This window comes from Scleropages formosus, chromosome 5 (assembly GCF_900964775.1).
Source record: "Scleropages formosus chromosome 5, fSclFor1.1, whole genome shotgun sequence".
Lineage (NCBI taxonomy): Eukaryota > Metazoa > Chordata > Actinopteri > Osteoglossiformes > Osteoglossidae > Scleropages > Scleropages formosus.
Window position 1 is genome coordinate 1,063,753 of NC_041810.1, and position 66,995 is coordinate 1,130,747.

Below are 66,995 nucleotides of genomic sequence, written 5' to 3' on the forward strand. Positions count from 1 at the left end.
GTGCAACGGGAGCTCAGAAACCACACGAGGGGCCCACAGCTGCAGCGCTGCAAAGGCGTCAGGATGAGGACAGATAAACACGCTAATGTGACACGGAGCAAGAGGATGTTCATGATAAGGTGCCACACAAAAGGCTGAACAGAGCTCCGTCACAGAGCTCACCTGTGCTGTAATCCGTAGGAACGGCTGATACTGTAGTGGTGAAAGCTACTGCCTTTGGATCCAGAGGCCATAGGTTTGATCCCCTCCTCTGGCTGTTGTACCCTTAAGCAAGGTACTTCCCCTAAATTGCTCCAGTAAAATTACCCAGCTGCATAAATGGGCAAATTATTATAACCTTAACATGGTAAGTCACTTTAGACAAAAACATCATGTAGATGTGTGCTGAGTTCTTCACTGATTTGCAGCTCTTCTGGAATCCCATCAAAGGACATTAAGCAGCAGCAGGCAGTGCACTGTTACCTGATCAACATGGCTCTGTGCACATTATATGAAGCATAATGGATTCCTGCTGGTGGGAGGAACACACCATTTGTCCCCTCTCGCATGAAAACCCTCAAATACCACAAGTTTCTGCAACTTTTTACTTCCATATTAGAGTGGAACAGTATGTAATGTTTAGGCAGAAAGTATTATATATTGCAGGGGGACACTGTGGCGCAGTGGGTTGGACTGGGTCCTGCTCTCGGGTGGGTCTGGGGTTCAAGTCCTGCTTGGGGTGCCTTGCGATGGACTGGCGTCGTGTCCTGGGTGTGTCCCCTCCCCCTCCGGCCTTACGCCCTGAGTTGCCGGGTAGGCTCTGGTTCCCCGCGACCCCTTATGGGACAAGTGGTTCAGACAATGTGTGTGTGTGTGTGTGTGTGTGTGTGTGTGTGTGTGTGTGTGTGTGTGTGTATATTATTTATTGCAATGGTTCCATATGTACTGTAAATGAAGCTTTAGACACATTAAATATACAGGAAGTAACATCTAGAATCAGTTTCACAATTTATTTTGATTTGATTTATTGTGATTTTAATTTGTCATTTAGCCTACAGGATGATTGAAGTACTCAAAGATGCAGCTACAGCCCTCTAATCTCCTCTGTTACTGTTATTACTGGTTCTATTAAGAAACAGCTTTCTCTTGAGTCTTTTCCTCCTTGTTTGCAGGTGTGACCATCATGAAGAACTCTACTGTGGTCTAGACACTGTTGTTAAAATACACTTTCCCAGCTGAGCTCATTGTAGTTACAGTAAATCTCATTGTTCAGAATCCTATTTAATTTGCTACTTGGCATTTCTTACAGCTCAGTGTCCTCAAACATGAACTTAACTTGGTTCTGGTGGTGAACTGGGCCTCTCAAGTAGCTACTTTGTTCTTCAGAGATTCACACTCCATGGTATTACTTAATAAATAAGAATAAACTTGTATTTTTCATGTGAAAGAAAAATATATTTCCTTTTCTCATTCTGTCTGTGCTGTGGAAGTTTCTGTCACCGAGACAAATTCCTTGTATGTGTGAACATACTTGGCAATAAAGCTTGTTCTGATTCTGATTCTGATTCTGATTAGAGTTGGGGTGGCAACAGACTGAGCAGGGACGACAATACTTCACTCTACTGCTATTTCACCTGAGTAAGTAAAATATCATTTATAGTCAGCAGCATGGATGAACATTAATCAGCTGAAGCAGAAATTAGTTGTAGACAAGTTTATGCTATTTGTTCAGTCCGATCAGCGTCTCCTTTCTGTATGTTTTAAAAGGGACTTGGGACACAGCTCAGTGCTGCCACCTACTGTAGGTTAAAGGTCAACATCAGGAGCACATGGAAACAGGGCTGATAAAAGAAGTATCAATACAGCTGTGGTTCTGACTGCTCTCTGTATTGGTTCCTGGCACATGGGAGGATGACCACACCGCCCAGTTCCTTAACTGTCAGCTCTGAGTGCAAGGTGCGAGTATTATACTGCCCCAGTGTACAAAGGACATCTGTGGGAGAAAGACGATGAACTGGACTTTCGGACCAAGTGGGGTTGTCGGACTTGGTTTATGGCTTATCATTTGTGTCGGAGACTTTTTTATACATTTGTTGGTATGTTTTTGTTTCTGTCAGTAGCAGTTTTGCTTTTAATTTTAAAAAAATCTCCATAAATTCTCCTGTTGCTGTGTCAAACCTGGTCACTCCTCAGGTCGGAGACACATCAGTTTGTCAACGTGTTCATTTTGACAGTGCAGTATTTTTCCACCACTGTAGTTCTTCTTCATTTAATGTCCCTTACTGAAGAGCTCACACTGTAACTATGTGAGACTGTAGGTCTTTCTCAGTGGTTTACAGTGGTTTACAGTGTAAGGTGGAGTCAAGACAGACTTCGGCGCTACAGTATCTGTATATATGGAGGAAACACACAGAGATTCCTCTGATTGGTGTTTCCACACTTTTCATGTGTTCCTGTACTCCTCTGATAAGGCAATGCTGAGTGTGATTGGTGGCTGGGGGCGTGTTCTCCGTGGGGGTCCAGGATGGTACAAAGGCACTCGCTCGCCCTGAGAGCTCACAGCTCAAGGTTGGGTTCTGAACTTTGCTCTGAGGACAGTTGGTTTGTGCTCATGGAGATGGAGAGCTGTCTGTTCATCCTCATGTTCTCATCCCTGCTCCTGTCCACCACAGCCGGTAAGTACCGTGTTTTACTTCTGCTCCAGGGCTCCTCTCATAGGTCAGAGCTCAGTGGGTCAGGGGATGACATTCTGAAAAGTCAGCAGATTGTGGAGACTGTTTAAACAGTTAACATGAAATACAACTTTCAGCAACACTGATGACAAGTGATTGTGTGAATTTTACATGTGTGTTTATGTTACTGTCTGGGAGTAAAACACTGGTAAGAAGTAATTGAGTGACACTGCAAAGTTGTAACTGTAACACCTGCAGGATACAGTGCAGTTCAGTTTTTATCTCATTTTAAAGTTTGATACTCTTCAGCACAGTGGTGTAACAAGTAGTACTGCTACCTCGCAACACCTGTGTTTTTCTGGGTGGAGGTTCAAATCCAGCTAAGTGTTTGTGGTTATTCTGCGATGGACTGGTGTCCCATGCAGGGTGTTCTCCTGCCCCATCCTTATACGCAGTGATTCCGGAAAGGTTCTGGTGTTCTGTGACCCTCACCAGGACAAGTAGTTAACGATTATTGATGGTTCAGAGTTGATACTATGGTTCTGCTGTTTATTTCTGTTTTTATTTATCTACATTTTGATGTATGTGTTTGTTTTTACATCATTGGTTACATCTAGTTACTTCTTGTAATTGGGGAAAAATGTGTTAGATGTGTTCATTCTGAGAATGTTTCTCTCTCTTGATAAACCCTATTTATATTTAATGAACAAACTCTTTATGTGTGCAATAGTGTGACAATTAAGGACATGAACTTGTTACTTGGAAGGTTGCTGGTTCAACCCTCACATTCCCCTGCTGCTGTAGAACTAATTCAACAAAATACTGTAGTTCATATGTACATAGGTCAAATATTATCTGCTTTAGATAAAAGCTAAGCAATGAAGTAACAAATTATTTTCAAATCACACATATTATCTTTAGTTTATTCATCATCATCATTATTATTATTATTATTATTATTATTATTATTATTATTATTATTACCTGCTTGTTCAGGTCAGGTCTGCAGTAGTCTAGAGCCAAAAACAGACGCATAACATGTAGACAGCATGTTAGTTTCCCGCAGGGCATGTAATGGAAATAAATTAATTGTTGTCATTCATTATTACCATAGTATGATTTCCATGAAATTGTGCAATATAAAATCACAAATCAGAGAAAATAATTTAAAAATATGAATCATGTAATGCAGATCAATATACAGAAAGAATAAGATAGAGAATTTCTGAAATTTAAAGTTTCGATGAACGCCAAAAATGTTGACTTCATGTCTTTATTCATTTCGCTGACACTTTTCTACAAAGCAGCTTCCAGTGTTAAGGTACTTGCTATTACTTTCAAATTCATACAGATGAGTAATTTTACTGGTGTAATTTAGGGTAAATATGTTGCTCAAGGGGACTATAGTTGGAGGAGGGAATCAGACCTGCAACTTTTGGATCCAAAGGCAACCACTACGCTGCCAGTTGTTCTTCTAGTTTGGTAGCAATAACAAAATTATAGCATTTAATTATTGTCAATAAATGCTTTAAAGATTGAAACATGGGAAGAATAATAAATCTGACAAGCCGTTTTCATTGACTTTTCAGTATTCACAAAATTATTGCGCAAAGTTACATCTGTCTATGTGTTTTCACAGCATTTGAATGATCTATTTATACTGACAAAGACTAAATTTTTAAAAAATTAAATACAAAATTGAACTTGTAGAACACATGTATCATTTAGTCCTATTTTGTGTTTGCCATGTACCAGTATCATCTATTAGTTCTAAACAATGTGAAAATCTTTAGGCTCAGTTAAAAGAAAATTATTTTCTGGCTTCTTCAATAAATATGTACTTCATATAATAATATGTAATAAGTCTATGTATATATAGTATATTAATATGTATTGCATACAATATTTTTCATCTTAATCAGGGTTATTGTTACTGATTTTTTTGACGATTGATTTGTAAATGAAAGTGGCATATTTTGTTTTCAAGTTCTCATTTTCATATTTACATTGAAATTCATTCACTGAATTAAAAAAAGTATTACATATATATTTAAATGTGTACATCACAGGGGTGTGGTGGCGCAGTGGGTTGAACCACAGTCCTGCTCTCCGGTGGGTCTGGGGTTCGAGTCCCGCTTGGGGTGCCTTGTGACGGACTGGCGTCCCGTCCTGGGTGTGTCCCCCTCCAGCCTTACGCCCTGTGTTGCCGGGTAGGCTCTGGTTCCCCGTGACCCTGTATGGGAGAAGTGGTTCAGAAAATGTGTGTGTGTGTGTGTGTGTGTGTGTGTGTGTGTGTGTGTGTGTGTGTGTACATCAGAATTTTATGTTTTCGGTTATAAAACTGTGACCTGCTGCACACTGGAATTTTCAGGTAAAACAAACAATGAGAAATGGCAGTAAAAGGCCAACAGGTATAAAAATGACACTGATCTCTCTTGTGTTTCTTTCACACGCTGTTACATCTGTTACATTTAACTGTGTGTTTCAAATCTGCTTGTATCGCTGATCAAATACACACACACACACACACACACACACACACACACACACACACACACACACACACACACACACACTTTCAAAACTGCTTGACCCAAGTGGGGTCACAGGGAACCGGAGCCTACCCGGCAACTCAGGGCGTAAGGCTGGAGAGGGAGGGGACACACCCAGGACGGGATGCCAGTCCATTGCAAGGCACCCCAAGCAGGACTTGAACCCCAGACCCACCAGAGAGCAGGACTGTGGTCCAACCCACTGCGCCACCACACCCCCCTCTGATCAAGTACAGCTTTTTGGAAACTTAGTTGAAGCTCGAGCTGAAACATGTAAAAGACTCCACTGGAGTGTTTCTGTGTCTCTTCTTCCAGACAGTGATGTGAGGCTGGTGAACGGAAACAGTCCTTGTGAGGGAAGAGTGGAGGTTTTTCATCAAGGACAGTGGGGAACTGTGTGTGATGATAACTGGGATATGAAGGATGCGGCAGTGGTGTGTAGACAGATGTTCTGTGGAGATGCTGTAGCAACACTGGGAAACGGTCGCTTTGGAGAAGGAGAAGGGCAGATCTGGAAGGATCTGGGATGTAGTGGGTCAGAATCTACACTGAAGGAGTGTGGACAACCAAGGGTTACTTCTGGCTGCAAACATTATGAAGACGCTGGAGTCATCTGCTCAGGTAGGAGACTTTTCCTCTGTCTTGTTGAAGTTTATTCTTGTTCCGTTCATTTCTCCTGTCCGTTCTAATTTGTTGTGATAATTAATCTATTTCATGAATTTCTGAATTCTCATGAGGACGATAAAGTTAGTTTTACATCAGTGACGAAGAGGATTTACAGTCAGTGTTTCTGTTCCATTGTAATTTGACAATTATAGTATAATTATATTACTTACTTGCCCCTTTTCTTTTCCACAGTTTTCTGCCAGTAAAACTGTCGGTGTGTAAATCATGTCTCTGCTTTGTGTTCTCAATAATTTATCGATTATTGGTCAATAACTCGCTCGCTAATTGTCGCTCCGTTGTTTCGATTTGTCGGCGTTTTCCTACAACTTAGTAGGTGTTCAAGTTAAATTAATTAATGTAATACTGTGTGTTATGTGTGTATCTTCTATGTCGATTTTGTGTTTCTGCTCAGTGTTGGGTGCAATGTTAGTTTCACCAGTTGTTCTGGCTATTTTCACTCTTTTCTCTTGAATAAATAAAATTGGACGAATTGTTACTGGGACGAGTTTAGCGGCCTCTCAAAGTGTACATGGATGGAACATATTAATTTTTAATATCAGCCCCAGCAGTGTTTGAATACAATGTGTGTGTGTTTGTTAGGTTCAAATGCAGGTTCCTCTACTGACTGAGCTCTTCATGTTCAGCTACTTGCTCAGTGTGATGAGAACAGGGATCTTTCAATGTCTCCACTTTTCTTTAACACACAGAAAGATTTGTGTTTCCCGTTAGATTCCAGTGTTTCCATACATTCATAACTGTCTCTTTATGTACAGGAAGGGATTCATGTTTGGAACAGAACCAGTGATGGTTTTGCTTTCCATAGATCTGCTGTTTTTCTTCTCAGGTTTAGCTGTACGCCTGGCAGGGGGACCTCATCCGTGTTCTGGGAGACTAGAATTCCATCATAAAGGCTCATGGTACACAGTGTGTGACCCCAACTTTGACCTCCAGGACGCAAAGGTTGTGTGTCGACAGCTGGGCTGTGGGACACCTGTACAGGTGCAGGGAGCAGCAGTTTTTGGTAAAGGGGACGACCGGGTGTGGAAGAACAAGGTTGAGTGCGGAGGTGATGAACATAATTTTGGTCAGTGTGTGAGATCATCCACAAAGGAGACAAAGTGCACTCATGACACTGACGTGGGACTGGAATGTTTTTGTAAGTGTCTTTTTCAAGTGTCTTTGAAGTGAAAGTGACAACTTCACATTTTTTTACTTCCCAGTATAAACAGTAAAAGGAGGTAATGGTGTAAGATTAAATAGAAAATGTTTCTGAATATTAACAGTTATTCTGAAATATGTATCTTCTAAGAGTAATCAGTAATATGATGTCCTGGAATATTTGTGTTACTTGTCAGCTTATATAAAGTGTGTTGTCTTTTGATATTTCTTGTATTTTAATTTTCTCTAATCCCACTGCACTTTATCCAGGGTACACAAACTCCAGCCTGGTGGACGGTCCAGACCGCTGCTCCGGCAGAGTGCAGTTACAATACCTCACTGAGTGGGGCACAGTGTGTGATGCATCCTGGGATCTGAGAGCAGCCAATGTCCTCTGTCAGCAGCTGGGCTGTGGGAGCGCTGTGGCAGTGCCAGGACAGGCCTGGTTTGGAAAGGGCAGCGGCCCTGTCTGGGCTGATGTGTTTGAGTGCCAGGGGAAGGAGACACACCTGTCCCAGTGTGCCGTTTCTTCATGGAACCGAGCTCCATGCTCTCATGAACATGATGCAGGAGTCATCTGTACCGGTGAGGAGTTCTGTGCTCATCACTGTACTATAGGAGAGGGGTCACAGTCACATGTCTGTATAGAAACAATCTTCTGTAGATCAGATCCGTTGACTGTAAAACTAATACGCTACACACAGAATGAACTGTTGGTGCTGTAAGACACCCTGTAAGAGGTTCTGATGTTTCTGCAGGATCAACTCTCTCCAGCCTCAATGGGACGGTCCGACTGTCTGGAGAGAGTGGCTGTGAGGGTCAGTTGGAGGTTCACTACCAGCACACGTGGAGCAGAGTTCTCCTGGACTCCTGGAGCATCAGGGAGGCTTCCGTGGTCTGCAGACAGCTGGGCTGTGGTTCTGCAGTGAGGATCTACAGCTCCTCCCTGTCTGGGACAGGGGACACTGATGTGTGTCTCACAGGGTATCAGTGCTCTGGGACTGAATCTCACCTGGTCAACTGCAGTGCTCCACAAACACTCAGCTGCACTTCCAGCCCACGCGTGTCCATAGAATGTTCCAGTGAGTACTAATCACTTATTATACAGTACATTCATAAATAATGTTGTTTGGATATGAATTGATTATACTGGATATTTTATGTTAATTCTGTTTTACAAAAACATGGAACCTCCTTCCCTGTGTACCTTCTCCCAGAACACAGGTCCCTGAGGCTGGTGGGTGATGAGGGTGGCTGTGCAGGGAGGCTGGAGGTGTTCCACCAGGGCTCCTGGGGGACAGTGTGTGATGACTCCTGGGACCTGAATGATGCTCAGGTGGTGTGCAGACAGCTCTACTGTGGGACGGCTCTCCGCTCCACCTCTTTTGGTCCAGGAACTGAATCCATCTGGCCGGGTGAAGTGCGCTGTGTTGGGAACGAGTCGTCCCTGTGGGACTGTCTGACTGTACAGCAGAGACAACATGACTGCGTTCACAAGGAGGATGTGGGAGTGGTTTGTTCAGGTTGGTACTTAGCTGTCTTCATGTTGCACTTTTAAATAAATTCAACTTTTTTGTAAAACGTTGCTCAAACCTTTGCTGGTCCTCTCGCAGCTGTTTTGCCTTTGAGAAAGGCCTTTATCTTAAACTTGAGTGTGAAGTGGTGGAATTGAATTGTCCCTATAAATCACTTTGACTAAAAGTGTCAGCTAAATGGGGGGGTGCGGTGGAGCAGTGGGTTGGACCACAGTCCTGCTTTCTGGTGGGTCTGGGGTTCGAGTCCAGCTTGGGGTGCCTTGCGATGGACTGGCGTCCCGTCCTGGGTGTGTCCCCTTCCCCCTCCGGCCTTACGCCCTGTGTTGCCGGGTAGGCTCCGGTTCCCTGCAACCCCGTATGGGACAAGCGGTTCTGAAAATGTGTGTGTGTGTGTGTGTGTGTGTCAGCTAAATGAATAATGAATACATGAGCCATCAATGTTATTCAGATTGCTTTGAACTGGGGTATTATAAGTAAAAAATAGAATATGGTTTTAATGGTTGTGCCATTTTTTGTACTGGACCACTTTTCATTCTCAAATCGATGACATATTTTGTGTACTTATTAATTTCAAGTGTTTGTCCACTTCCTTGCAGAGTACAAAGAGATGAGACTGGCTGAAGGCTGTTCTGGGCAGTTGGAGGTTTACTATAAAGGAACCTGGGGAAATGTGTGTTTCAATCAAATAGACACCTACACAACGAGTCTAATATGCCAACAACTCAACTGCGGAACGAGTGGAACTGTTTCTAATACACGATCTCGACTGAAAGGCGCTCCAAACTGGCTGGATAATTTCAAATGTCGCCCACATGACTCCACACTGTGGCAGTGTCCATCTGCTTACTGGGGGGAGAAGAAATGTGGCGAGGATGAAGTTGCCAGTATTACTTGTAAACGTATGAGTACAAAAATTATTAACATTGTAATATTTATTTATATACAAGGGGGCGCGGTGGTGCAGTGGGTTGGACTGCAGTCCTGCTGTCCGGTGGGTCTGGGGTTCAAGTCCCACTTGGGGTGCCTTGCGGCGGACTGGCGTCCCGTCCTGGGTGTGTCCCCTTCCCCCTCTGGCCTTACGCCCTGTGTTGCCGGGTAGGCTCCGGTTCCCCGTGACCCCGTAAGGGACAAGCGGTTCTGAAAATGTGTGTGTGTGTGTGTATTTATTTATATAACTGTTTTGTTAAAATTTTGTACGATAAAGGCCACATTAGTGTTAAAATCAGTTCTGTTTTTCTAAGATAAGATCACTTTAAAGGCCAAGGCTGTTTGCGCATATAAGGAAATTGAAATGATGTAAATTCGCTCAAGGAACAAACACACGTAAAAACAAAAGCAATAAAACAAGTAAAACAAAGTTTCACAGCCTGACTGCTGGACCAAGTGTCATATTAATTGACAAATTGAGGCATCTGTATCTGAAGATGTCTAGTTTTTATCATTACAGCAAACATCTGGTTATTAGTTCGTAATGTACGATGAGTTTTTTTTTGTTAAACCTGCTTTGTGTAGGAAAATAGCAGATGGTAGTTTAGTGGATACAGACATGGAAGGTTACAGTTTCAAGAGTCCCTCTTTATACCGGCTGTAGTATGTGTACGCTTAGAAAATACTTACCTCTCTGTGTGATTTTGTGAGTCTTTCAATCTAAATGAATTGTTCAATAGTTATCAAATGTCACACGTTTTTTATCAGAAGAAAATCTTTGGCAAACTGGATGTAGTTCTGGAATTAAATGGAAAATATTTTGGCTGCAGTATTTTCTAGGATCTGTAGAATCACTCACATAATGTGAACTACTTTTCTCCACATCCTCTCTCTCCAGAAGAAAATTTTGCTTTGAAGGGAACAGCAACTCAGTCGTCCCAGTTCGACTCTAATGGTGCTGCTGGCAAAGCTATTGATGGGAACAGAAATACAAAGTATGCAGAGCGGTCCTGCACTCACACTAAGCAGGATTCCAAACCGTGGTGGAGAGTGGACCTGCACAATGTGTACACAGTGACCTCAGTGACCATCACCAACAGAGGGGATTGTTGTCCTGAGAGTATCAATGGGGCAGAGATTCGTGTTGGAAACTCCCTGGATGACAATGGCAACCAGAACCCCTTGTATGTAGTGTTACCAATATTAACGGCCAATATTTAAAAACACGTGAACCATTAAATGTGTTTAACATATGTAGAATGTTAAACATCTTTCAAAATCCAAAATACTTGCAATATAATGGCTTGTTTATGTTGAATGTTATATTTCAGATGTGCTGTGATCACCTGGATCCCAGCAGGGAACTCCAGTTCTTTCCAGTGTAATGGGATGACGGGTCGCTATGTCAGCGTGGTCCTCCCAAGACCTGACTTCCTCACTCTGTGTGAAGTTCAAGTTTATGGATACACTAGTACTGGTTGGTATAAACTACAGAGTTGTTGTTTTCACATGGAAAAGGTTCTATCTATCTATCTATCTATCTATCTATCTATCTATCTATCTATCTATCTATCTATCTATCTATCTATCTAACATTTAATTTCTCCTGAATAATAACAGTATGTTCATAGCACTAAGGTTCAATAAGTCTGGCAGTCAAGTTTTATGTTCATATTTATGTTCTACCACAAAACTTTATCCAGTGTAGAATAGCCTGACCTGGTCATCCCACTGGGCAGGTGTGGAGTGATTTTTTTTTTTCCTTCATAATCTTAGTATAGACTAATTGGTCTAACTATCTATTGGACTTTGTCAAAGTCATAGGATTCACCAGTTGCTCTAAACTGGTCATGTATTCTGATGTACTATGTTCAGTTGAGACATTTTTTCATGTTGTGCTGCTGTATCTCAGCACAGAGAAGATGATCTATGATGTTCACTGAGCTCTTTTACCTTCGCATGTGTTCTCTACCTGATGCTCTGTGGTCAGTCAGTTTTTATTTACCTCCTTAGGCCAGTTGCCCCTGAGACTTCAGGGAGGCAACAGAACATGTTCAGGAAGGGTGGAGCTGTGGTATATGGGCTCCTGGGGGACCATCTGTGATGACTTGTGGGACATGAGTGACGCCGAGGTGGTCTGCAGACAGCTGGGCTGCGGGGCAGCACAGGAGGCTCATGGAAATGCTGCGTTTGGGCGAGGAAATGGCCCCATTTGGCTGAATGAGGTGAAGTGCAGGGGTGATGAACTCCACCTGTTGGACTGTCCTCACTCTCTTCAGGACCACACGACCTCCTGCTCTCATAAAGAGGATGCTGGTGTCACCTGTGAAGGTGAGATTTGCCTGTCAGCTTCACTACATTCAACAATATAGGGAGTTATTAACAGCAGAATAAATTAAAGAACAAATCTATAACAGAAGTATTAAATACAATGTGGTAAATTCTGACACTAATGAAATATTTGGTTGCTGTTGTGTCTGGGGCCTCTTGGTTTTATTCATAGTTCTTTATTTTGACTTGGAGGCTTTATTAGAGAGTACAGCTGTCATCTAGATCAGGGGTCCCCGACCCCCGGGCTGCGGACCCGTACCGGTTCGCGGCCTCATAGGGACCGGGCCGCACAGCAGGAGGTGAGCGGCGGGCGAGCGAGCGAAGCTTCATCTGTATTTACAGCCGCTCCCCATCGCACGCATTACTGCCTGAGATCCGCCTCCTGTCAGATCAGAGGTGGCATTAGATTCTCATAGGAGCGCGAATTCTACTGTGGACTGCGCGTACGAGGGGTCTAGGTTGCGCTCTCCTTATGAGAGTCTAATGCCGCCACTGATCTGAGGTGGAGCTGAGGGGGTGATGATGCTAGTGCTGGGGAGCGGCTGCAAATACAGATTAACATTGGCAGAGAGGTTTGACTGCAGAGAGACCATAATAAATCAATTGCTTGCAGACTCATATCAAAACCTGACCAGTGAGTGGCAAGTGACAATCAAGCTGCATCTGGTGGCAGGCTTTAAGTCAGAATCCGAGTCGTATAATTATTTCATTATATATTATAATGTAATAATAATAGTAATAAAGTGCACAATAAATGTAATGTGCTTGAATCATCCCGAAACCATCCCCCCGGTCCGTGGAAAAATTGTCTTCCATGAAACCGGTTCCTGGTGCCAAATAGGTTGGGACTGCCGATCTAGATTATTAATTAGAGATACAACTTAGACTGGTTTCATTAAAAACATAATGGGGAATTTCTCATTTCTCTCATGTGTCTAATGAATTTTTGCTTCTATTTTTCAGTCATACCTTCCGAACGCACAACTACAACAGGTAAAGTATGAATAGTGTTCATGCCTTGTGTTTGTATAATTGATTGAAGTAATAATAAAAATTGTTGTAAATCACATGTAAATAATGTTTTTTCAGCAATTCCACAAAGAACCACAACCACTGTAAAACCAGGTATTTTTCCTTCCTGTTTGTTTGTGTAGAGTGTAAAGTTAAATTACATGACTTCTGTTTCCTGCAACAGGAACTTGTTCAGTTCTCTGTGTGTTTGTCTTTCAGTTGGACCCAGTCCACCGTCCCCACTGTCCATCCCTGCTGTGGTCTTCCTGGTACTGGGAGCTCTTCTCTTCCTACTGCTAGTGCTGCTCGCTGGTCAGTTGTACCAGAACAGGGTGCTGAAGAGAGGTACAGAGGAACACCGCTGATCACATGACTTTTCACGCACAAGCAGCATGAATATGGAATATTTTAAATTATTAGGATCTTTTGATAAAATGTAATGACTAATACTGTTTCATATCACTATGTCTTTTTGTCTTTGCCCCACAGCCCTGTACCAGGGGGGTCTCACGCCTCTACATGAGGCCATCTACGAGGAGATAGAATACAACCTGACCAGGGGAGAGACATACAGAGGTCTCAGAAAGGGTGAGAAAAATCTGACTGTCCTTTTTATATTCGGAAATGAGGAAATAGAGATAGAAGGACAAACAGCTAGAAATATTATGTATCCTAAAGTAAATTATACAACTGGACCTCCTCGTCAGTGCCGAGGATGGGAGACAGGAGGTAGGGTTTGGAACCAAGTGCGGGTGCTTTTATTTCCGTGCCATAACACAGGAGCAAACAGAGACTGAGGTCGGGAACAGGCGAGTGTCTTCCAAGGGGCGAAGCAAAACTCCGTAAACGGGTGAACAAGCCAAGTTCAAAAAGCCAGGAGAATCAGGAACTATAAGCAGGGATTATGGTACTGGGAAACAGAACGCTGAATGCACAAGCCAAGTAGGTCGGCGTTGTAGATTCCGCACCCTTTGCCATGCTAATCGGCAACAGGTGCTGTCGCCGAGCTTGTGGGTGTGGGCGTGACACTCCTGAAGTCCACTGCCATCTTTGTAGTCTTTCCAATGTCGAGCTGCAGGTGGTTCGGTTTGCATCACTCAACAAAATCCTTCTCTAGGCCTCTGTACTCATCCTCCTACCCATCTCTGATACTCCCAACTATTGCTGTATCACCTGAGAACTTCCCTGTGTTTTACCTGAAGTCCAAGCTGTACAGGATGAACAGGGAGGCAACCAGAACTATCCCTTGAGTGGTCGGTGTGCTGCTCTCAGCCATGTCTGATACACAAGCTGCTGTGTAACTCTCAGCTAGTCCACAATCCAGGAGACAACGGATGTATCTACTTGCATTTACTAAAGATTCTCCCCCAACTGCCCAGTCTGAGTTGTTTTAAATTCACTGGAGAAGTCAAAAAATATTGTCATGATAGATAATTTACATGCTGCTGTATTATGTACATGATAATGTAAGTACTACACTATTTAAAGGTATATAGAGTACATAAACACTGTATACATGCTGTCAAGAAGGGATTAAACAGAAAAACTTAAATTCTGAATTATAAACCTGAATATCTGCAGGCAGCAACACTGTGAAAGCACACAGGATTATAGTCTCATATGTACAGTGTTCAAAATGTGAAACTTTGCTGAAAACCACAATTTTCCATCGGTTACTGCTGCATATTTCTAATCTCTGTGTATGAGATGATGCCACCTGCAGATAAAAATCAGTCTCGCAGGTATGAAACTTTCCTCTTGCTGGGCTTCCATCTGGAACCATGTGATCAGAGCTGAAAAACCACACGAGGACCTTGCAGCTGCAATGCTGTAAACCCTCCAGACGAGAGACAGCAGCCAATAGGGAGGAAGAGGATGTTGGTGATAAGAGTGTCAGTTAGCGTTCCTGGGTGTGGGCGTTAGCTGCTCGAACCTCACACATCCTGTCTTCTCTCAGTGTGTGAGGCATCAGCAGAGAGAACTTCATGTATCTTCTGTCTGAGGACAGGACTGAGTGTGTGTCTCCTTCACAGGAAGTGTCCTGTCTGAGGATGTGCCCTCTGGGTATGAAGACGTGGAGGACAGTGAGGGAGACCCCCTCTCAGGTAGGGGGCTTGTGGTCTGTGTACTGTCACTGAGTGTGTGTGTATGTGTGTGCGCTCTAATTAAACTGGGACTGTTGCTGATGCTCAAATGGGTACCATTTGACCATGACTGCTTTGTATATTTGTTGTGTTTTTGCTCCTTATTAATTTAGAATGTTTTCATCATAATAAAAAGACACATGCAATTTTTATTTTCTTATTACTCCTTACGTATATAAGAGTATGTATAGAAAAATGTGAATAAAGTCTGTGTATATCTTGAACATCTCTTCCTTGCAGGGAAAGATGAGAAGCCAGAGGACTATGACGATGCGTTTCCTGTAGAGAAGAGTGCAGGAGGTTTGTCAGGTAGGTTTGTGCTGGGAGCTTCACGTCATCCTAATATGTCAATTCATCGGTATCAGTGAAAGGTGTCCAATAATCCAATAGAGTACGTTCTGTGAACCATAGCAGGCAGTAGAGTGAGAGGAAATGACACTTTAGAAGTGCTTTTAGACACAAGTGGTTCTTCTCTGTTACAGAGAAGCTGTCTACAGAAGACACACCAGAGGACTATGATGATGTTACCATGGGACAGAATCCAGGTAGTTTGTCAAACAAATGAATGTGTTCATTGTGTTGGGAGGGAAATTTGAAATATAAAAACTGAATATGTATTGATCCTTTGGGTCTTTAACTGAGTGTGTAATTTTTGGATTACATTAAAGATCATTCCAGTCCAGTTTGTTAATTTTTGCTTTAGAATTTGTCTGCGGTCATTAGAAGAGTTCTGAAAAACTGAAGGTTCTTTTATGACAATAAAAGTATTTCACCACAGTATAAATTTGTGATGCCTAAAATCCCTACAGAACCAAGTGACTTCTCTGCTCCAGGTTCCAGACTGATGGGGACAGAAGAAACAGTGGAGGACTATGATGATGTTGTGAGTCCACTTGTGTTACCAGGTGTGTTTCTCTTTGTAGACAAATGATGGTGCAGAACATGCTTTTTGTCCACCACCATGTTCTTGTCAACTCTGTCTTTCTAAATCTGGTTTTCTCAGGGTTCTGTACCACTGCTTTATTTTTACTTTGTCTTCAGTACATCCGTAAAGAAAAAAGTACTTATACACCATTATATTTCTGTCACTGTTTTATATTCAAAAGTACATTACTGTAACTTGATTTGGACAAAGGTATCAGATCATGTTCTGAATCTGAAAATTTCCCACAAAAACAGCCTATTGCAATAACCAACTTGGTTATGTACCCATTTATGTAGCAGGGTGATTTTTAACGTAGCAGTTGAGGTTAGTACCATGCTGAAGGACACTGTAGCAGGAAATGGGATTGAAACCTAGAACCTGAGAGTCCAAAAGCAGTAGTTCTTCACAACATTGTCTGCTTAACAGTGTCATTTTACTTGCACTAGAGATTTAATTTACTGAAAAGATTTTTGAAACTTAATATTGTTGCAGTTCATATTTCTGCTGTTTCAGACTATTAACAGCATAATTTTAATCAATGTGACTTCATTTTTTTTTAATCTGAAACTTAATAGTACTTTTACCTGAGTACTGTGTTTGGCTACTGTGCTCATCTCTTGTGTGTACAAGGATGTGAGTCATTGTGTCTCCCTGTAGGAGAGAGAGCATTGACCACACTGCCCCCTGGGGAGGGACCTCCTGCTCCTGACCCCACTGACTATGATGATGTAGAGGATGGAGGATCCTCTGCAGTTCTGGAATCAATGTGTGACTGACAGTCCAGTCTGAAGGTCCTTGTGCCCAAAGCTTCAAACCAACTCATTAAAATTATCCATATAAAGTGGCTGGTAACAAACTTTTACCTTTGTTTTTTATGAGAAGATAGATTCATACTTTAGAATAAAAAGGGCTTTTAAACTTGTTAAAATGTAAATTTGCACTTTAACACTTGACAATATGCATCAAAATTAAAACCAAACTGGACTAATGCTGTGTCCATTTTATTATTGATGTATATGTGTTTGAAGGTATTAAGCAAGAAATTAGTTATTTCTGACTTGATTGTCTTCTTCTTGGTGCTAAACTCAGGACATTAATGTTTAGCCTCCTCTACATACCTATAGCACAGCAAGGTCTGGCAGCTCCAAAGAGTGACCAGGCGGGGAATTAATGTGGTCTTTTTATTTATTTTAATCATACTTAAACCAAAATATAACAACACAATTCTATGAACAAGTGGGAGCCAGCAACACAATAGCAAGCACCCAAAATATGGTACAAATCATTCAAGTCAACAACTTACAGCATGAAACTATGTCTTCCTCCCCTCTTCCTTCACCTCCCAGTCTGTGATTTTATTTAGTCCTTTGGATAGTCAGCTGCGCCTGGGGCTCGCTGTGCCAATACAAGGCTGCACCCAGGTTCAGCTGTCAGTCTTACAGGTTTGGCATGGCCTAATTCTAGCTTGCCTTATTTACCCTTTGCGACTGTCTACAGTACCTCACCTCTATCTTCATCACGGTGAGGCCACTGTTTATTCTTGTTACTTAAAGGTTACTTAAACCTGCATCTTTGTTCTACTCTGCTTGGGTTCTTGGCCTGTCACATGGAGGTTCTGGGTGATGATGGTTGCCTCCTAGCCTTGTCCTTCCATCATCTCAGTAGGTGCAACTATTATTTTTTTAATAACAATTATTAAGGTTTAACAATTAGCAATAAAGATAACCAGTAATAATTATTAACAATTGCTTGAAGCCACTGCATGACACATTGAAGCCATAACACTATCCTGTGCATACATCCTGTTTAAGAAAACTTCTGCAGATTCCAGCCATATCTCATGACATACTCTACACAGCTCCCAGTCCAGGTCATGGTAATATCCTACTTGGACAACTGCAACACCCTTCAGGCCTCTGTCATCAAGCCCCTCCTGCTGATACAAAATGTCATAACAAGACGTGTGATCTACCAAAGATTTCCCATGCATCTCCTGTCCTCGCCTCCATCCATTGGCCTTCTGTAGCTGCTGGGATCAAGTGCAAGAGTGCTTGTAGCCTGCAACATAGTCAAAATATCTACACCATGATATCTTCAGGACCTGATGACTCACAACACTGCAGAAACACTGCTACGCTCTGCCACCTCTGGCTGCTTGGTGGTCCTACACTGAAGACGTTGAAAACTGAATGACAGTAGGTTCCGGTTTTTTACTGTATTTGGTAGAATGAGCTCCCTCTCTCCCTCAGAACTGCTCTCTCCCTTTTGTTGTAGTGTACTTACTTTTTCAAAATTTTCCTGCTATTTGCTCTATTGTATAACGATTCCTTCCTTTTACTATTCATTATGTGGAACTTATTTATGTCTTTTATTTTTATTCCATTATGTTTTCACTTGTATGGACCCTCAGCAGCACAACATGAAACATTGTCTCAACTGAACATAGTACAACAGAATACATGACCAGTTTAGAGCAACTGCTTGGTAGCCTCTATTGCAAACCGTATTTGGCTGGGGTTAATGTGTTTTGAGGTACATCTTTTTAAGTAAAGAAAAATAAACCTTTTTGGTACAACTATTTCAGTTTTCCACTGCTGCCTCCATCTGTCATCCATATCCTCACACCAAGTTTTTGCAAAAGTGCAGGGCAGGATTCCCACCACATCACTGTCCTGTAGCTCAGACTAGAACTCAGAAAGTGCCAGGTATCTGTCCTTCTTCTCTGTGTGTTTGTGTGAACTGACAGCCTGTGGGTTGATGATAGGGGGATAATTTTTTATTGCTGGCATTTCTGTTTTTTGTTTTACTGTAATGCCTAGGTAAGAAGGAGAATAAAGTGACAATAATAGTGTTCTGGGGTGCGGTAGCGCAGTGGGTTGGACTGCAGTCCTGCTCTCCGGTGGGTCTGGGGTTTGAGTCCCGCTTGGGGTGCCTTGTGGTGGATTGGCATCCTGTCTTGGGTGTGTCCCCTTCCCCCTCCAGCCTTACGCCCTGTGTTACTGGGTAGGCTCTGGTTCCCTGTGACCCTGTATGGGATAAGTGGTTCTAAAGGTGTGTGTGTGTGTGTGTGTGTGTGTGTGTGTGTGTGTAATAGTGTTCTTGTACTAATCAAACTGTTGGTTCTTTGTTCAAGCCACACTGTTAGTGTGATGATTTGATGATGTCCTGCTTCTATGATGCCCTGGCTGTAAATGAGCAGATTCTGTCCCAGAAGAAAGCACAGCTGCAGCAGCTGCAAGATCAGGTGGACCGACTGGAGCAGGAGAAACATGTGCATCACAGGGCTTTGCTGGAGAACAGGGACAGATGTCAGCTGCTGTTTCCAGACTTTAATTTAGTCTTTTTCAGTATCCATTTACTAAATCTTCAGTATTTAAAATGTTTTCTAGCAGATTTGTTCCAGTATCTGTGTTCTCCAAAATCACAAGGTGGCATTAGTGTAAAATGTACGCATTCATCTTATCGAAGTGTGAACGTGCAGATACTCCATACTTCAGTTGAATCTGTTTTATTTAGGTGTACTCTTTTTTTTTTTTTTTTTGTTCAAGGAAAACAAGGGTAAAGAGAACTAGGAAGAACTAGGAAGGTGTGCGTAGAAGGGACTGTTCATGGTGAAGGTGCTTCTCTTCAGGATCCCCTTTGTTCCCCTCCTGAAAGTCACCACTGCAAATCCTGCCACACACCGTGACAAAGGAGCAATTGCACTGGGTCCTACTTGATCTGCCTTGGTTCCAGTGGTGCCAGGAAGTCCAGAACTTGTCCAATGACTGTGACATGCTGTGGCTTTGTGTTTTTTTTTCTCTCATTTCTTAAGCTGCTCTATTTTGTCATTCGCAGTCAGTATTTCTTTGGTCTGCTTTTGAGTGGAGGTCGATGGATGATGAGGACTGCCTCATGAAAAGAAAACTAGTGATTCTATTCTGTCCTCAGTGCGCGTCTAACGCAAATCGACAGATGGCTAACAAGCTTCCAGAGAAAGTCAGAGGCTGGAGTAAAGTTGAATGCCTTTACTGTTGTCTTCCTTCTCATGAAAGTACAGTCTTTTGTAAAACTAAAACAATACAAAGCAACACTAATTACTAAACGTTAGTTACATATCGTTAAATACAAATACCCATAAATACACAAATAATGTCTACACTATTATCCATCCATCCATCTTCCTCCGCTTTTATCCGGGGCCGGGTCGCGGGGGCAGCAGTCCGAGCAGAGTACTCCAGACCTCCCTCTCCCCGCACACCTCCTCCAGTTCCTCTGGGGGAACCCCAAGGCGTTCCCAGGCCAGCCGGGAGACATAGTCTCTCCAACGTGTCCTGGGTCTGCCCCGAGGCCTCCTCCCAGTGGGACAAGCCCGGAGCACCTCCCCAGGGAGGCGTCCAGGAGGCATCCGGAACAGATGCCCGAGCCACCTCAACTGGCTCCTCTCGATGCGGAGGAGCAGCGGCTCTACTCCGAGCTCCTCCCGGGTGACTGAGCTCCTCACCCTAGCCCTAAGGGTGCGCCCAGCCACTCTGCGGAGGAAACTCATTTCTGCCGCTTGTATCCGCGATCTCATTCTTTCGGTCATGATCCAGAGTTCATGACCATAGGTGAGGGTAGGAACGTAGATCGACCGGTAAATTGAGAGCTTCGCCTTACGACTCAGCTCCCTCTTCACCACAACAGACCGGTACAATGACCGCATTACTGCAGACGCCGCACCGATCCGTCTGTCGACCTGCCGCTCCATTTTTCCCTCACTCGTGAACAAGACCCCGAGATACTTAAACTCCTCCACTTGAGGGAGCAACTCCCCCCTAACCCGGAGGGAGCAATCCACCTTTTTCCGACTGAGAACCATGGCCTCGGATTTGGAGGTGCTGATTCTCATCCCCGCCGCTTCGCACTCGGCTGCAAACCTCCCCAGTGCACGCTGCAAGTCTTGACTTGATGAAGCCAACAGGACCACATCGTCCGCAAAAAGCAGAGACGAGATCTCGCGGCCACCAAAACAGACACCCTCCGTTCCCTGACTGCGCCTAGAAATTCTGTCCATAAAAATAATGAACAGAATCGGTGACAAAGGGCAGCCCTGGCGGAGTCCAACATGCACCGGGAACAGGTCTGACTTACTGCCGGCAATGCGAACCAAGCTCCTGCTCCGGTCATACAGGGAACGAACAGCCCGTAGCAACGAGCCCCGAACCCCATAATCCCGAAGCACCCCCCACAGGATGCCACGAGGGACACGGTCGAATGCCTTCTCCAGGTCCACAAAACACATATGGACTGGTTGGGCAAACTCCCACGAACCCTCCAACACCCTAGTGAGGGTATAGAGCTGGTCCAGTGTTCCACGGCCAGGGCGAAAACCGCATTGCTCCTCCTGAATCCGAGGTTCGACTATCGGTCGGATTCTCCTTTCCAGTACCCTGGCATAGACTTTCCCAGGGAGGCTAAGGAGTGTGATCCCCCTGTAGTTGGAACACAATCTCCGGTCCCCCTTCTTAAAAAGAGGGACCACCACCCCGGTCTGCCAGTCCAGAGGCACCGTCCCCGAACTCCACGCAATGCTGCAGAGGCGTGTCAGCCAAGACAGCCCCACAACATCCAGAGACTTGAGAAACTCGGGGCGGATCTCATCCACCCCCGGAGCCTTGCCACCGAGGAGTTTTTTGACTACCTCAGCAACTTCAGCCAGGGTAATGGACGAGTCCCCCTCCGAGTCCCCAGCCTCAGCTTCCTCTACGGAAGGCGTGTCGGAGGGATTGAGGAGATCCTCAAAGTACTCCTTCCACCGCCCGAGAACATCCTCAGCTGAGGTCAGCAGCGCACCACTTCCACTGTAAACAGTGTTCGTGGAACACCGCTTCCCCCCTCTGAGTCGCCGGACGGTTTGCCAGAATCTCTTTGAGGCCGACCGAAAGTCTTCCTCCATGGCCTCACCGAACTCCTCCCAAGCCCGAGTTTTTGCCGCGGCGACTGCCAGAGCCGCGCTCCGTTTGGCCCGTCGGTACCCGTCAGCTGCTTCAGGAGTCCCATGAGCCAGCCAGGCCCGATAGAACTCCTTCTTCAGCTTGACGGCATCCCTTACTTCCGGTGTCCACCACCGTGTTCGGGGATTGCCGCCGCGACAGGCACCGGAGACCTTATGGCCGCAGCTCCAAACAGCCGCACCGACAATGGAGGAGCGGAACATAGTCCATTCAGACTCAATGTCCCCCACCTCCCTCGGGACCTGGTTGAAGCTCTGTCGGAGGTGGGAGTTGAAGACCTCTCTGACAGGGGCCTCCGCCAAACGTTCCCAACAGACCCTCACTATGCGTTTGGGCCTGCCAGGTCTGTCCAGCTTTTTCCCCCGCCATCGAATCCAACTCACCACCAGGTGGTGATCAGTTGACAGCTCAGCCCCTCTCTTCACCCGAGTGTCCAAGACATATGGCCGAAGGTCAGAAGAAACGACTACAAAGTCGATCATCGACCTCCGACCCAGGGTGTCCTGGTGCCAAGTGCACTGGTGGACACCCTTATGCATGAACATGGTGTTCGTTATGGATAAACCGCGACTAGCACAGAAATCCAATAACAACTCACCGCTCGGGTTCAGATCAGGGAGGCCGTTCCTCCCAATCACGCCCCTCCAGGTATCACTGTCGCTGCCCACGTGGGCGTTAAAGTCCCCCAGTAGAACGACAGAGTCCCCAGTGGGAGCGCTTTCCAGCACGCCCCCCAGGGACTCTAAAAGGGCCGGGTACTCTACACTGCCGCTAGGCGCATAAGCACAAACGACAGTGAGAGACCGTTCCCTGACCCGAAGGCGTAGGGAGATGACCCTCTCATTCACCGGGGTAGACTCCAACACATGGCGGCTGAACTGGGGGGCTATTAATAAGCCCACACCAGCCCGCCGCCTCTCACCTTGGGCAACGCCAGAATAGTGGAGAGTCCACCCTCGATCGAGTAGAGTGGTTCCAGAACCCAAGCTGTGAGTGGAAGTGAGCCCGACTATATCTAGACGGTATCTCTCAACTTCCCGCACCAGCTCAGGCTCCTTCCCCGCCAGTGAGGTGACATTCCAAGTCCCAAAAACCAGAGTTGGCGCCCGAGGTTTGGGTCGGCCGGGCACTCGGCCCCGACCACCGCCCAAATCACAACGCACCGGCCCCTTATGGTTTCTCCGGCAGGTGGTGAGCCCACCGAAGAGCGGCTCCACGTTGTGGCTTCGGGCTGAGCCCGGCCAGGCCCCGTGGGCATAGACCTGGCCACCAGGCGCTCGCATGCGAGCCCCCCCCCCAGGCCTGGCTCCAGGGTGGGGCCCCGGTGACCCCATACCGGGCGGGGTAAACGGACGCCTTGATTTTTTTGTCATAAGGGGTTTTTGAACCGCGCTTTGTCTCGTCTGTCATCCAGGACCTGTCTGCCATGGGAGACCCTACCAGGGGCATGTAGCCCCAGACAACATAGCTCCTGGACTCATTCAGGCACTCAAACCCCTCCACCACGATAAGGTGGCGGTTCACGGAGGAGTGTCTACACTATTAACATAACGTAAATATTACATTCACGCTACTATAATTTACTAAAAACGTAAATGCAACTTACAAGCGATGCTTTCCAAGGCACAAACAAGGAGGGAAGGCACTGGAGCCGCAAGCCGACCGCATGGCACACATCGACTGAAGACACTTCCCGATTCTTAAACCATATCCACGCCTGTGTCACGTGGCCCATCCATCCAATAATGTAACAGTACGAAATAACGTAAAGAATAACGTTATTCTCCTAAATGACCACTAGGTGGCAGAAACCCAAAACAAATCTAAAAATATCTCACAGAACAGTACACTCCCTGCCTGGTATTAAATAAATACCACTATCTAGAACAAGGGGAATAAAGATCAGTCTATTGCTTCAGCATTCCTGAGTAGGACTGTCTCAGAGACAGGCCTCAAAAAGGTTTTAGCTGACCCAGATCTTGCGACCTTGAGTTCCACCTTTCTGACCTTCCCATCCTGGTCAGGGAAGGTTCTTGTTACCAAGGCCATGGGCCACTCATTCCGCTACGCCTGGCTATCCTTAAGCAGGACCAAGTCACCGTCTTTAAGATTAGGCCGTGCATCCTGCCACTTGGCCCGGCTTTGCAAAGTCGGAAGGTACTCGCGCCTCCATCTGCTCCAAAAGGTGTTAGCTAAATGTTGCACCTGCCTCCACTGTTGACGGTGGAGATCTTTGGCGTCAAAGTACCCTGGAGGTGGAGGGTACGTACACAACTTTTGTGTTAGGGGAGAAGCAGGAGTCAAAAGAAAAGGCGACTCTGGATCTGAAGAGATGGGTCAGAGGGGCCTAGCATTAATGATTGCAGTGACCTCTGCCATCAAAGTAGACAATGCCTCATGCGTGAGGCGAGAAAGACTTGTCTGCTTGAGCATAGAGTCAAGTATGCGTCTGGTGATACCGATCATCCGTCCCCAGACTCCTCCCATGTGGGAGGAATGAGGGGGGTTAAAGACCCAGGAACAACCTTCTTCTCCCAAGTACCTCCTGATGTTGGGCTGATCAGGATCAGTAAGGAGTAATTGCAACTCCTTGCAGGCGCCTGTAAAGTTAGTTCCACAGTCAGAACGGATTTGTTTAGCAGGTCCCCGCAAGGCAAAGAATCGTCGCAAGGCGTTGATGAAACTTGAAGTATCCATCGCCTCAATGAGCTCTACGTGCACTGCACGGATGCTCATACAGGTAAAGAGTACTGCCCAGCGCTTGCTATTGGCCTGTCCTCCACGAGTTCGCCTTGTGGTAACAGTCTATGGGCCAAACACGTCAACACCCACATAGGTGAATGGTGGCTTTGTGCTCAGGCGATCAGGCGGTAAGTCTACCATCTTCTGTGCAGTCATTCTTCCACGAAGCTTGTTACACATGATACATTTATGTACGATATTGTTGATGCACTTCCTGGCTCCGATAATCCAAAATCCTGCTGCGCGCACAGACCCTTCTGTGAAGACACGACCTTGGTGCTTAACCTTCTCATGGTAATGCCTCGCAAGCAGTCTGGCAATGTGACTGTGGCCAGGAATGATGAGAGGGAATTTCTCTCTCCTGTCAAATGCTGATTGACTGAGCCTACTCCCTAGTCTTAGAAGACCTTCTTCATCCACACAAGGGTTCAACTTCCTCAGTGGGCTGTCTTTTGGGATGTTCTTTCCCTCAACCAGGCAGGTGAACTCGTTATTATACGTCTCTCTTTGCACACACCTGATGATCAGGGTTTCTGCCTTTGCCAGCTCTTCGGCTGTGGGAGGTCTTTTACACTGATGCCAACCACTGCATGTCTCATGCTTAGCTTCTCCCGCATTTCTTTTGGACTGAATGATATGTGACAAGAAAGCTATAGCTCTCACCAGAGACTTCCAGGAAGAAAACCGCTCAAAGCTGTGGGATCCTAGATCAGGTGGAGAAACAGTTGTGACATGAGAATGAACTTCAATCTCAGAATCTGGGTTAACTAGTTCATACGACTCCTCCTTTAAGGTGGATACTCTTGCAGGAAGAGAAAGGAATGGGGGTCCTGTGAGCCATGTTGAGGTAGCTATCTCAGCTGTGGACACAGATCGAGTTGCCTGGTCTGCTGGATTCTGAGTGCTACAGACGTAGCACCACTGATCGGGCTTGGTGAACCTCAGGATGCGTTGTACTCTGTTGCAAACATACACATAGAACCGTCTGGTCCTGTTATATATGTATCCCAAAACGACCTTGCTGTCTGTGTAGAACTGCAAGGTATCGAGGCTAATGTCCAACTCACTCTGAATCAGCTCTGCCATTTCCACTGCCAACACAGCAGCTCCAAGCTCCAGTCGTGGGATGGTGTGCACGGACAGAGGTGCAAGTTTCGTTTTCCCCAAAACGAATCCCACGTGGCACTTTCCATCGCCGCCAATAACCTTGAGGTAAGCCACAGCGGCAATGGCCTTCACAGAGGCATCCGAAAAAACATGCAGCTCTTTTCTTTGAGCAGTGGCAAACGTTGCATTGGTGTAGCGTCTTGGTATCTTGAACTTACTCAGATCTTGCAAGGAGTCTGTCCATATTCTCCATTCTGCTTCCTTGTCCTCTGGCAGAGGACTATCCCAGTCAAGAGCTTCGCTGTTGGTGAGCTCTCGCAGCAGGAACTTCCCTCGGATGACGACTGGTGCGACAAATCTGAGAGGGTCAAACAGGCTGTTAACTGTGGCTAAGACACCCCTACGGGTGAAAGTTTCTCTGCTGGCACCACTCTGAAGGTGAAAACATCCTGTTTGAGATCCCAGCTTAACCCTAAGCTGCGTTGGATGAGAGATGAGTTGTCATCAAAGTCTACATTCTGCAGGTCCTTTGCATGGTCTTCTGGATGGAAGGCCTTCAGGACATCAGGGTGGTTTGATGCTATCTTATGAAGCTACAAATTGGAGATAGCAAGCATGTCCTGTGCTCTTTTCAGGAGGTCAATAGCTTCAGCCGCTGTTGGGAGTGACTTGAGACCATCGTCGACATAGAAGTTATGTTCCACAAAATCTTTGACATCCATACCATACTCATTTGCTCCATGCTGAGCTGCTCGACGAAGACCATAGATGGCTACGGCTGGAGATGGGCTGTTGCTGAATACATGAACTTTCATTCGGTACTCGACAATCTCTTTGTTGAGGTCATTGTCCTTGAACCACAAAAACCGAAGAAAGTCTCTGTGATCTTCCCTGACAATAAAACTGTGAAACATCTGCTCGATGTCCCCTATCACAGCCACTGCCTCTTTTCGGAAGCGCAGCAAGACTCCCAGTAGGCTGTTGTTGAGATCTAGCCCAGTAAGTAGCACGTCATTCAGACAGACGCCACAATGCCGTGCACTGGAGTCGAAGACAACTCTGATCTGACTTGGCTTGTGAGGATGGCACATGCCAAAGATGGGTAAGTACCACCGTTCCTCTCCCTCAAGCAATGGTGGAGCTAGCTCGGCTTGATCGTGATCGAAGATCTTGTGCATGAAGTTCACAAAGTGAGCTTTCATCTCAGGTTTTTTCTCTAAGATACGACAAAGGGATTTGAGGCGAGTAAGAGCTTGGTCCCGATTGTTTGGGAGCCACTGCCGAGGGGATCGAAAAGGAAGTGGTGCCACCCAGCTATTGGTATCGTCCATAAACATCTCTTTGGCCATGACCTGTAGAAAGAGTCTATCTTCAATGGAGAGACCAACTTTGTTATCGTCCTTGGTTCTCCTAAAGATCATACTGCCAAGGTTGCAGTCCTCAAGCATTGCAGTGTCGTGTGCAATTCCATGCAAAGGGTTGCAATGCTGGGCCTCAACGTCAAACCTCTCCTTGACCTGGAGGTGACTGGGACATGGAGTAAAAAAAGATGGACGTCCGTTTTCCAGAATGTTGGTCCGGAAAGAAGTTACAGGTCCTGGCTTGTGTGCTGAGCCCAGGCAAACATTGCCTATAACTACCCAACCAAAGTCTAATCTCTGAGCATAGGGCGCGTTGTTTGGACCATTGCGTTGCTCTCTGACTTTGTGAACCTGCAGGATGTCACGCCCTAGAAGCAACAGTATCTGGGCTTCTGGATCTAGCTGTGGTATTCTGTGAGCAATGGGTTTAAGATGACTGTGGTGCTGTGCGACTTCTGGAGTCGGAATCTCTGACCGATCGTCTGGCATGTGATTGCACTTAATGAGTGTGGGGAGCACCACACTTGTCTTTCTATCCAATGATTCCGCCATGAATCCTGTGGCTCTCCTCCCAAATGTCTCGGTGATTCCTGAGCATGTGCGGAGAGTATATGGCGAGTGTGACCCACTGATGTGGAAGAGGTTAAAGAATTCAGATTTTGCCAATGATCTATTACTCTGGTCGTCCAGAATAACATAGACTTTAATGGCCTTTCCTTGGTATCCAATGGGATAGATCTTCACCAAACAGATTTTAGAGCAAGATCTAGGCCCTTCGGCTTCATCACAGACCTCTGTGCACGTCGAGGTGACCACAGACTGCAAAGACTCTTGTTCACCCTCCCCGCCATGCTCTGAGGAGGGGTCTGCTACATTCCACGGAGGCAGTCCAGGGTGAAGCGCAGAAATGTGAGCGTCACTGTCACATTCTTTACACTTTAAAGCTGCCTTACAGTTTTTAGCCAGGTGAGCAGTAGAAGAACAGCATCTGAAACAGATATTGTGTTCCTTAAGAAAGGTATTGCGCTCTTCAAGTGGTTTGCTCCGAAAACCTCTGCACTTTTTAGAGGATGAGGTTTCTTGTGAATAGGACATTGTCTGTCGACGTCACTTAGCTTCCCACTTAAGCCATCCTGCTGAGAAGCCTGTTGATGTGATGCGACTTCAGTCTTGTGAGCAGAAACCTGAGTATTGAAATATCCCGATCTCCTCTCTCCTCGTTCGTGTTTTGGTGATCCTGATGAAAACCTGTAGGAACTATCTGGCGGAGTGGTAGAGACTGTTGAGAGAGTAAAGCTAGGGTCATTCCTTCTGCGTGCTTCACTACATACAAAGTTCGTGAAGAATAAAAATGGAGGAAATGAAACACCGTACTCTTCTTTGTATAACGAGCCTTGAACTAACCACCTCTCTCGAAGACCAGGTGACAACTTTTCCACTATGGGGTTGACGCCCTTGGCGGTATCTAGGTAAGAGAGCCCAGGCAAATAGCCTTCAGACTTAGCAGACTCTAGCTCCCTAAGCAGGTCTCCTAATTCCCTGAGCTTTAAGGGATCCTTGTGACTGACTTTAGGAAAACTCTCTATTCTGTCAAAAAGAGCTCTTTCAATTACTTCGGGGGAACCATAGCACTCCTCTAGGCGTTCCCAGGCCATCTTCAATCCTGTAGAAGGGCTGGCAACATGCACGGAACGGACTCGCATTACATGCTCTGAAGACTGTGGGCCTAACCATTTTGTTAAGAGGTTGAGCTCCTCGCTAACAGTTAAGTTTAGCCCTCCAATGGCGTTGCAGAATGAAGACCTCCATGCCCAATAATTTTCTGGTCGATCGTTGAACTTGATGAGACCAGAATTCACAAGCTCTTGGCGTACCAGGTAAGTTGCGATGTTGCTCATACCAGTCCTGTCGTCCTGCAGCTGGAATGAGGTTCTGTTGAAAGAGGGAGGCTGCAAATGAGCAGAAGGGTACTGACGATTGGGATGGTGATGAACTGCAGGCGTTGGTCCTTCAGGTAGCTGTACCCTGTGGTTGTTGTTGTCCCTCGTGATGTGTTGACAAGCCACTGGTGTTGACCTCTCAGGCTGCCTTGCTGCATGTTTAGGTAACGTGTGAGGAGCTCCGCTGTGATCGGGAGTCTGCTTCTGTGCACCTGATGTAGCTTCGGGTTTGGTGTTGGGCAAAAGAGATGGTGAAAACAGCTGAAGCGTTGGGGGTTCTGTATCACTATCAGATAGCTGGGAATGTTGTTTGGCATAGTCGCGGGTACACTGCATGGAAACACGAGCCGTTGCATGGTAACTCCCGCCGTCCTCTCGACCCTCCATCTCTGCTGCTGCCTCAAAGACTTCAGCTTCTGCTACAGCTACTGCAACTTCTTTCTCCTGCGCCAGTGCTGACAGCTCGGCAGCTATGCGTGCTTCTCGGACTTTCAACTCGGCCTCGCGCTGAATGAAAGCTGCACGAGCGCGTGCAGCTTCAACTTTGGCGCGAGCCCTCACTGCAGCTAAGCTGGCTGAGGAAGATTCAGATGAAGTAGAACGTTGTGATTTTGTTTCATACACGTTGTCCTGTCGTGAAATGCCCTCATCGGCAATGGACAATCGTTCCAGTTCGGCTACTGGGGTGTGCGACATCATGAGCTGCTTTTCCCTTGCTTTCCCGTTACTGTAGTGCCTGCCGTGAAGTCGCTTTTTTACTATTCTGTCCTCAGTGCGCGTCTAACGCAAATCGACAGATAGCTAACAAGCTTCCAGAGAAAGTCAGAGGCTGGAGTAAAGTTGAATGCCTTTACTGTTGTCTTCCTTCTCACGAAAGTACAGTCTTTTTTGTAAAACTAAAACAATACAAAGCAACACTAATTACTAAACGTTAGTTACATATCGTTAAATACAAATACCCATAAATACACAAATAATGTCTACACTATTAACATAACGTAAATATTACATTCACGCTACTATAATTTACTAAAAATGTAAATGCAACTTACAAGCGATGCTTTCCAAGGCACAAACAAGGAGGGAAGGCACTGGAGCCGCAAGCCGACCGCATGGCACACATCGACTGAAGACACTTCCCGATTCTAAAACCATATCCACGCCTGTGTCACGTGGCCCATCCATCCAATAATGTAACAGTACGAAATAACGTAAAAAATAACGTTATTCTCCTAAATGACCACTAGGTGGCAGAAACCCAAAACAAATCTAAAAATATCTCACAGAACAGTACAGATTCATTTACCATTAAACACACATAAAATGAAAAACATCTCAACCTAAGAATAAAACAATGTGGAGAAATTTCAGTTGACACAACAAATGAAATCACACATTATGTAACCCAGAAACTGTACATGTGGACAGGTAATTATTATATTTAAAAACAGCTGCCTTGTTTGTGTACAACCATACATGAGTATCAGGATCCACAGAACAAGACAGATAGTGAAAAGAATATAAGAGAAGAAGCCTCAAAGAGCTGGTTTAGAATGAAAGAAAAGGTTTAAGATCAGAAAGACAGGCTGTCAGATTGTGAAACAGCATTTTTCAAGGCTGCTGCTGAAAGGCACCAACTGACTTCAGCCTGTTGTAGATCAGGGGTACTCAAGTTCAGAGGCCAAGCGGGCCACATTTAAATCGCATAAAATGCAAAGGGCCACAAATTACATTTTGTGTCATAAGACTTGAAGACAATATTTGCAGTTTTACTGATTTAGAAATGCGGTTTATTACTTATCTAAGTCTTGCTTATCCTTGTCCTATTTAAAATAATGCTGAACATGAAAATAAAAAAAAAATCTGGAACAAAAAAGTGAATTAACAGTTTGTTTTGCTATATTAATGCATAAAAAATGCATTCATACTCAGAGTATTAAACAAACTCAGAATGTTCAAACTCAAAACATTCTTGAGCAAATATAGTTCGCAAGCCCTGATGAAAAGAAGTCCTTATTCCTAGTGGGAAATCTGAGTCTGCATTCTTTTCTTTTCACAAGCAGTTTCAAGTCTGGCTGTTGCTCACTGGTAGCTGCTCTTAGGCAGTCTGTCAAATGTCTGTCAGTTAGACGAGAACGTTGCTTTGACTTTATTATTCCCATTGCAGAAATGAGAGAAAGCGTTTTTAACAATGCCACGGATCATGATGGATCGCTGGGCGTGAAACCCCGCTACTAGCAATCATCATGTCTTTTACCTTTTGACACCTGAGATTGCTGCCGTGTGGATATAATCCGATAGGCGACGGTGAAGTGGGGATGAAGTTGCTCATGTCATGGTGGCGCTGCAGATTAGCTTGCTTGAATACAGCAATTGTTTTCTGACAAATGAGACACATTGGATTGGTTTGCCACCTAGTCAGTATCTCTGCAAAGGCAAATTCCATTTGCCACGTAGGGTTGAAAACTCTGTTTTCATCGTCTATCTTCCTTTAGTTAATGTACAGTACATACACACATTTTCACAAGGTTTATGACAGATGAGGAGTCGTGATGATTTGTCGCCGCCTGATCAGGTCCTTTTAACTTTCGCGGTTTCCGTTGACCGCCATTAAATATAAGCTAATATTATCTTTATATTTCATACTTCAATATTTAACAATTGACACAATGCAAAGTGTCAGGAGTATCAACCGCATTTAAATGACGCAAACATAAAGTCACACCGCCTAATATTTGCGCTACTTTTGAGCGCAAATTATAATAAAAATACATAATCTTCAGCATGACGCGGGCCACAAAATTAATGCCGCGACGGGCCGCCTGTTGAGTACCCCGGTTGTAGATACACTGTTAGTGTTACTCTGAAATTGGTGAGGTGAATAAATACCCAGCAGCTTAGGAAATAGAAAAGTCAAAAAAAGTACTGTCTTCAGGAGAACAGTCTACGGATCTCTTGTGTACTGTTTAGGAACCAACCAAGAAAATGTCGCATCACAAAAAGCTCAAACAACCAAGCAGAAGAAGGCGCGAGTCACAGAACGCAGGTACAATATGGCGCCCAGTGGAGGGTAACTTAACCTTCTTATTTTGCTGCCATCTGGTGGATTAGAAAAGTTACTGCAGTTCGTTGGAAAAGGTAATTTTTCAATTGAATATAACTGCAGTATCTGTTTGTGGCCACAAGAGGGTGGAAAGTAAACGCGAAGCGATGAATTTCGTCAGCGCTATAGTGAGTGTATCTACAGTAGTTTTTATAGCAGCGTTAATTTCAAGCAGGCTGATGACGAGTAGCTAAACTACTATATATAGTAACTGCTCTTCCAGTTTTGGTGGTGGTTCTCTGGAGTCTCTCCCAGAAGCAAAGTGCACAGTTCGGTTGGGACACCAGTCAGTCGCAGGACAGTCTCACTAAAACACACACACACACACACACACACACACACACACACACACACACACACACACACACAAAGAGCAACTTGGCTTCACCAATTCCCCTGAAACATAAATTGTAAGACAACTAACTAACAGTGAATTCATTAAGTAGCAAGACTCTGCACACAGTGACTCAAGTCCATGACATTTTGGAGACTTGGCTGATTGGCAGATGTGTTGCAGATGTACCGAGTCCCTCCTGTAGAGGGCGCCCTCTGATGGGAACTGCTGTGCACGTGCTGGGGGTGTGTCGGTGGGAGGGAAACCACATGAATAGGAGAACAGCACACGACCTCCTCACAGACACTTTCGAACCCAGGCTCAGATCAACAGGCCAGGTGACGGGAGGTGTCAGAATTACCCACTGTGTCACATTTTGTACATAAATATTGAATTAGTTCTGAACAGCAATACCACCTATAGTTTTAGCTAAAATGAGTGTGAAACCTGCTTTGCTATCAGTTTTATTTTTATTCAAATAATTAAAAAGCGAGCGCCTGGTGGCCAGGTCTATGCCCACGGGGCCTGGCCGGGCTCAGCCCGAAGCCACAACGTGGAGCCGCTCTTCGGTGGGCTCACCACCTGCCGGAGAAACCGTAAGGGGCCGGTGCATTGTGATTTGGGCGGTGGTCGGGGCCGAGTGCCCGGCCGACCCAAACCTCGGGCGCCAACTCTGGTTTTTGGGACTTGGAATGTCACCTCACTGGCGGGGAAGGAGCCTGAGCTGGTGCGGGAAGTTGAGAGATACCGTCTAGATATAGTCGGGCTCACTTCCACTCACAGCTTGGGTTCTGGAACCACTCTACTCGATCGAGGGTGGACTCTCCACTATTCTGGCGTTGCCCAAGGTGAGAGGCGGCGGGCTGGTGTGGGCTTATTAATAGCCCCCCAGTTCAGCCGCCATGTGTTGGAGTCTACCCCGGTGAATGAGAGGGTCATCTCCCTACGCCTTCGGGTCAGGGAACGGTCTCTCACTGTCGTTTGTGCTTATGCGCCTAGCGGCAGTGTAGAGTACCCGGCCTTTTTAGAGTCCCTGGGGGGCGTGCTGGAAAGCGCTCCCACTGGGGACTCTGTCGTTCTACTGGGGGACTTTAACGCCCACGTGGGCAGCGACGGTGATACCTGGAGGGGCGTGATTGGGAGGAACGGCCTCCCTGATCTGAACCCGAGCGGTGAGTTGTTATTGGATTTCTGTGCTAGTCGCGGTTTATCCATAACGAACACCATGTTCATGCATAAGGGTGTCCACCAGTGCACTTGGCACCAGGACACCCTAGGTCGGAGGTTGATGATCGACTTTGTAGTCGTTTCTTCTGACCTTCGGCCATATGTTTTGGACACTCGGGTGAAGAGAGGGGCTGAGCTGTCAACTGATCACCACCTGGTGGTGAGTTGGATTCGATGGCGGGGGAAAAAGCTGGACAGACCTGGCAGGCCCAAACGCATAGTGAGGGTCTGTTGGGAACGTTTGGCGGAGGCCCCTGTCAGAGAGGTCTTCAACTCCCACCTCCGACAGAGTTTCAACCAGGTCCCGAGGGAGGTGGGGGACATTGAGTCCGAATGGACTATGTTCCGCTCCTCCATTGTCGGTGCGGCGGTTCGGAGCTGCGGCCATAAGGTCTCCGGTGCCTGTCGCGGCGGCAATCCCCGAACACGGTGGTGGACACCGGAAGTAAGGGATGCCGTCAAGCTGAAGAAGGAGTTCTATCGGGCCTGGCTGGCTCATGGGACTCCTGAAGCAGCTGACAGGTACCGACGGGCCAAACGGAGCGCGGCTCTGGCAGTCGCCGCGGCAAAAACTCGGGCTTGGGAGGAGTTCGGTGAGGCCATGGAGGAAGACTTTCGGTCGGCCTCAAAGAGATTCTGGCAAACCGTCCGGCGACTCAGAGGGGGGAAGCGGTGTTCCACGAACACTGTTTACAGTGGAAGTGGTGCGCTGCTGACCTCAGCTGAGGATGTTCTCGGGCGGTGGAAGGAGTACTTTGAGGATCTCCTCAATCCCTCCGACACGCCTTCCGTAGAGGAAGCTGAGGCTGGGGACTTGGAGGGGGACTCGTCCATTACCCTGGCTGAAGTTGCTGAGGTAGTCAAAAAACTCCTCGGTGGCAAGGCTCCGGGGGTGGATGAGATCCGCCCCGAGTTTCTCAAGTCTCTGGATGTTGTGGGGCTGTCTTGGCTGACACGCCTCTGCAGCATCGCGTGGAGTTCGGGAACGGTGCCTCTGGACTGGCAGACCGGGGTGGTGGTCCCTCTTTTTAAGAAGGGGGACCGGAGATTGTGTTCCAACTACAGGGGGATCACACTCCTTAGCCTCCCTGGGAAAGTCTATGCCAGGGTACTGGAAAGGAGAATCCGACCGATAGTCGAACCTCGGATTCAGGAGGAGCAATGCGGTTTTCGCCCTGGCCGTGGAACACTGGACCAGCTCTATACCCTCACTAGGGTGTTGGAGGGTTCGTGGGAGTTTGCCCAACCAGTCCATATGTGTTTTGTGGACCTGGAGAAGGCATTCGACCATGTCCCTTGTGGCATCCTGTGGGGGGTGCTTCGGGATTATGGGGTTCGGGGCTCGTTGCTACGGGCTGTTCGTTCCCTGTATGACCGGAGCAGGAGCTTGGTTCGCATTGCCGGCAGTAAGTCAGACCTGTTCCCGGTGCATGTTGGACTCCGCCAGGGCTGCCCTTTGTCACCGATTCTGTTCATTATTTTTATGGACAGAATTTCTAGGCGCAGTCAGGGAGGTGCTCCGGGCTTGTCCCACTGGGAGGAGGCCTCGGGGCAGACCCAGGACACGTTGGAGAGACTATGTCTCCCGGCTGGCCTGGGAACGCCTTGGGGTTCCCCCAGAGGAACTGGAGGAGGTGTGCGGGGAGAGGGAGGTCTGGAGTACTCTGCTCGGACTGCTGCCCCCGCGACCCGGCCCCGGATAAAAGCGGAGGAAGATGGATGGATGGATGGATAATTAAAAAGCAAAATATACACCACCCTCAAACATACACAAATATGGCATGTATATATTTTCGATTACAGTACGTACCTGAAACTGGACTGCAAATTGTCCGTTATAAATTTGTCATGTAAGATTACAATGATATAATATGAGCACTTATGGCTGCTTGTGAATTTTTTTTTTAAATTAGGTGTTTTTATGCTTATGCCTGGGGGCGCAGTGGCGCAGTGGATTGGACCACAGTCCTGCTCTCTGGTGGGTCTGGGGTTCGAGTCCTGCTTGGGGTGCCTTGCAATGGACTGGCGTCCCGTCCCGTCCTGGGTGTGTCCCCTCCCCCTCTGGCCTTACACCCTGAGTTTCCGGGTTAGGCTCCGGCTCCACGTGACCCCGTATGGGACAAATGGTTCTGAAGGTGTGTGTGTGTGTGTGCGTGCTTAAGCCTTTTATGTGATTTACAAAAGTGCTGCAATAGGTAAGTTAATTTTGCATTATTGTTCAGTATCACAAGGGGGTGCAGTGGCGTGGTGGGTTGGCCCACAGTCCTGCTTTCCGGTGGGTCTGGGGTTTGAGTCCCGCTTGGGGTGCCTTGCAGCGGACGGGCATCCCGTCCTGGGTGTGTCCCCTCCCCCTCCGGCCTTACGCCCTGAGTTGCCGGGTTAGGCTCCGGTTCCCCGTGACCCTGTATGGGACAAGCGGTTCTGAAAATGTGTGTGTGTGTTCAGTATCAGAAAAATATCTTGCGTTTTTAACCATATATCTAATTATTAAGAAGAAACAATGAAATGTCCAATGGATAACATGCTTTTAATATTTAGATAAATATTGTATTGTTCTCCCTCATGGAGCTCCTGCACACAGACTTGAGAGGCAGAGTTCTGGAAAAATGCTCTTTATTGAAAATGTACATGTCTTTCAACGGCAGCCCTGACAAGGGTACCGCACACAGTACAAGACTACTTTGTGAACACCTGAGAGTTCCCCCGGTCGCTCTGAGCTCCCCTACTCCTCACAATAGTTAGGGGTCACCTGTTCAACCCCCAGAATCCCCCAGTGGCAAACAGAGCATCAGTACCGTGACAATAATCAGAAGGGAACACAGCACTATGTACTAGAATGCACACTAATAGCAACTCTTTACATTCATTTACATCAGCCCCCCCTCTCTTACTGCTCTTACACTATTGTAGCTTTCATTGGTTAAGAGCTCATGCAACATATCTCACCGTGAGATCATAGTTGCAAATGAAAAATAATAATGCTCCAACTATAAATAACTTTCTTTCCGTTAAACGTACAACGGGAGCTCAGAAACCACACGAGGGGCCCACAGCTGCAGCGCTGCAAAGGCGTCAGGATGAGGACAGATAAACACGCTAATGTGACACGGAGCAAGAGGATGTTCGTAATAAGGTGCCACACAAAAGGCTGAACAGAGCTCCGTCACAGAGCTCACCTGTGCTGTAATGTGTGCTGAGTTCTTCACTGATTTGCATCTCGTCTGGAGTCACATCAAAGGGCATTAAGCAGTGCACTAATACATGAGCGACATGATGCACTACACGTTATATGAAGCATAAGAGATTACTGCTGGTTGGAGGAGCACACTATTTTTCCCCTCTCGCATGAAAACCCTCAAATACCACAAGTTTCTGCAACCTTTTAATTCCATATTAGAGTGGAACAGTATGTAATGTTTATGCAGAAAATATTACATATTGCAGGGGTTCCATATATACTATAAATGATACTTTGGACACAATAAACATGCAGGAAGGAACACCTAGAAGCTCACTGTAGTACAGTAAATCTCATTGTTCAGAATGGTATTTAATTTGCTACTTGGCATTTCTTACAGCTCAGTATCCTCAAACCTGAAATGAACTTGGTTCTGGTGGTGAACTGGGCCTCTCAAGTAGCTACTTTGTTCTTCACAGAGTCACACTCCACGATGTTACTTAAATACAAGTTTATTCTTACTTATTATCACAGAAAAGATAAATATATTTCCTTTTCATATTCTGGTTAAAATTGGTGTGGCAACAGACTGAGCAGGGACGACAATACTTCACTCTACTGCTATTTCACCTGAGTGAGTAAAATATCATTTATAGTCAGCAGCATGGATGAACATTAATCAGCTGAAGCAGAAATTAGTTGTAGACAAGTTTATGCTATTTGTTCAGTCCGATCAGCGTCTTCTTTCTGTATGTTTTAAAAGGGACTTGGGACACAGCTCAGTGCTGCCACCTACTGTAGGTTAAAGGTCAACAACATGAGCACATGGAATCAGGGCTGATAAAAAGAAGTATCAATACAGCTGTGGTTCTGATTGCTGTCTGTATTTGTTCCCGGCACGTGGGAGGATGACCACACTGCCCAGTTCCTTTATTGTCAGCTCTGAGTACAAGGTGTGGGTATTTGAGCCCCAGTGGGGAGAAAGACTGTGAACTGGACTTTCAAATTTTCTGAGTAGGACTGTGGGACTTGATTTATGGCTTACAATTTGTGTGGCGGGCGACAGCTTTTTAAATCTATTGGTATGTTTTTGTTTCTCACAGTGGCAGTTTTGAGTGTTAAAAAATCCATACATTTACTTGTTCCTGTGTCACACCTGGTCACTCCTCAGGTCGGCGACTTATCAGTGTGCCATAGTGTTCGTTTTGACAGCGCAGTATCTTTCCCAGTTTTCTTGTAGTTTTTCCCCATTTAATGTCCCTTACTGAAGAGCTCACACTGTAACTGTGTGAGACTGTAGGTCTTTCTGAGTGGTTTACAGTGGAAGGTGGAGTCAAGACAGACTTCGGCGCTACAGTATCTGTATATATGGAGGAAACACACAGAGATTCCTCTGATTGGTGTTTCCACACTTTTCATGTGTTCCTGTACTCCTCTGATAAGGCAATGCTGAGTGTGATTGGTGGCTGGGGGCGTGTTCTCCATGGGGGTCCAGGATGGTACAAAGGCACTCGCTCGCCCTGAGAGCTCACAGCTCAAGGTTGGGTTCTGAACTTTGCTCTGAGGACAGTTGGTTTGTGCTCATGGAGATGGAGAGCTGTCTGTTCATCCTCATGTTCTCATCCCTGCTCCTGTCCACCACAGTCGGTAAGTACCGTGTTTTGCTTCTGCTCCAGGGCTCCTCTCACAGGTCAAAGCTCAGTGGGTCAGGGGATGACATTCTGAAAAGTCACCAGGTTGTGGAGACTGTCTAAATAGTAAATATGAAATACAATCTGCAGCAACACTGAGTACAAGTGATTGTGTGATTCTTTCAGTTCAGCAGTTTTTGACTCTAAACTATCCTGTAAAGTATGTTTCTGAGTGTGTATCTGAGAGCTTTGAGACTCCCAGGATTGGCCCTGGATCACAGAACCCTGTGTAAATAAGAGCTTTATGACAGCGGGTGGGTGGATGGATGGTGAGGACACAGTATAGTTCTGTTATCTCATTTTAAAATTTGATACTAAGCAGCACAGCGGTGTAATGAGTAGTTTTTACATCATCAGTTACATCATGTTAATTCTTTTAATTGGGGGAAAAGATTTTGGAGTAGGGGGTTGTGGTGGCACAGCGGGTTTGACCAGGTCCTACTTATTGGTGGGTCTGGGGTTCAAGCCCTGCTTGGGTTACCTTGCAACAGACTGGCATCCTGTCCTGTGTGTGTCTCCAGTCTTTCCAGCCTTACTCCCTGTGTTGCCGGGTTAGGCTCCTGCTCGGGACAAATGGTTTCAGACAGTGCGTGTGTGTGCTGGGTATGTTCATTCCAAAAACTTTTTTCCCTCCTGATAAACCCCATTTCATAGTTACTTAGTGAACTTCTTTACCCTTTTTGAGTGTAATAGTGTGAACAGGTAGTGTGGCAATTAAGGACATGAACTTGTTACTTGGAAGATTGTTGGTTCAAGCCCCATACCTCACTGTTGCTGTAGAACTCCAACTTCTGCAAATTACAAAAAATCTATACATAGTTCAAATACTGTAAGCTTTAGATAAAGCTTAGGAATGAAGTAACATACATTTTTATTGTTCAACTCACATTTGCAGTGGTCCAGACCCAATAATGACACATAGGGTGTAGATGGCAATTTGCCACAGGGCATGTAATGGAAGTAAGTTAAATCTAATCATTCATTTTTATTATAGTATGAATTATAAGAGATTGTGTCAAATATAATCACAAACCAGATAAAATGATTGAAAAATATGAATTATGTAATGTAGAGAAGTATAAAGAAAATAAAATATGGACAATTTTTGAGTTTTGATAAACAGTTAAAAATGTTAAATTCATGTTGTTTTTCCATTTTTAATAGTGTTTTGATAACAATAAGAAAATATAGCTTTATATAAGCATGTCATTATAGTCAATAAATGGTTAAAAGATTGAAAATTTTGGAGCATTTTGTATTTCACAATAAGTCTTTGAGTTTTCATTGACTCTTCAGAATTCACTAATAGGACAAAGTTGCATCCATCCACATGTTTTCACTGTTTTTGATGAAGCGTCAGTTTAAACTGATGTTTTGAATTAAATACAAAATTGAATTTTTTAGAATGCATATATCATTTAGTTCTGTTATGTCTTTGCCATGAACCAGTACCATCTGTAAGTGCAAAACAACATGAAAATCTTAAGGATCAGTTAAAAGATTTTGTCTTTCTCAATAAATAAAAACTTTACATAATAATATTTAAAAACTGTATATATAATATATTAACATGTATTCAGCCTTGCTCGCTCTGTTGCCGGGTTAGGCTCCGGCTCACCGCCCTGCGCAGGACAAGTGGTTGTAGACTGTATGTGTAGGTGTGTGTGTGCATGTGAGACATGTATTGCATAGTTAAATAAATTTTGATTTAAGTCCACATTACATAATTATTTCTATTACAAGTTTGCATTATACAAATTCACACACACACACACACACACATTCTCAGACCCGCTTGTCCCATACGGGGTCGCGGGGAACCGGAGCCTACCCGGCAACACAGGGCATAAGGCCGGAGGGGGAGGGGACACACCCAGGACGGGACGCCAGTCCATCACAAGGCAACCCAAGCAGGACTCGAACCCCAGACCCACCGGAGAGCAGGACCCGGTCCAACCCACTGCGCCACCACGCCCCCCTTACAAATTCAATATTGATAATTTATGTATTTTAGTGTAATATGAGGATAATAAGACATGATTAGGGAAATTTTTGTGTACTCGCCTTCTGTCAATAATTAAAAGTTATGAAAAAATAAAACCCAAAACTTTATTGCTTTGCCAAAATTTGATATGTGGCACAAGAACTCAGATGAAGTAAAGGATGGGAGACCTATTTTTCAGCTTAATCAGGGTTATTGTTACAGATTTTTATATAGATTAATTTGAAAACAAATATGCCATTTTTATTTACAATTTTTACATGTAAATTGAAACTTATGGGGTGGCACAGCAAGTAGCACTGCTGTCACACAGTGCTTGCGTGGTGTGAGAGGATGGGGGTTCGATCCATGCTCAGTCTGTGGGGAGTTTCCATGTTCTCCTTGTGTTTCTGTGGATTTCTCCTGGTGCTCTGGTTACCTCCCATAGTCCAAAAACATGCTGTTCAGGTTCCCCCATAGTGTGTGAGTGACAGAGAAAGTGTGTTTCACTGATGTGTGGATGAGTGGCCCATAGTAGTGTATCTAGCAGTGTAAGTCACCACGGTGAATAAGGTGTGTGGGTTCCTAACACTACATAGAGTTCATTGGAAGTCATTCTGGAGAAAAGCATCTCCTAAATAAATGTTCTTAATAGCTTGAAGAAATTCTGAATAAAAATATGTATTAAACATACATCTATATGTGTAGATCACAATTTTACATTTTGGATTTGGAATCTCTGTGTAAAGCTAAGAAATGACAGTAAAAGGCCAACAGGTATAAAAATGACACTGATCTCTCATATGCTTCTTTCACAGGCTGTTAAATCCGTCACATTTAACTGTATGTTTCAAATCTCCTTGTATCGCTGATCAAATAGAGTTTTTTGGAAACTCAGTTGAAGCTCAAGCTGAAACATGTAAAAGACTCCACTGGAGTCTCTGTGTCTCTTCTTCCAGACAGTGATGTGAGGCTGGTGAATGGAAACAGTCCTTGTGAGGGAAGAGTGGAGGTTTTTCATCAAGGACAGTGGGGAACTGTGTGTACTTGGGGCTGGGATATTGATGATGCGTCAGTGGTGTGTAGACAGATGTTCTGTGGAGACGCTGTAGCAGCACCGCTATATGCTTACTTCGGACAAGGAAAAGGGCAGGTTTGGTTGGCTAATGTGCCATGTAGTGGTTCAGAATCTACACTGAAGGACTGTCCACATGCAGGATGGGGTAAATATCATTGTGAACATAAGGATGACGTTGGAGCCATCTGCTCAGGTAGGAGAATCTTCTGTCTTATTGAATTTCATCATTTCTTCTTTTTCTGGTTCATTTCTCCTGTCCGTTAATTAATTTCTTGCCGTAATTTGCCAATTTGTTGACTCTGAATTCTCGCGAGAACATAATGTAACGACCCCGCGTTACTGTTTTAGGAGGGAAACTCCTAAATGTAAATAGTTGCATTCTGGGAAATAATGTGAAATGTGGGTATGCAACCACTGGGGCACTTATGGGGAAAATGATAGGGTGACCGTGTCTAATGTATTGGCAGAGTCTTGTGTCTTGAAGCAGGCTAGAGAGGCTGATTGTAGGCGCAGGTACTGGAAGAAATGGGGTTCTTGGACTAAGAGCATTATTTCCCCAGTGTTGGTGTTCAAATAAATTGTTGATGAACGCTGTCTCTGCGTCCTTCTTTATTCCCTCCAGACCCATGGCGCTGCGTGCCCAATAAAGTTAGTTTTACATTCGGTCTTGTTTTATTTTATTTTTTGTTCTATTGTTTTATTCCTCAGTTTTATGTCCAGGAAACACTGCCGGTGTGTAAAATGCCTCTGTTTTCTCTTCTCGATAACTTATTGATTATTGACTTGCGGCTCTGTCTTTCTAGATGTTTCGATTCGTGTGGCGTTAATCAATTAATGATCATCATATCACACACGTGTTTTGTCAAGATTGTACCGGAATTATCGTTAGCCTTACAATTAAATGTAATACTGTGTATTATGTGCATGTATCTTGTATGTTGTTTTATGTCATAAATTGTGAGTGTTTGTGCTCAGTGTTGGATGGAATGTAAGTTTTGCCAGTTTAGTTCTTTCCAGTTTCACTCTTTTCTCTTGGATAAATTGGACGAATCGTTACTGAGGGACGAGTTTAGCGGCCTCTCGAAGTACATGGATGGAACATATTAATTTTTAATATCAGCCCCAGCAGTGTTTGAATACAGTCAGTGTGTGTGTTTGTTAGGTTCAAGTGCAGGTTCCTCTACTGACTGAGCTCTTCATGTTCAGCTACTCGCTCAGTGTGATGAGAACAGGGATCTTTCAACGTCTCCACTTTTCTTTAACATGGAACAATGATAAAAAATACAAACAGGCTTCACCAAATACTACAAATTGTTTTTCAGGAAACATGACAATTCGGCTCACTAAAGGACCTCACCTGTGTTCTGGGAGACTGGAAATTCTTGCAGACTCATGGTACACAGTGTGTGACCCCAACTTTGACCTCCAGGACGCAAAGATTGTGTGTCGACAGCTGGGCTGTGGGACACCTGTACAGGTGCAGGGAGCAGCAATTTTTGGTAAAGGGGATGGCAAGGTGTGGAAGAACAAGATTGAGTGCAGAGGTGATGAACATAATTTTCGACAGTGTTTAATATCATCCACAAAGGACACAAAGTGCACTCATGACACTGACGTGGGACTGGAGTGTTTTTGTAAGTGTCTTTTTCAAGTGTCTTGATTTTGAAGTGAAACTGACAACATTACATCTTTTTTGCTTCTCGGTATGAACAGTAAAAGAAATTAAACAGAAAATTATTATGAATATCACTAAATCATTTTGAAGTATATATCCTGTAAGAATAATCGGCAATACTATGTCCTGGAATATTTCTCTCTCGTTCCTCTGCACTTTATCCAGGGTACACAAACTCCAGCCTGGTGGACGGTCCAGACCGCTGCTCCGGCAGAGTGGAGTTACAATACCTCACTGAGTGGGGCACAGTGTGTGATGCACCCTGGGATCTGAGAGCAGCCAATGTCCTCTGTCAGCAGCTGGGCTGTGGGAGCGCTGTGGCAGTGCCAGGACAGGCCTGGTTTGGAGAGGGCAGCGGCCCTGTCTGGGCTGATGTGTTTGAGTGCCAGGGGAAGGAGACACATTTGTCCCAGTGTGCCTTTTCTTCATGGAACCGAGTTCCATGCTTTCATGAACATGATGCAGGAGTCATCTGTAATGGTGAGGAGTGCTGTGGTCATCATTGTACTGTTGGAGAGCAGTCACAGTCACATGTGTATATAGAAAAAATGTTCTGTAGATCAGCTTTGTTGACTGTAAAATTCATAAAAAGAAATATACTATACACAGAATGAATTGCTGTTACTGTAAGATACTCTATAAGAGATGCTGATGCTTCTGCAGGATCATCTCTCTCCAGCCTCAATGGGACGGTCCGACTGTCTGGAGAAAGTGGCTGTGAGGGTCATTTGGAGGTTCGCTACCAGCACACCTGGAGCAGAGTTCTCCTGGACTCCTGGAGCATCAGGGAGGCCTCTGTGGTCTGCAGACAGCTGGGCTGTGGTTCTGCAGTGAGGATCTACAGCTCCTCCCTGTCTGGGACAGGGGACACTGATGTGTGTCTTACAGGGTATCAGTGCTCTGGGACTGAATCTCACCTGGTCAACTGCAGTGCTCCACACACACTCAGCTGCAGTTCCAGTCCATGTGTGTCCATAGAATGTTCCAGTGAGTATTAATCAGTTATTATATACACACACACACACACACACATTTTCAGAAACGCTTGTCCCTTACGGGGTCACGGGGAACCGGAGCCTACCCGGCAACACAGGGCGTAAGGCCGGAGGGGGAGGGGACACACCCAGGACGGGACGCCAGTCCGTCACAAGGCACCCCAAGCAGGACTCGAACCCCAGACCCACCGGAAAGCAGGACTGTGGTTCAACCCACTGCGCCACCGCACCCCCCTACTTATTATACAGTACATTCATGAATAATGTTGTTTGGATATTGATTGATTATACTGGATATTTTATTTTAAGTCTGTTTTACAAAAACCTGGAACCTCCTTCCCTGTGTACCTTCTCCCAGAACACAGGTCCCTGAGGCTGGTGGGTGATGAGGGTGGCTGTGCAGGGAGGCTGGAGGTGTTCCACCAGAGCTCCTGGTGGACAGTGTGTGATGACTCCTGGGACCTGAATGATGCTCAGGTGGTGTGCCGGCAGCTTCAGTGCGGGACGGCTCTCCGCTCCACCTCTTTTGGTCCAGGAACTGGATCCATCTGGCCGGGTGAAGTGCGCTGTGTTGGGAACGAGTCGTCCCTGCGGGACTGTCTGACTGCACAGCAGAGACAACATGACTGCGTTCACAAGGAGGATGTGGGAGTGATTTGTTCAGGTTGGTACAGTATTTAGCTGTGTCTTATACTTGCACTTTTAAATGAATCCTTTTAGTAAAATGTTGATGAAACTTCCATTCTCACCTTCACTGTAAATATTCGAACATGCACTGGCTTTTTATATAACAATCTTTTCACTTACAAATTTTCAAACATTGATAGCATAAATGAGTTGTAACTCTTAAACTCTGTAAAATATTTCATTACTTGTTCTCAAGTTGTAGTAAAGGAGCTGTATAATTTGTTTTCAAGCTAGTGCTTTCTACCATCAAATACTGATGTTCTAAGTGAAGCATTGCCAACCTATGTTGCCCGACTGACTAATGCAAGTTCAGGCAATCTGACAAAATGCTGTACAGTTTTACCATCCTTGGGATTTTGATCACGAGCGCTGACTTGCATTTTCTTTTGTTTACTGCAACAGTGTTACCTGATTGTTGTGTTTTCTTATGGGACAGTCAGAAGTGTAGCAGTCAGGGCTAATGACTTAAATGCTGGTCCTCTCGCAGCTGTATTGCCTTGGATAAAGGCCTGTATCTCCATCTTGAATGTGAAAGGGTGAAATTAAATTGCTAAACATACTGCTTTGCACTGGGTATTACGAGTACAAAATAAAATGTGGTTTTAATGGTCATGCTATCTTTTCTGCCGAACCACTTTTCATTCTCAGATTGATGACATATTTTGTGTACTTATTAATTTAAAGTTTTGTCCACTTCCTTGCAGAGTACAAAGAGATGAGACTGGCTGAAGGCTGTTCTGGGCAGTTGGAGGTTTACTATAATGGCACCTGGGGAAATGTGTGTTTCAATCAAATAGACACCTACACAACGAGTCTAATATGTCAACAACTGAACTGTGGAACGAGTGGAACTGTTTCTAGTACAGGATCTCGACTGAAAGGAGCTCCAAACTGGCTGGATAATTTCAAATGTCGCCCACATGACTCCACACTGTGGCAGTGTCCATCTGCTTACTGGGGGGAGAAGAAATGTGGCGAGGATGAAGTTGCCACTATTACTTGTAAACGTATGAGCACATAAAATATTTACATTGTAATATTTATTTTTATAATTGTTCTGTTAAAATATTTCATGAGAAATGCCACAGTAGAAAAACAGAACTGATTTCAACGCTAAGATGTGATCACTTTAAAGGCCAACACTCTTTGCACATACTAGGAATGTGACATGGTGACAAAACAGGACATTTGACAAAACAGGAGTTATCAGCATGGCTACTGTACCAGGTGCCATATTAATTGTCAAATGAGTTTTCCACGTATATTTGAAGACTGTTTGTAATGTAAGATCGAGATTTTTTTGTGAAACCTACTTAGTGTAGAAAACAACGGATGGTACTTTAATAGATACAGAGATGGAAGGTTTCAGGTTCAAGAGTAACTGCCTGTACCTGCTGCAGTACTTGTACTTTTAGAAAATACTCATTTGTATGAGTTTGTGTGGTATTGTGAGTCCTTTGATCTAAACGAATACCCGTATAATTTACCCACTGATTTTCTTCACATCCTCTCTCTCCAGAAGAAAATTTGGCTTTGAAGGGAACAGCAACTCAGTCATCCCAGTACAACGCTGCTGGTGCTGCTGGCAAAGCTATTGATGGGAAGAGAAATGCAAAATTCTCTGATCATTCTTGCACTCACACCGAGCGGGACTCCAAACCGTGGTGGAAAGTGGACCTGCACAATGTGTACGCTGTGACCTCAGTGACCATCACCAACAGAGGAGATTGTTGTGCTCAGAGAATCAATGGGGCAGAGATTCGTATTGGAAACTCCCTGGATGACAATGGCAACCAGAACCCCTTGTATGTAGTGTTACCAGTTTTAATGGCATGGATTTAGAAACATTTTAATCATTAAATATGTTTAATATGTATGATATTTCAAAATTCAAAATACTTAGAATATAACAACTTATCCAGTGTATGATGAATGTCGTTTCAGATGTGCGGTGATCACTTCAATCCCAGCAGGGAACTCTAGGACTTTTCAGTGTAATGGGATGACGGGTCGGTATGTCAACGTGGTCCTCCCAAGACCTGACTTCTTGACTCTTTGTGAAGTTGAAGTTAATGGATACCTTAGTACTGGTTGGTATCACTGGCAAAGGTATTGCTGCCACAGTAATTATTATATTGGCTACACCACAGTTAGAAAAATGTTTGTTTTATTAGGGGACACAACTTTTGAGGTAAAAATTTCTTAAAATTCACATGGAAAGTTTTATTTCTGAGCAAAAACTGAACGAGAAAATCTTTTTCTCTCATTTAGACAGTTGATTACATTAATTTCTCTCTTGAATAACAGCAGTATTTTCATAGCACTAAGGTTCAATAAGTCTGACAGTACTCTTCGGTGGGCTCACCACCTGCCGGAGAAACCGTAAGGGGCCGGTGCATTGTGATTTGGGCGGTGGTCGGGGCCGAGTGCCCGGCCGACCCAAACCTCGGGCGCCAACTCTGGTTTTTGGGACTTGGAATGTCACCTCACTGGCGGGGAAGGAGCCTGAGCTGGTGCGGGAAGTTGAGAGATACCGTCTAGATATAGTCGGGCTCACTTCCACTCACAGCTTGGGTTCTGGAACCACTCTACTCGATCGAGGGTGGACTCTCCACTATTCTGGCGTTGCCCAAGGTGAGAGGCGGCGGGCTGGTGTGGGCTTATTAATAGCCCCCCAGTTCAGCCGCCATGTGTTGGAGTCTACCCCGGTGAATGAGAGGGTCATCTCCCTACGCCTTCGGGTCAGGGAACGGTCTCTCACTGTCGTTTGTGCTTATGCGCCTAGCGGCAGTGTAGAGTACCCGGCCTTTTTAGAGTCCCTGGGGGGCGTGCTGGAAAGCGCTCCCACTGGGGACTCTGTCGTTCTACTGGGGGACTTTAACGCCCACGTGGGCAGCGACAGTGATACCTGGAGGGGCGTGATTGGGAGGAACGGCCTCCCTGATCTGAACCCGAGCGGTGAGTTGTTATTGGATTTCTGTGCTAGTCGCGGTTTATCCATAACGAACACCATGTTCATGCATAAGGGTGTCCACCAGTGCACTTGGCACCAGGACACCCTAGGTCGGAGGTTGATGATCGACTTTGTAGTCGTTTCTTCTGACCTTCGGCCATATGTCTTGGACACTCGGGTGAAGAGAGGGGCTGAGCTGTCAACTGATCACCACCTGGTGGTGAGTTGGATTCGATGGCGGGGGAAAAAGCTGGACAGACCTGGCAGGCCCAAACGCATAGTGAGGGTCTGTTGGGAACGTTTGGTGGAGGCCCCTGTCAGAGAGGTCTTCAACTCCCACCTCCGACAGAGCTTCAACCAGGTCCCGAGGGAGGTGGGGGACATTGAGTCCGAATGGACTATGTTCCGCTCCTCCATTGTCGGTGCGGCGGTTCGGAGCTGCGGCCATAAGGTCTCCGGTGCCTGTCGCGGCGGCAATCCCCGAACACGGTGGTGGACACCGGAAGTAAGGGATGCCGTCAAGCTGAAGAAGGAGTTCTATCGGGCCTGGCTGGCTCATGGGACTCCTGAAGCAGCTGACAGGTACCGACGGGCTCTGGCAGTCGCCGCGGCAAAAACTCGGGCTTGGGAGGAGTTCGGTGAGGCCATGGAGGAAGACTTTCGGTCGGCCTCAAAGAGATTCTGGCAAACCGTCAGGCGACTCAGAGGGGGGAAGCGGTGTTCCACGAACACTGTTTACAGTGGAAGTGGTGCGCTGCTGACCTCAGCTGAGGATGTTCTCGGGCGGTGGAAGGAGTACTTTGAGGATCTCCTCAATCCCTCCGACACGCCTTCCGTAGAGGAAGCTGAGGCTGGGGACTCGGAGGGGGACTTGTCCATTACCCTGGCTGAAGTTGCTGAGGTAGTCAAAAAACTCCTCGGTGGCAAGGCTCCGGGGGTGGATGAGATCCGCCCCGAGTTTCTCAAGTCTCTGGATGTTGTGGGGCTGTCTTGGCTGACACGCCTCTGCAGCATCGCGTGGAGTTCGGGAACGGTGCCTCTGGACTGGCAGACCGGGGTGGTGGTCCCTCTTTTTAAGAAGGGGGACCGGAGATTGTGTTCCAACTACAGGGGGATCACACTCCTTAGCCTCCCTGGGAAAGTCTATGCCAGGGTACTGGAGAGGAGAATCCGACCGATAGTCGAACCTCGGATTCAGGAGGAGCAATGCGGTTTTCGCCCTGGCCGTGGAACACTGGACCAGCTCTATACCCTCACTATGGTGCTGGAGGGTTCGTGGAAGTTTGCCCAACCAGTCCATATGTGTTTTGTGGACCTGGAGAAGGCATTCGACCGTGTCCCTTGTGGCATCCTGTGGGGGGTACTTCGGGATTATGGGGTTCGGGGCTCGTTGCTACGGGCTGTTCGTTCCCTGTATGACCGGAGCAGGAGCTTGGTTCGCATTGCTGGCAGTAAGTCAGACCTGTTCCCGGTGCATGTTGGACTCCGCCAGGGCTGCCCTTTGTCACCGATTCTGTTCATTATTTTTATGGACAGAATTTCTAGGCGCAGTCAGGGAACGGAGGGTGTCTGTTTTGGTGGCCGCGAGATCTCGTCTCTGCTTTTTGCGGACGATGTGGTCTTGTTGGCTTCATCAAGTCAAGACTTGCAGCGTGCACTGGGGAGGTTTGCAGCCGAGTGCGAAGCGGCGGGGATGAGAATCAGCACCTCCAAATCCGAGGCCATGGTTCTCAGTCGGAAAAAGGTGGATTGCTCCCTCCGGGTTAGGGGGGAGTTGCTCCCTCAAGTGGAGGAGTTTAAGTATCTCGGGGTCTTGTTCACGAGTGAGGGAAAAATGGAGCGGCAGGTTGACAGGCGGATCGGTGCGGCGTCCGCAGTAATGCGGTCATTGTACCGGTCTGTTGTGGTGAAGAGGGAGCTGAGTCGTAAGGCGAAGCTCTCAATTTACCGGTCGATCTACGTTCCTACCCTCACCTATGGTCATGAACTCTGGATCATGACCGAAAGAATGAGATCGCGGATACAAGCGGCAGAAATGAGTTTCCTCCGCAGAGTGGCTGGGCGCACCCTTAGGGATAGGGTGAGGAGCTCAGTCACCCGGGAGGAGCTCGGAGTAGAGCCGCTGCTCCTCCGCATCGAGAGGAGCCAGTTGAGGTGGCTCGGGCATCTGTTCCGGATGCCTCCTGGACGCCTCCCTGGGGAGGTGCTCCGGGCTTGTCCCACTGGGAGGAGGCCTCGGGGCAGACCCAGGACACGTTGGAGAGACTATGTCTCCCGGCTGGCCTGGGAACGCCTTGGGGTTCCCCCAGAGGAACCGGAGGAGGTGTGCGGGGAGAGGGAAGTCTGGAGTACTCTGCTCGGACTGCTGCCCCCGCGACCCGGCCCCGGATAAAAGCGGAGGAAGATGGATGGATGGATGGAAGTCTGACAGTAAAGCTTTATGTTTATGTTTATGTTCTACCACAAAACTTCATCAGTCATTCTTGTCCAGTCTACAGTGGCCTAACCTGGTCAGCCCACTGAGCAGGTGTGGAGAAACTCTGGAGTGATTTTTTTTCCCTCTGAGTCATAACCCAGGAGACACTTATTAGTCCAATTTCCAATTTAAGGAAAATAATTATTTGAGACTCATTTAAAAATTCATAAATACATGTGACAGTCAGTAGTTTACAAGAGAAGGTGATGGGTTTGGCAGATCTAACAAGGCTTTCCAGTTGCTCTAAAATAGTCATGTACTATGTTGTACTATGTTCAGTTCAAAAAGTATTTCATGTTGTGCTGCTGTATCTCAGCACAGGGAAGATGATCTGTGATGTTCACTGAGCTCTTTTACCTTCACATGTGTTCTCTGCCTGCTGCTCTATGGTTAATCACAGTCTTTATTTACCTCCATAGGCCAACTATCCCTGAGACTGAAGGGGGGAAACAGAACATGCTCAGGGAGGGTGGAGCTGTGGTATAAGGGCACCTGGGGGACCATCTGTGATGACTTGTGGGACATGAGTGATGCCGAGGTGGTCTGCAGACAGCTGGGCTGCGGGGCAGCACAGGAGGCTCATGGAAATGCTGCCTTTGGAAGAGGAAATGGCCCCATTTGGCTGAATGAGGTGAAGTGCAGGGGTGATGAACTCCACCTGTTGGACTGTCCTCACTCTCTTCAGGACCACACGACCTCCTGCTCTCATAAAGAGGATGCTGGTGTCACCTGTGAAGGTAAGATTTGCCTGTCAGCTTCATTACATTCAACAATATAGGGAGTTATTAACAGCAGAATAAATTAAAGAACAAATCTATAACAGAAGTATTAAATATAATGTGGTAAATTCTGACACTACTGGAATACTTGGTTTAGACTCTTGGTTTTATCCATAGTTTTTTGTTTTGACTGTATTAGAGAGTACAGCTGTCATCTAGGTGCAAGGTTCAAGGTTTATTCTCATAAATGCAAGTACCATGAAATTCTTGTTTGAGTGCTTCTCCACAGACTATGAACAAAAAAACTGTAGAGAGTACTGCACGAAAACAAAACAATAAATAATGCCAATAACAAGAAATAACAATAACAATAAATAATTGACAGCCAGAGTACTTAAAACTGAGCATACTTAAAGTGACAATGTAATGTGCCAATGTGCTTGGAGGGAACAGTCCAACTCTAGTTGTACTAGTTGCAATCTAGATTGTTATTAATTAGAGATCCAGCTAAGACTGGTTTCATTAAAAACTTAATGGTGAATTTCACATTTCTGTCATGTGTCAGTTGAATATTTTTACAGGACTGAGTACATCTCTGTTTCTATTTTTCAGTCATACCTTCTGAACGCACAGCTGCAACAGGTAAAGTATAGTGTTCGTGCCTTGTGTTTATATAATTGATTGAGTTAATAATAAAATTCTGTCAAATTACATGTAAATAATGCTTTTTTCAGGAATTCCACAAAGAACCACAACCACTGTAAAACCAGGTATTTTTCCTTCCTGTTTGTTTGTGTAGAGTGCAAAAGTAAATTACATGCCTTCTGTTTCCTGCAACAGGAACGCGTTGTTCAGTTCTCTTTGTGTCTCCTTCAGTTGGACCCAGTCCACCGTCCCCACTGTCCATCCCTGCTGTGGTCTTCCTGGTACTGGGAGCTCTTCTCTTCCTACTGCTAGTGCTGCTCGCTGGTCAGTTGTACCAGAACAGGGTGCTGAAGAGAGGTACAGAGGAACACTGCTGATCACATGTCCTTTCACATGCAAACAGCATCAATATGGAATATTTTTAATTATTAAGACCTTTTGATAAAATGTAATGAGTGATATTGTTTCATCCCACTGTGTCTTTTGTCTTTGCCCCACAGCCCTGTACCAGGGGGGTCTCACGCCTCTACATGAGACCATCTACGAGGAGATAGAATACAACCTGACCAGGGGAGAGACATACAGAGGTCTCAGAAAGGGTGAGAAAAATCTGACTGTCCTTCTTATATTTGGAAATGAGGAAATAGAGATAGAAGGACAAATAGCTAGAAATTTTATTTATCCTGAAGTAAATTGTACAACTGGACCTCCTGAAGTCCACCGCCATCTTTTTAGTCTTTCCAATGTTGAGCTACAGTTGGTTTGGTTTGCATTACTCAACAAAATCCTTCTCTAAGCCTCTGTACTCATCCTCCTACCCATCTCTGATACTCCCAACTCTTGCTGTATCACCTGAGAACTTCCCTCTGTTGTACCTGAAGTCCAAGCTGTACAGGATGAACAGGGAGGCAACCAGAACTATCCCTTGAGTGGTCGGTGTGCTGCTCACAGCCATGTCTGATACACAAGCTGCTGTGTAACTCTCAGCTAGTCCACAATCCAGGACACCATGGATGTATCTACCTGCATTTACTAAAGATTCTCCCCCAGCTTCCCAGTCTGAGTTGTGTTTTAAATTCATTGAAGACGTAAAAAATATTGTCATGATGGATACTGTACATGCTGGTGTATTATATACATGATAATGTAAGTACTACATTATTTAAAGGTATATAGAGTACATAAACATTGTATACATGCTGTCAAGAGGGATTAGACAGAAAAACTTAAATTCTGAATTATAAACCTGAATATCTGCAGGCAGCAACACTGTAAAAGCACACAGGATTATAGGCTCATATGTACAGTGTTCAAAATGTGAAACTTTGCTGAAAACCACAATTTTCCATCGGTTACTGCTGCATATTTCTAATCTCTGTGTATGAGATGATGCCACCTGCAGATAAAAATCAGTCTCGCAGGTATGAAACTTTCCTCTTGCTGGGCTTCCATCTGGAACCATGTGATCAGAGCTGAAAAACCACACGAGGACTGTACTGTTCTCCCTGCGTGTTGTGCACACCCAGTACGTTAACGCAGTTTAACAGCAAGCCAAACTCGATTCTCACGAGCCAGGATTATGAGCGTCTTGCTCCTTTATTGTCTCCAAATGTGAAAATGCGAGTGAAACTATAATAAACAGAAACAGTAAAGGAAACTTAGTCTAATTACAACAATCGTCATAATAACTAGTTAAATCGTTTGCCGATAGCACACTTAGCATGACACAGCGCGAACTCACACACGCAATTTACAAGACAATAACGTGGAGTTACGGCTGAATAAACAGAGTTTACATTACAAAGGTCAAATTTAAAAGCACGTAAACATTTTAGCCAATGTCTGCAAGAACTTCACAACTTACAGTTATTGCTTCCACGGGCGTAGGAAAGCACACAGAACTCAAGACGCTTCCACTATGCCTATCGCGACAGTAGCGCATCATGGAAATAGCGCATGTGCACAAATTGCGTATAACTTACGGAAATAAAGGTTCCGCTCAACAAAGCAATTAATCACATGAACTAAACAGATCTGCGGGCAGAACAAGGACCTTGCAGATGCAGTGCTGTAAACCCTCCAGACGAGAGACAGCAGCCAATAGGGAGGAAGAGGATGTTGGTGATAAGAGTGTCAGTTAGCGTTCCTGGGTGTGGGCGGTAGCTGCTCGAACCTCACACATCCTGTCTTCTCTCAGTGTGTGAGGCATCAGCAGAGAGAACTTCATGTATCTTCTCTCTGAGGACAGGACTGAGTGTGTGTCTCCTTCACAGGAAGTGTCCTGTCTGAGGATGTGCCCTCTGGGTATGAAGACGTGGAGGACAGTGAGGGAGACCCCCTCTCAGGTAGGGGGCTTGTGGTCTGTGTACTGTCACTGAGTGTGTGTGTATGTGTGTGCGCTCTAATTAAACTGGGACTGTTGCTGATGCTCAAATGGGTACCATTTGACCATGACTGCTTTGTATGATCACTTAGTTTATTCATTTATTGTGTTTTTGTGCCTTATTAACTGAGAATATTTAGTCATAATAAAAAGGCATGACGTAAAATCCTTATTTAACGCCCCCACCCTAATTATGCCCCCACCCATTTTTGAAAATACCTGGTATATTTTTTTTGAGTAATCAGAAAAGAATGAAAAAAGAGTTTACTGGTACCAAGTTTCAAATCCCATTCTCTTCCATAGTCTGTAACATGAAACAATCCACAAACACATTAATAACTATGTGAACACGTCAAACTTCCGAGAAAAACACTGACATTGACAACTGTTACACCGTATTAACACATTTACACACTGTAAACAACAAAGATAATCTACTGGTTTATTAATGTCCGGGACTGTCTTATTCCGACGCCTCCCCGACGTTTGTCACATGCGAGTGGTTAGATTGACGAAAGTTCACACCCAGCAAGGCCAGTACTACCCCTGGCAACATTCTCAAGCACACTTTCACTCAGGATGCTAGGGGGTAATACCGGATGTACTTGTGGCATTTGCATGAACTTTTTAGGGAGGGAAACAATGATCAGTTTCACTACCATATCATGACTTCTAATACTCGTTCCCATTTTGGAAAATGTAACGCCCCCGGGGCGTTAAATGGGGATTTTACGATATACAATTTTTATTTCCTGGTTACTCTTTACATATATAACAGTACGTATAGAAAAATGTGAATAAAGTCTGAGTATATCTTGAACATCTCTTCCTTGCAGGGAAAGATGAGAAGCCAGAGGACTATGACGATGCGTTTCCTGTAGAGAAGAGTGCAGGAGGTTTGCCAGGTAGGTTTGTGCTGGGAGCTTCACGTCATCCTAATATATCAATTCATCGGTATCAGTGAAAGGTGTCCAATAATCCAATAGAGTACGTTCTGTGAACCATAGCAGGCAGTAGAGTGAGAGGAAATGACACTTCAGAAGTGCTTTTAGGCACAAGTGGTTCTTCTCTGTTACAGAGAAGCTGTCTACAGAAGACACACCAGAGGACTATGATGATGTTACCATGGGACAGAATCCAGGTAGTTTGTCAAACAAATTAATGTGTTCATTGTGTTGGGAGGGAAATTTTAAATATAAATGTAATTTATGTGTAATTTATGGATTACATTAAAGATCATTCCAGTCCAGTTTGTTAATTTTTGCTTTAGAATTTGTTTGCGGTCATTAGAAGAGTTCTGAAAAACTGAAGGTTCTTTTATGACAATAAAAGTATTTCACCACAGTATAAATTTGTGATGCCTAAAATCCCTACAGAACCAAGTGACTTCTCTGCTCCAGGTTCCAGACTGATGGGGACAGAAGAAACAGTGGAGGACTATGATGATGTTGTGAGTCCACTTGTGTTACCAGGTGTGTTTCTCTTTGTAGACAAATGATGGTGCAGAACATGCTTTTCGTCCACCACCATGTTCTTGTCAACTCTGTCTTTCTAAATCTGGTTTTCTCAGGGTTCTGTACCACTGCTTTATTTTTACTTTGTCTTCAGTACATCCGTAAAGAAAAAAGCACTTATACACCATTATATTTCTGTCACTATTTTATATTCAAAAGTACATTACTGTAACTTGATTTGTACAAAGGTATCAGATCATATTCTGAATTTGAAAATTTCCCACAAAAACAGGCTGCTGCAATAAGCAACTTGGTTATGTATCCATTTATGTAGCAGGGTGATTTTTAACGTAGCAGTTGAGGTTAGTACCATGCTGAAGGACACTGTAGCAGGAAATGGGATTGAAACCTAGAACCTGAGAGTCCAACAGCAGTAGTTCTTCACAACATTGTCTGCTTAACAGTGTCATTTTACTTGCACTAGAGATTTAATTTATTGAAAAGATCTGAAACTTAATATTGTTGCAGTTCATATTTTTGCTGTTTCAGACCATTAACGGCATAATTTGAGTCAATGTGACTTCAATTTTGTTCAGTCTGACACTTAATAGTACTTTCACTTGAGTACTGTGTTTGACTACTGTGCTCATCTCTTGTGTGTACAAGGATGTGAGTCATTGTGTCTCCCTGTAGGAGAGAGAGCATTGACCACACTGCCCCCTGGGGAGGGACCCCCTGCTCCTGACCCCACTGACTATGATGATGTCGAGGATGGAGGATCCTCTGCAGTTCTGGAATCAATGTGCGACTGACAGTCCAGTCTGAAGGTCCTTGTGCCCAAAGCGTCAAACCAACTCATTAAAATTATGCATATAAAGTGGCTGGTAACAAACTTTTACGTTTGTTTTTTATGAGAAAATAGATTCATACTTTAGAATAAAAAGGGCTTTTAAACTTGTAAAAATGTAAATTTGCACTTTAACACTTGACAATATGCATCAAAATTAAAACCAAACTGGACTAATGCTGTGTCTGTTTTATTATTGACTTATATGTGTTTGAAGGTATTAAGCACGAACTTAGTTATTTCTGACTTGACTGTCTTCTTCTTGGTGCTAAACTCAAGACATTAATGTTTAGCCTCCTCTACATACCTATAGCACAGCAAGGTCTGGCAGCTCCAAAGAGTGACCAGGCGGGGAATTAATGTGGTCTTTTTATTTATTTTAATCATACTTAAACCAAAATATAACAACACAATTCTATGAACAAGTGGGAGCCAGCAACACAATAGCAAGCACCCAAAATATGGTACAAATCATTCAAGTCAACAATTTACAGCATGAAACTATGTCTTCCTCCCCTCTTCCTTCACCTCCCAGTCTGTGATTTTATTTAGTCCTTTGGATATTCAGCTGCACCTGGGGCTCGCTGTGCCAATACAAGGCTGCACCCAGGTTCAGCTGTCAGTCTTACAGGTTTGGCATGGCCTAATTCTAGCTTGCCTTATTTACCCTTTGCGACTGTCTACAGTACCTCACCTCTATCTTCATCACGGTGAGGCCACTGTTTATTCTTGTTACTTAAAGGTTACTTAAACCTGCATCTTTGTTCTACTCTGCTTGGGTTCTTGGCCTGTCACATGGAGGTTCTGGGTGATGATGGTTGCCTCCTAGCCTTGTCCTTCCATCATCTCAGCAGATGCAACTATTATTTTTTTAATAACAATTATTAAGATTTAACAATTATGTGACATTCCACATACCAAGAGCCAGTTTTCGTCGCGAGGGGCCGTGACGCCATGTGCCACCCCGCCCCCTCCCACAGCCAGGTATACATAGCACCTGACCCCCATGCTGGACCTTGCAGGTGGTGCGCCCACATGGGCCCCCAAGATGCCTTTTCGGGCTGAGCCCGGCTGGGCTATGTGGGCTACCCTGCCACCAGGCGCTCGCCTAGGAACACTACCCCCAGGCCTGGCTCCAGGGGTAGGTCCCTGTGACCCTATTCTGGGCAGGGTAAACGTTCTCCTGTTTACGTTTTTCATGGAGGTTTTTGGATCGTGTTAGTCTGGATCTTCACTCCAGACCTGTTCGCCTTTGGAGACCCTGCCAGGAGCATAATGCTCCCGACGACATAGCTCTGGAGATCCCTAGATCACGCAAGTCCTTCTGCCACTCCAAGGCCCCGATCCAGGTGTAAATCACAAATTTACGAAAATTACTATTAGTGCAAAAATCCAAGAGACTAAGTTATATACATATATAAAGTGTGCAGTGTGCAATGTAAACATGGAAGACTTATATGTGCAAAGTCCTGCAGAGGTAGATTGGGTCTTTTCACAGTTGAAAGGGGGCGTGTATTTGTGTGAGCAAGATATGTGGAGGTAGTCTGTGGTCTCTGATGTTACTGGCGTTGTGGGTGTGTATGTGTGTAGGAGGGATGGAGGTTGTTGATACCTCTCCGGCTCAGAGGGTGATCTGTGTCTGCTGTGATGGGTGTCGTTCACAAGCTTGATGGCCTGTGGGTAAAAACTTTCAGCCCTGATGTTCTGGCTTTAACAGTCCTGTAGCGTCTGCCTGATGGTAAGGCTGTGTAAAGGCTGTGCTGGGGATTACTATTGTCCTTGATGATGTTAATGGCTTTCCTGATGGTTCTGGCCTGCTATAGGCCATCACTCTCCAGTGATGGTAAGGACGTTTCAGAGATGGTTTGAGCGGCTTTCATCACTTGCTGTGGCGCCTTACAATCCTGTATTGTGCAGCCTCCAAACCACACTGTGATAGAGCTGGTGAGGACGCTCTTGATTGCACACCTATAGAAGCTTCTGAGGCTTCGGCTTGGCATGCCAAACTTCCTCAGCCTTATCAAGAAGTGCAGACGCTGACGTGATTTCTTCACCAGATGTGTTGCGTTGTGAGACCAGGTGAGATCTTCAGTAATGTGAACACCCAGGACTCTGAAGCTGCTCACTCCTGTCTCACCAATATGCAGTGATGAGTGTTACTCCCTCCTTCTCCGTGGATCCATTATCAACTCTTTTGTTTTGTTGACATTGAGGGAGAGATTGTTGGCGTGGCGCCACTTCATTAGGTCAGCCACTTCCCTTCTGTATGCCAACTCATCGCCTCCCATTATCAGTCCAATGACTTTCGTGTCATCAACAAATTTGATGATGCTGCTGCTTTTCTGGGAGGCCACGCAATCATGGGTGAAGAGTGCGTAGAGTATGGGGCTCAGCACGCAGCCCTGCGGAATTCCTGTGTTTATGGTTATTATATTATGCAAATTATATAAAGACCGTATTATAATATGGTCTTTATTGAGATATGGAATAATGGTAAAGTAAAGAATAATGGCAAAGCCAGATTTAATTGTTCATGAGGTAGATGGCCTGAGGAAAGAAACTTTTCTTGTGCCTGGCTGTCCTGGTGCTCAGTGCTCTGTAGCGCCGGTCAGATGGCAAAGGTTCGAAGAGGAAGTGGCCTGGATGTGAGGGGTCTAGAATGATTTTGCTAGCCCTTTTACTGACTCTGGACGAGTACAGTTCTTGGAGAGCTGGGGGGGTGTGCTGATGATTCTTCCAGCAGTCTGAACTATCTGCTGTAATCTTCTGATGTCTGATTTCCCACCTGAGCCGAACCAGACAGTTATAGAGGTGCAGAGGACAGACTGGATGACTGCGGAGTAGAATTGCATCAGTAGCTCCTGTGGCAGGTTGAACTTCCTCAGCTGGCGAAGGAAGTACAACCTCTGTTGGGCCTTCTTCACAATGGAGTCTATGTGGAGCTCCCACTTCAGGTCCTGTGAGATGGTGGTGCCCAGGAACCTGAATGACTTCTTTGTTGCCACAGTGCTGTTCATGATGGTGTTTGGGGATAATGCTGGGGTGTTTCTTCTAAAGTCCACAATCATCTCCACCATTTTGAGCGTGTTCAGCTCCAGGTTGTTGTGGCTGCACCAGACAGCCAGCTCTTTAACCTCGAGTCTGTAAAAAATACATTTAATAATTTTTCTTGAGGTTTACTTTTTTTTAGGTTCTTTTTAAATTAATCTTTTTTTGAGGTTTATTTATTTATTTAATTCGAGGTCTTCTATTTTTTGTTTACTTTGATACTTTTTCACTTATATATGCTGTATTTTTTAATTTGGTTTAGAGGTTCATGTATGAGGTTAGATGTTCATCTTGCATAATTTTCCATGTAAATGCTGTGTTATGATGTGGTTTGTACATGTTATGAAGTTTCTTGTTGATGCGTAGCTTTAGAACTTAGGAAATTCATGGTGGAGGTGGAGAAGTCAGCTAATACAATCTTCTCATTTTCTTAGGCTAATAACTTGGTTAGAACACAACACAGCATCATCATCATGCCTCCGAAGAAGAGAGCAAGGGTTGTGAATCCAGACTCGTCACCATCCCGGATGAGGCCAATGAATGTGGTGTCATCTGCAAACTTCAGGAGCTTGACAGAGGGGTCTTTTGCGGTGCAGTCATTGGTGTACAGGGAGAAGAGTAGTGGGGAGAGCACACATCCCTGTGGGGCGCCAGTACTGATTGTGTGAGTATTGGATGAGAATTTTCCCAGCCTCACTAGCTGCTGCCTGTCTGTCAGGAAGTTGGTGATCCACCGACAGATGGAGGTGGGCACAGAGAGTTGGGTTAATTTGGACAGGAGGAGGTGTGGGATGATGGTGTTGAAGACCGAACTGAAGTCCACGAACAGGATCCTCACATAAGTCCCTGGTTTGTCCAGATGTCGCAGGATGTTGAGCAGTCCCATGTTGACTGCATCATCCACAGACCTGTTTGCTCGATAAGCAAACTGCAGGGGGTCCAGCAAGGGTCCAGTGATGTAGGCCAACACCAGTCTTTCAAATACCTTCATGACTACAGACGTTAGGGCAACAGGTCTGTAGTCGTTCAGTCCTGTGATTTTGGGTTTCTTCGGGATGGGGATGATGGTGGAGCGTTTGAAGCAGGAAGGAACTTCGCACAGCTTCAGTGATCTGTTGAAGATCTTTGTGAAGATAGGGGCCCAAATACAACCCAAACCCCAGCCTGAAAGTCACCATTGCAAATCCTGCCACACACCGTGACAAAGGAGCAATGGCACTGGGTCCTACTTGATCTGCCTTGGTTCCAGTGGTGCCAGGAAGTCCAGAACTTGTCCAATAACTGTGACATGCTGTGGCTTTGAGTGTTTTTTCTCTCATTTCTTAAGCTACTTTATTTTGTCATTCGCAGTCAGTATTTCTTTGGTCTGCTTTTGAGTGGAGGTCTATGGATGATGAGGACTGCCTCATGAAAAACAAACCAGTGATCCATTTAACATTAAACAAACATTAAATGAAAAACATCTCAACCTAAAAATAAAACAATGTGGAGAAATTTCAGTTGACACAACAAATGAAATCATACCGTACTGTTCTGTGAGATATTTTTAGATTTGTTTTGGGTTTCTGCCACCTAGCGGTCATTTGGGAGAGTAACGTTATTCTTTACGTTATTTCGTACTGTTACATTATTGGATGGATGCGCCATGTGACGCAGGCATAGATATGGTTTAAGAATCGGGAAGTGTCTTCAGTCGATGTGTGCCATGCGGTCGGCTTGCGGCTCCAGTGCCTTCCCTCCTTGTTTGTGCCTTGGAAAGCATCGCTTGTAAGTTGCATTTACGTTTTTACTGTAAATTGTAGTAGCGTGAATGTAGTATTTACGTTATGTTAATAGTGTAGACATTATTGTGTATTTACGGGTATATGTATGTAACGATATGTAAATAATGTTTAGTAATTAGTGTCGCTTTGTATTGTTTTAGTTTTACAAAAAAAGACTGTACTTTCATGAGAAGGAAGACAACAGTAAAGGCATTCAACTTTACTCCAGCCTCTGACTTTCTCTGGAAGCTTGTTAGCTATCGTATCTGTCGATTTGCGTTAGACACGCACTGAGAACAGAATACACACATTATGTAACCCAGAAACTACACATGTGGATTTTGGATCAAAGAAAATTTTGTATTTAAGGACAGCTAAATAATTATTATATTCAAAAACAACTGCCTTGTGTATTACTATACATGAGTATCAGGAGCCACAGAACAAGACATATACTGGAAGGTACAAAAGAGAAGGAGTCTCAGAGAGCCGGTTAAGTATGAAAGAAAAGGTTTAGGATCAGAAAGACAGGCGGTCAGATTGTGAAACAGCATTTGTCAAGGCTGCTGCTGAAAGGCACCAACTGACTTAAGCTTTTAGATACACTGTTACTCTGAAATTGGTGAGGTGAATAAATACTCAGCAAGTCAGGAAACAGAAAAGTCAGAAGAAGTGCTGTCTTTGGGAGAACAGTCTACGTGTCACTTGTGTACTGTTTAGAAACCAACCAAGAAAATGTCGCATCACAAAAGGTTCAAACAACCATGCAGAAGAAGGCGCAGGTCATGAAACGCAGGTACAATATGGCGCCCACTGGAGGGTAACTTATTTTACTGCCATCTGGTGGATTAAAAATGTTACTACACTTCATTGGAAAAGGTAATTTTTCAACTGAACATAACTGCAGTACCGATTTGTGGCCACAAGAGGGTGGAAAGTAAACGGAGACCGCTGCCAATCTCGTGAGCCAATCAGATTTTTTTCTTTTTCACTGTTGTAAGTAATTACAATATATTCTTCATAAATGACTCTTTGGCTTTTTCAGTTGACTGCGATGTTCAGTTTTGGCCACAAAGTGGCAGAATCTCCCATAAACCTTTTGTAAGAAGTCATCGTTATGTCACTGTTAATTAAATAGTAGTTCTAGAGGTGCAGTGTTAATTTCGATGAAAAGCACTCCTCCCCATAGCTGTCTGATCCTTTTGCAACCCAGCATTGCTCTTGTTTGTCTATAAACAGCTCAGAACTTGGTGAAGCTGGACTGCTGGAAAGTCACAGTTTCTTCATTAGAATGACAGTTCAGTTATGAAGGCTGTTAGAGAAGCTGCTTGGTGGCCTTGTGCTTAAAGGATAAGTCTAGGATATGACAGGTGTTTGGTTCAAAGTTTTCCAAAGTGATGTTTTCTTTTAAGCCTCGGTTTATACAGGCATAAGAGACAGATCTGCGATGGTGCTGTAGGGCTGCGCACATGCGTGCGTGCGTGATTATGCTCGTAGCCAGAGAACCCTAAATACTTTGGTAATGTGGCTCAGGCCCTTGACTGTATGTTTAAAAGTGAAAAAGCTGATGTTAAGAGGCCTTGTGGTGCTGTGTTTCAAGGCAGTTTTTGATGCTGTCAGCGTTGTGGGTTCAAGCCCGGTGTGGGTCTTTAATCCCCTATTAACTTATATTTCTGTGTGAGCCATCAAGATGAAAGGTATGACTATGATGTTTGAAGGGCATGTTCTTGAGCACTGGTGTGGCATAACAGGTAAGGAGCTGTGCTCCTGGTTGCAAGGTCACTGGTTCAGTTTGCAGGGAAGGTAAGTATAGACTGTATACTTGCCCCTACCACTTCCCATGGTGCCAGCACTTGGCTCTGTTGGTGTGCATGATGGGATGTGAGGATGTTTTGAGGTTTAAAAAGAAAACTGCCTGGTGAACGGCCTGTTGATAAATTTCTACAGAAGGAACAGAAAAGTTTTGTCGTTTTTCAACTTTTATTAGTCACTCAACACAGTACTTATCTCAAGGAACACTCTTACCATGCACTGTAAGTGTACTTCCACATGTCCCAGCCACCTTTTACATGGGTCATGTACCCAAGCACTGGGGTTGCGGGCAGTCGGGACATCCGGTCAACCTGTACCTATAAAGCTTCTCCATTACGGGTAATCTTTCATGGAGGCACTGCCAGTTTAAATCCTGCAGCCTATTATCAAGCCCCTTTGGCTGAATTTTTGGCCCAAATGTCTTCCACAAGGCCCAACATCACTTGCGTTCCCCTTCTCTCCAACAAAGCATTATATAACACTTTGTGCTTGAGGAGGGTACTTGCGTCAGTGTCTGCTGGAATAATCTTACTCCATTTCACCATCTGTTTATAGTGGTCTGGCAGAGACTTGGCCTTTGGTCCAACATTGGACCACGAATTCACCAAATGCCGCAATGGGAAAGACAGCCAGAGGTAAACAAAATGCTGGTGTGGGTGTTCCAGGTGAGCTGCCAGACGGAAGCAGTGCTGCATGAAAAAAGGCAATCAGATTTTAAGGAGAAGTCAGGGACCTCCCTCCCACCCCTGCCCTTCCCAAGGTACATCACCTCCCTCCTCCCAAACTCGTGCCTCCCACCCCATACAAAGCCAAACACGTCTTTAACAACCCTTTCCTTAAGTTACGAGGCATGGGGTAGTCATGAGCCAAATAGAGTAAGGTTGGGAGGACGTCGACTTTCAAAATCAATACCTTACCCAGGAAGGACAGGGACCTCGCCTTCCACAGCCCCATCTTCCCCCTAGCTATCGCAAGACACTCCTCCCAGTTGACCCGGGCTGCTCCTTCTGAAAGAAAATCCACACCCAGCACTCTGAGGGGACTGCTACAAAGCGAAAGACTACCGAAGGTGTCTTTTCGCGCTCCCCAGAATCCGAAATACTTTACCTCTGTCTTCCCGAGGTTGAGCGCCAAACCCGAGGCCCTACCGAACGTCTGAGTCAGGTGCGGTGCTTGGGGAAGTGAATGGTTGGAAGACGCGAACAGGACTGTGTCGTCTGTATACTGAGCCAACTTGACAGTCCTACCCCCACCTCCCGGGATGAGCAACCCATCTATTCCTGGGTGGGCCCGAATTGCCGCTGCCAGCGGCTCCACATACAAAACGTAGAGAAAGGGGGACAGCGGACACCTCTGTCTTACCCCACTCATCTGGAGCACCCACTCCCCAAAGGAACCGTTAATAGAAACTTGGCTGCCCACCTTGTTATAGAGAGTTCGAACCCACCCGAGAAAAATGGGACCCAATCCTAGTCTGCCCAAAACATTAAACATAAAGCTGTGGTCCACCTGATCGAACGTCTTCTCCTGGTCCAAGCTGATCAGCGCTAGGGGAATTCTTTGATCCTCCACCCAGGTGATCGCGTCTCTGATAAGATGTAAATTCCAGATCGCCGAGTGCCCGGGAACCCCAGACGTCTGGTCTTCATGGACTAGGTTGGCCATAACCTTCCTCAGACGCTCGGCAAGGATTTTAGCTATTAACTTTGCGTCAACACAGAGCATAGTCACGGGCCTCCAGTTGCTCAGATCAGCTCTGTCACCTTTCTTATGCAACAAGGACAGAACCCCCCGACCTCATGCTTTCCGTTAGCTTATCTTGGGTCAGTACTTCTTCCACAACCTCAAGGAAGACAGGACCCAAAACATCCCAGAATGTGGAATAAAATTCCACTGGCAGTAGGGGACGATGTGTCATATACTGTTCATATAAGAGAGAAATCCCGCATCCTGCTGGTCTCGAAGGTGGACTTCCTGTAAAAAGCATAACTGGAAGGCAGAAGATGCAAGCCTGTCAAACATCGCTGCTCTTTTCAAAACATTCTTCAGTCCTCTCACATTTAAAGTTAAAATTTTAAAATCAGCCATAAAAGGGAGCAAAATATAATAAATTAACCAACCATAAGAACAATAAAACCCTGTTAAAATTCATTAAAAACAAATTCATTCCCCTCCCGACATTTCTATCATATTCTCAAAATCTACAGCAACATCTGGCTGCTCATTAATATCCTCATTCTGGTCTGAATGAAGAGGGGAGCTCATCATACTGTAGGAGTGTACAGCCACAACCAACCAGTCCGTATGACTTCCATCCCTAACAGCAAACATCGGTCGCGGTCCTCCTCCATCTTTGCTGCCGGTTTTTCCTCTTTCCTGCTCACCTCTCTTTTCTTCTGCTCTTCTTGTACTCCTTTGGAGTGGGGCCTTCGCTCCTCTTCCTGTTTGTGTCCTTTGGGGTACCCTGGGCTTTGGTGGGCGAGGTCCTTGGCGTCACAAACATCAGGTGTTCCTTCTCTGCTCCTGGCTCTGTATGCACCTACTCCTCACCAACATTGGGTTGGAATGACATCCCTTCCTCCCTTCTGCCAGACACCCAGCTCCCTGACATGGCGTCGGCATAGGAAGGTTTCCTCTGAGAGCAGGTGCGGGCAAGATGATCTTCTGCCCCACAGATATTACACCTGCGCGGACCTTTACAGTTTTTAGCCATGTGTCCTCTCTCTAGACAGTTATTGCACCGAATATTGGTGCACTCAGCCCATGTATGTCCAAACCCCTGGCACACTCAACAGAAGGGTGGCTGGTTACAATAAAAAAGATAGCCCTTGCTTGTACCCAAATTGAAAGTAGCAGGTGGGTGGTGAAACCCATCAAAACCTTGTGGATCAGGGAGCAAACGGATCCAAAACTGTCTTTTCCCATTCCAGAACCCAAGTTCGTCCCTCATATCTTTATGGCCTGGCAATACTTCAACATACCTTTGTACAAATTCTCGTATCGACTCCGCTGAAATAAAAGGGTTAAAAACATGCAGAGTCACTATGCGCTGGTTATTAACCCAATGGTTCTTGACATCATAAAATTTCAATCCAGGATGATCAGCAAAGATTCTGCAATTCTCAGTCATCTTTTTAAAACAAAGTTCTGTGGTTAAAGTGACATCAAAGAATCTCAGCGGGTTGTTTCGTTGAATACAAATAACGTCCTCCACAGTAAGACCGAGGAGACCCAAAATTACCTCTTTTATAAAGGTAAGTTGGTCATGGAAGTCTTTGTCCTCCTCCTGGGGTCTCCAGTAAAATCGGGCTGTGTTTTTCAACGGTCCTCCATCCGCTGTCCGCATTCCATTTGGCGGAAAAGGAGTTCTGCTGGTGTCCATTGTTTTTGCCAGTGGTCGATCTGCATTCTTCAATGGGGTACCCATCAGAGGTTCCTTTCTCACAGATGGAGTTCTTCTCGGCAAAAGCTTCATGTATAAACTAATGTAAAACTAACGAAGGGTTCTAGAAAATAAAATCTCCAGTTCACCCCATGACAGTGGAAGTCTTGCCACCTACTGGACACGCATTAGGATCACCTCTATCCCCTCTAAGCTCTGTAGCAGCACCTCGGGGCAAGAAAGTAGAAAGAAGCGATTGTTTTCTGTTGTGTTAACGGAAAGAAAGACCAAAAACCAGACTCTTCTTCAGGCAGCATTTCACCAACACAGTGGAAGTGACACGCTCTCTGTGCTCATGGGAGGTTTCTTCCGTGTTGTTTCACCATTTGCTTCTCAAAATGTTTCCTTTTTATTAATTTCTAATCCTCTAGTGATGAATGTGGACGTAACAAAATAATTGTAACATATATTTTTGAAAATTACCTAGAAGTCTTTGGGAAATTCAAAGGTAAACAAACAGTTGTCACTGTGCGGCCTAA

At 45.3% G+C, this 66,995-nt stretch overlaps 1 pseudogene; it reads left to right on the plus strand.

Moving 5' to 3' along the window:
• Positions 1-2,560: 2,560 nt before the first annotated feature.
• LOC114910568 (deleted in malignant brain tumors 1 protein-like) lies at positions 2,561-56,542 on the plus strand (annotated as a pseudogene).
• The last annotated feature ends 10,453 nt before the right edge of the window (positions 56,543-66,995 follow it).